This window comes from Pipra filicauda, unplaced genomic scaffold, assembly GCF_003945595.2.
Source record: "Pipra filicauda isolate LSUMZ 115617 unplaced genomic scaffold, ASM394559v2 scaffold203_size1373443_pilon, whole genome shotgun sequence".
Classification (NCBI taxonomy): Eukaryota; Metazoa; Chordata; class Aves; order Passeriformes; family Pipridae; genus Pipra; species Pipra filicauda.
In genome coordinates, this window is record NW_024104314.1 from 1 (window position 1) to 65,152 (window position 65,152).

Consider the following 65,152-nt stretch of genomic DNA (forward strand, 5'->3'; position numbering starts at 1 on the left):
CCACGGGGAGGGATCCTGTTGGAAGCAAAATAATCTGTCCCTGTGACACCAGCACCCACGAGCACTGCAAGAGGACCTGACCCCAGGCAGATCTAAACACCGGCACTGGTGAAGGAGAAGCCTTGCACAAACCAGCTCCCAAATCCATGCAGGGCTGCAAAGCCCTCCAAAATCAGTGGGACACTGAGTGGGGATGTGCTGCCAAGGAGCAGTGAGTCTCCAGATGTGCAAGTGACAACCACCCTCTGACAGGCAGAGTTTGCTATGGGGGAGGAAGCAGAGATTTTTGGGTTTGGCTCTTGCTTTCTTGAATTAAATTAAAATTTCAAAATGCATAAAGCTTAAGAAAAAAAAAAAAGTTTAAAAAAAGTGAAAAAAGTGAACCAGTGCCTCTTCCACTTCAGCCTTCCCAGTCTATTTTCTTGGAAACTTTTTTCTGCCATATATGCCATGACAACACATAATCTAAACCTTTTTGATGCTTTCTCTTGCCAAACTAGAGAATTTATTTCACAAATTAGATTAGCCTTTTTTGATTGCAAACTGGGAAACCTAAAAGTACATAATAAATTGTAAGAAATGCTTAAAGGGATAATATATCAATAAATAAACCTTGCACTCAATCTGAAAACCATTAGGTAGTTGGAGTGATGACTGATTTAACACTACCCATTTAGTTCACCTGTGATAATGTTTTATTTAAATCCAAGACTTCATATTAGGTACAATCTGGACTTAAACCTTCATTTGGAAATAATTGTAAGACATCAGGTATTTTTTCCTTCTCTTTTTTTAAAAAAAGATTTAATTAAAAACACAAGATGAAATAAATATTTTAGGCAACCAGCAACAAAATGGGAAAATACCATGTGTTTGGAGTTTTAGTGCCCTCTGAGTGCTGGAATTTATTTGCAGCAAGCAGAAAATAGACAGCAAGCATAAAAATTCAGCAGATTCCCGCTAGTAAAATTATTTATCAAGCTAACAAGGGAGGAACCCTTCTAGTAGCAACAAGCCAGCAAGGAAAAGACGTGCCTTTATATTTTACCTTTGGGTTAGCACACCAGTAAAAATGCCAACTGACAAGCACTTCACATAAACATTTCTTTCTAAATGAGCTGCCTTGTTAGAAAAAAAATCTAAGCAAAGGAGCAGTACAGTCAACAGACAGAAAAACCCAGGATGAATACTACATTGCTCCACATTACAGGAAAATATAAATAAAGACATAAAAATAATGTTGATGCATAAATGACTTTAATGAATTAACACTTCATTTTGCATTTAAATAAACCAGTAGGGCTATAAATCCATCTTAGCTTCAATTTTTCCAAGAAAGAATACGTCCCGGTTATCTATTATTTCGATCTTTTTTTACCTCTGGAACTAAACATATGCACACAAAGTCAAAATAAAAAAAAAAAACCCAAGTGTGAAATACGTGTGTGTGTGTGTACGTGCATCCACTGTGCTGTTGTTAGCTGTGCTGCTCAAGCCCCACTGCAATATTTATCGTATACTTATTTTACGACTGAAGCCCTGAAGTAGGTTTTACAGTTTAGTTTAACGATACCAAACTTTGATTATAAATTATAAGTGGCTTTATTGCAGCCTGAAGAGGCAAAAAAAATTTGGAGACACTTGATTGCCTGATCCCAATTAAATTTTAAAGAAATAGTAAAGCGACACACATTGGCTGAATAGCTGAGCTCCAAGGAGCACTGCAAATTACTCCTGCCCGGCTGTGCAGCAGGGCTATACCCTCCGAGGACTTCTTTGCTGGAATGAACATTTGACAATTGTCAGCAAGCTTTAAAATAAAACCAAACTAAACAAAAGAAAACAAAACAAAACAAAAAAAATAATCCCAAGGATGGTTCTCAAGCATTATTATTTTCATTGCAGAAAAAAACAGCTCGTGGGAGGGTAGGGGGCAAGATCAGACTCAGCATTTCAGATGATTCTATAACTCAGGAAGTGGAACCTGCCACAGTTGTTGACAAAGAGGGAAAAAAGGAAAGTTTTACACTAAGTGGAGCAGTCAGAGGGAAGCACAGGCTGGAGCAGTATTTCTGACCAATCTCAGATTATTTTCTGGACACATTTATAAGACAGACCCTGTACCACTCACTCAGAACTCCAAAGGCAGGGAAGAAAGATGGGGAAAGGTGGTGGTGGTGGGGAAACCCAAACAACTTAAATAAAAAAAAAAGTCTATTTTGAGCTTTTGCTCCCCTCAAAGCCTGGCATTCGTCTCGCCTCTGCAGCAGCTCACAATGCAGGGAGGGAATGCAGTGTCTCCCACTCCCTGTGCCAGCACCCCAGGCTGCTGTTCCAGCCAGCCCCGGGCATTGCTGGGGATGAGGGAGAAAGTCTCCAGCTCCGAAATTCCACCCCTGGGCCCGATCCTGCATTCTTCTCACACCCGAGTCCTGCAAAAACAATGGGATTTTTGGATGTGCGGAAAACGCCGAAGTGAGCTGGCATTTGTTAGCTGCTGATGGATTACATTAATATGAATATTTGTCTGTAGGGGACAAACACGTCTGAGAAGCGAGTGCAACATTATGGGCAAAACATCAGCAATAATAACAAAAAAGGGTAGAGAGAAGCATCATTGATGTAAACCATGAAATAAATAATATATGTCAACTTTTATGTTTCTTGCCTTTGATCTGGGTACAGCTGACATTAAGTCCAGGAACTGATACCTTTTTAACTGAGAAGACACAAGATGTCAAGTTATATTTTTTAGTGCAAGGCCAACACAGGAAAACAAAGCTAAAGGAGTCAAAGAAGTGAGCACAACAGAAAACACAGAGATTATCTCTTGTCTTGGGAAAGAAAATGATGTGACTTTCCATGGAAGCTGAGTGGTTAATATAATGTTGTCTCCACTTTGCCATTCCTTCCTTCTCAGAATATAATTTGGGTCCAAGCAATATGGAAAGAGATTGTTCCTGAGCACAGCAAGGAAGTGCTGTGGGTAGAACCACTGCAGAATGAGGACTACAAGATGTACTTATGTACGTATCCCTCATTCCCTGTCTGCCTCTCATTTTAAGTCTCCTGTAAAGCCGTTTCAAAGTGGAAGCTGTTTGGAAGCACACATAAAAGCATCCATTAAAAGGTATCACATTAAAACTCCATCAGATCCTGCCCAAGTGATACAGAGGCAAGCTGGAGCATCACCACAAATCCCAGGGAGGCTACTCCTGCCTTGGCTTTGGTAGAACCAAGCAAATCCTGCCTTTGTTTTACTTTCTTGCTTGCTCTTTACTAGCACCAGCCTTTTGGCATGGGTCTAAGTCCAGAACCTCTCTATTAGCTCCCCCATGCTCCTGAGCATTTACACAGTAATAGGAAGCAGACTTTGGCCCTAAGTATCTGTGCTGGAGCTGAAATGGGGTTAGTGGGTTGCTCCCATCAACATTTACAGCTGTTGCTGGCTAAAACCACAGCCAGAAAACCGCAGGCGGGCAGGGGAAGTCGGACAGGCCACCTCTGATTTTCACCTCTTTAAAACACGTACCTCTCCCCAGGGAAACAGCTCTTCCTCCAGGAGACTCCGGCTGCGCTGCCGTGCACCCCGCTCCTTTATAGCCTGGCCCCGTTAAGCACTCACACGCCTTCACACCCCCTTTCCTTAAATTAGCCTGGCCTGAATCCGGGCTGGGCTGCCCGCAGAAGGGCTGGGGGACCCGACCCTGCCGTCAATAACCCAGCACAATGCCCCTGCTCAACGCGGGGCCGCGGCTTAATTACCTATCACCGCTAACAAAAGCGCTCTTTATTTTGATTAACTTTGAGGGAACAAGGTTCCCCACCATCAGAGTATGTTTAAATAATTACGCGGTGCAGACTAATATGCCTGGAAACACAAAAAGAGGGGGGAGTAGGGAGAGGCGAGAGAAGAAAGGGAAGACATGAGCTCAGCCTTACTTCCCAATTTAAACTAGGAATGACCTCAGGGTCAATTTTTCAGAGTATCTCAGATCAATTCAATTCTCACCTCCGCTGCCTACCTGCTAGCAAATGAACTTACTGTGCCTTCCAATAGACAGAAATGACTAAAAGGAAATCGCATTTAGCTGCATCTGAATAACCATGGTTATTAGATGATGCGTGCAGAGGAAAAATTACCATTTCCCTTCTCCTTCTCCTCCTTGTGATTGTCATTCTCACCTCACTGGTGATTAAGATGTAGGATGCTCTCGCAGATTGTTAATTAGGTGTTAATATCTGCAAGGGGCCACAGCAAGCTCCTACACCTGAGGTCATTTCTCAGAAGTCAGGCTGTCTCCGGTGACAATACCTGTAATTCCCATAGCTAGTTTGATTCCCACTCAACAGCTGGAGCTAGTGTTTCTTTCATGTCTGGTTTCATTTCCTATCTGAAATTATACGAGTGCTAATATCTTTATTATCTTTGCCGTGGAAGTGCAGTGCTGGAGCAGGGCACAGCGTGTTGTTCATGGGCTTGCTTTCTTTCTTTCTTTTTTTTCTTTTTTTCTCACGGCATTTTCAAAACATTTCAAGCAAAAATCTTTACGGTTAGCAAATTTACAGCTGAGGACTCCATTACGGATCGGGAGGGGTAGAAGGTAGGAGGGAAACAATAATAATTTGGGGATGGAAGAAAAGAAAAGCTGCACAACTGCTGAATGATAATGGCTCGAACCTTGGGAAATAAAGGTAATGGCAGGAAGGGGAGGAATTACAAGGACAGTGTGACCTCTACATGTCTTGCAGGTGCACAGGAGCTATTCCACATATGTGTGTGAACGTATAGGTATTAAAGATATATTGTCTTTAAGAGAGAAAGGGGGCACATAACTGAGCCATGATTTTGCCTACACTGTGACACATTCAAAATCAGGGTAAAGTTAGGTTATGTGTAATTCAGAAAATTACCAGCTCCCAAAGCACCTGATCTTTGTCCTCCTGGCCTGGTACACTCTGGAGACTAAATTCTCATCCCAGTAGAAACGATGCGTGGGACTTGGGCAACACCAATGATTTCTCATCCCAGGATACAAAGTAAGGTACATGACAAGCACTTCAATAAACAAGCTTTCATTAAAGGGCTTCAAGGAACATTACAGCTATTTTTTAACTCCCACAAAAGCCTAGAAGGTAAGAGCTAATTATCTATGTTTATAACTGTGTAAACTGAGATATAAAGAGATCAACGGTAACAGACCTTTAGAAGAAACCTCAGATAACAAGTTTAAAGTGCTTCAGTATTTTGCTGAATCTAGAATCAAATAACTGGGTCAAAGTCTCACAAGTGAGTCAGACCATGACTCCCAGCTCCTGCTTTCTTCACTCTCCAAACATTGGGACTATATGTGGAAGCCTGAGAAGTAATTTTATATGTGGGATGTTAAATCAGTACTTGTCCTGTCTCATCAATCTCCTGTATTTTGGTACAGTGTGAATCATTTGGTAAGTGGCACAAATTAGAAAACCCAGAAGAGATGTTAAAAATACTACTTTTTTTTTTTTTAGCACTTAACTTAGAATCCTTTATCAGAACTAAACAACAGCAAGAGCTTCACCATTAGAAAATATTTTAGAGCTTACTCTAAACACAGGGAAAACTATTAAATTGACTTTGCTGGGAATTTTAGGGGAGCAAAAGCTGTCACATACAGCATATACTTTCTCTTTGCTCATAAAAACTCAAGAAGTTTTCTTACTTCAGATTCACAGAAATGAGCTAGAAAGGAGTTTTATCCATAGTAAAGTTGTGCTTTTTATAAACGCTTTAGAAATTTTTTTTACCTATGTGAAATGACCTGTATATTGTACAAAATATGTTTGGGGAGAGGAAAGGGAGAGAGAGAGGTTACTATGAAGTTTTTAATCAAGAATAACATATTGCATCCCATTTGATAAAAAAGATTCTCATTTAGGCTTAATACAGCACATCTGCTTGAAAAATACATACAAGGCTCCCATTGACTGCTGTGGGAAGTTTGCCAATAATATTTCATGGAAGTTATCTTGATATCAGCCTCGGAAAATACAGACATTTTACAGGGAGTGTAAATTCAACAACGGAAAGTTAAAAATAACTTACTCATGCATAAAGAAATTTGATTGGTTTTACAGTTCCTAGCTTTAATTTTCAATTTTATCAGATGTGTGGTCTAAGAATAAAACTTAGGTGACAAGGTCTAGTTTACAGTGAAGTTGGGTGGTTTGACATTGCAGGCCATGGCCATGAAAGATGAAATGTTGTCATGGACAACACATGGACTCAACTGCACATCAAAAATACACACGAACAGCACGAGGATGAAAAAGGTCTTGCACAAAACAAAAATCTCTTTTAAAAATGCATATGAGAATGCAGGAATAGCAGTGTAAAGTAAGTAAATGTATACTTTCAGAGTGCCATGATTTCCCCTGTGTGAAAGGTCTTAGAGGCAAACTGGAAAAGGAACAGAAAATACATTTCTGTTCTTTACTGCTCCTTATTCTCCCCTTAGTTTAGGTCTCATGCATATGGGGAAATGAGGTAGTAAACTACACCACAGTGCTATCCATTCCCTGGGTGGACACTCCTACTCTAGAATAAGAGCGGATTTTCCTGGTTAATTTATTTTATTTTGAAAGCAGCTCAGCTGTATTGGTGAGGGGGGAAATCCACCCTTACTCCCAAATAAGAACATCCATCCAGGGAATTCACAGCTCAGATACTGCAGTATGAGTTCAGATTTTGCTTTTCATTAGTATGAAAAGGCTGTAGACATTCCCATCGTGGTGGAAGTGTGGAACCCAGGAATTCAAGGGGGATTTTACCAAAGCCTGCAGTGGGGCCAGTAGCCCACCCAGGACCTCTCCTCTCACCTGGGATGTAGGTAGGATGCAGTTTAGATCCCAGGGTCCACCATTGCTACATCCTGCCCTTGGAGCTCTAAAAAAGTCCTTCAGAGCCTCTTTGAAAAGTGAAACATTAAGTGTTACACACAGTGATAAAAAACAACAGATTTTTTTTTCTTGCCCTTTTTAAGAGAAGGTCCGGCTACAGTTTTTTAAGTCAGAAGAAAATTCTACTTTCCAACATCATCATGCTGATCAGGAAATAGAGGGATGTTTTGTTCCTGTTGGTTTCATGATGTTTGAGGATGGAAAAGGTCTTCTGCACCAACAAAATACACTGAAGCACAATAAAATACACATGGGGTTACATGTGTATTATGGGGTACAGATGCTGTTAGGGGTTGGAAAAGGCCTTTGGAAAATAACAGTTGCTTTGTAAAATACCACAATGTCCCCTTCGCGGTATTTTATGGGGTAGCAACGAATTTTGTTGCTGGTGTAACAGTATTTCATAAACACAACCTTTGTCCTGCAGTGCTTACTCTGAAAACTCCCAGTGATCCCACCAGGCTGGAGGACATGACATGACACCACCACCTGACCTCCACCAACCCTGCTGCCACCTGACCTGCCAGAGACCTGACGGTGAGAACCTCTTAACCAGCAACCACCAAACATTCCAGTCACACTCACAAAACGAATCGCCTTGAAATGCTAAAAGTATGCCAGAAATAACACAACTCCTTCAAAGAAGCCAAGTTAGGAAGTTAGATCATGGAAACTGCTGGCCACTGCTACAAATGTACAGTCTTAAATTCCCCCCAACCAAAATGCCTCCGTGAATATCAAGTGAGTGCACCTCCAGACAGTGGAGGATCGGAGTTTTCATATCTAAGCTTATTATTCCTAATATTGCAGAGACACTTCCCTGAATTGTCCTTCTCCTTCCCAAATTCCCCATCTGACCAGATGTCTTTCTCTCTCTTGCTTTCACCTGTCAATCATGTTCACAGCTGAAATTTGATTTCTCTCCCAACAGTTACCTTAGATGAAATATTACCATAGGGGTCAGAACTGTCTGAACCTTGCCATAAAAGTTTGTTAACTCTTCCGAGACTCAAGAGCTATTTGCTTAAAAGTAATGGATTTTGCTGCTGGTTGGTTTGGATTTTTTTTCTCTAATATGTGAAAACGTAACCACAAAATAATGGAGGAAGGTTCAAGGAATTGTCCTGGAGAACAGCAGGCTAAGCAAGTCCTGAGATCACAAGTGTTCACAAGCTTTTCTTCTTTATTATATTGATAAGAAGAATATGTATCACTGATTTATATAAACCTAATAGTCATATATATATAAATTGCAGGAAACACGAACGTTTTCCTATGGGATTATTGAAATTAGAAATGTTACACTAGGAACAAGGTGACGGAATATGTGCTGCACCTTTGCAAGGAAAATACACGCTTCGTGTATTTACTTGAGCTGAATCGTGACTTGGTTCTGTCCTTGCAAAAAGCATATTGCACTTTAAGTTTTCACAAAAAAAACCCAAAAACACAAATGGTCTGGTTTCCCTCTCATTTACAATTGTGAAATACAGAAAAAAACATGCAATTAAGACAAAACCCTACCCAGGGTGTTCCTTGAGGAAGTGAGAGGAGCATCAGGCTCAAAATGAAGCTCTTCTGGTGCTCCTTGAGAAACTTATTCCTGCAGCCCATACACCCTGAAAAACTCCTCTCAGTGCTATTTATTTTAGAGTTTAGAGCACCAATTACATCTTCCCCGTCTGCATTTAAATTTTAAATAATAAATCTATTATTTAAATTTATTTTTAAGAATAGAAAATAAATCTATTATTTTATTATTTACATTTCTTTTAAAAATAAAAAAATAAATCTATTACTTAGACAAGCCTGATTCCATGAGTTAATAAAATTCAGCTGTTTTCTAATAGCACTTAACCATCGATCAAAGCTCGGCAGGCTGCACGGCAGCCTGTGTTCTTAACTAAAATAGGAGGTTTCATAAAAAAAATTCACACAGGAATCTGTCATTGCAACCTTGGTGCTCATTTAACCCACTTAGTATTTTTATAGTCAAGGTCAATAAAAATCAGATTCCACGGGAAAAAAAAAAATAAAGTGCCTCTTTGAGTCCAGCAGGGGAAGGGATTGAAAGTTTTAATTCCCACATTTTCATTAGCGGCATATTTTTCAGTCAATGTTGACAGACTGAATGAACATGAATTTCCAGAGGAAAGCAGTGCTGTGAATTAAACTCTATTGTAATTTGTAAGTACTGAAGTTGTCTAACACAGACTCATGATTTTCATCGAGATCTGAGGGAGATCTTCAGAAGACCCATCCTTAATCCCCGTAGCTGATGTCTGAACGCTAGCATTTGAAGAAAAAGAAAGAAAACATTTGCAAAGGATTATATATGAGTTGTGGGACACGGGAGAGCTGCCTGGCTGACAAAAGTACAAAGCCCCATCATTGCAAACGGTTTCTTGTAGGCACCTGAAAGTCAGTCTCACCCAAAAGCCCAGGAAAACTGCACCACAGCCTGTCACCGGCTCCCTGGGGCTGGAGCAAAAAGCACCATCTTAGCAGCAGAAAACAAAGCAGCAAAATTACCACCCCTGCTGAAATATGTCAAATTGCTAATGAAAATGAAAACATACCTTTTTTTTTTTTTTTGACCTCAGGTGACAGGGATTTTCACATCACCGTTGTAGATGATTCTCTCGGGTACCTAATTTAGTAAATATATTAAAATAAACCGTTATTAAAAGGAATATTTAACATTGCAAAGCCTGTCTTTTGTGCCACTATGGTACAGAATAGGACCTTTTATATGCAAATCTAAATTAAATTTAGAAAGTCTCTTGCACTGTTTATTAACTCTGAGTGCAGAAGAAATGAACACAGTTTGAAGTGAAACATTTCTAGCTCACACATCTAGTATTCACATTAATAACAGGAGATTCTTACTGACAAATTACCTTAAAAACATGTATTTCTGGTTCACCAGTGAATATCAGCTTCTAAGACACAAAAGCATGTAGCTTTCTGGATTTCTTTCTTAATGATCATTATTAGCTGCAATAATGTAATTGGCAAATAATAATCAATTTTTGTACACACTCCATTATTTTCCAGACAGTAGTTTAATAACAAAAGTAGAGCTGTCATTTCTCCCTGCAGTTACTCACACTGTACAAATTCATCCTGTCAACACATATTTAAAATCTAATTTAAAAAAAATTTCAGCATAGAGTGAATCTTTGTACAATAAGTGAGATAAGTCAGCAAGTCAATTCACATTTCTTAAATATGGATATTTGGTTGTGTCCCTTACTGTCAACTTTCTCTCCCTGAGTGTGCATACACAGGCATATACATATATTTTCTATAAACTGCCTGCAGGAATGCTTCAGCTTCGTCCATTTATTGTAACTGTGCAGCATAATCAGAGCAAGAATAGACCACAAGTCTGATTGACTTGAATAAAAAAAATAGGCAAGATGAACTATAGGTGCTTTTCCAGCCTTTTGATTCCAGATCAGCTCTGAAAACAAAAGTCAGTGGCATGGGCTTTTTTGTTTGTTTTGGTTTTCTTTCTTTCTTTCTTTCTTTCCTTCTTTTTCTTCTCTCTCTTTTTTTTTTTTTTTTTTGAGAAAGGGGACCGTGCTTCCATAAATGCAATACTTGGCACCTGGCCCGGGATCTCTAAAAGCAAATGACTCCCATGGACCTTTGGTGTCATTTTCCTCAGGACGACCTCTCCTTTCATGCCAATCGGTTAATTCATCCTGTTATTAATGCACGGGGCCGAGAGGAACAGGTACTCCAGCCTCACACCTGAGGAGCATCCAGAAAGCGATGTGGTCAACCTGCTTTTAGTCTTTGCTGTGACCATCCTGGCCCTAAACCCACAACCATTCAGACACAGCACAGCAGAGCTGGAAGGGGAAGCACCAACTCTCTTCCACTGGCAAGGAGCATTGATTCATTTAGCAGCTTTATTTAACTATCAATTTATTAATAAGGAAGCAGTCAAAGACAGTAAGAGAGTGTGAAGGCAGCCAGAGACACTAAGCAGATTTATTCATTTAAGAAGTCTGATCACTTTCCTTCATTTTATCTGACAGAGTTGGTGTAAGACAGTTATACTTCAATAAGTTTTCTACTCTAAACTGTGCTATTTTAAAAGGATTTCACAATAAAGGAAGCTGAAAGACTGTGCACAGTCTGGAGACTGTATCTGGTGTGACATGAATATAGTATTTTAAACAGATTTAATCTTACAGTATTCCCTCTTCTACAATGACTTTGCAGGAGGAAACCCTACGGAAAGGAAAATCTGTTCATCCCACACCACAGAACACTGAATCGCACTGCAGGCTCCAGCAGCTCTTCCTACATATTAAAATGCTTCCATCAGGGAATTTGGAAGCAGTTAAGTCGGGAGGAGGATTGGGGGGGGAGAGAAAAAAATACTAGGTCTTGTTTGGTTCACTTTCGGGCTCGTTTTTATCGTCACCGATGATGTACTGTCACAGCTTTATGTGCTTGAGAGAGCAGGAGCTGTCTGCAGTGGAGACACCTCAGCTTCAGAAGCTGATACCAACAAATACCCTGATCCCACCCCCATCCCCTCTAGCAGCGACAGTCCTCTGCCAAGGCCTTGGCAAGAACTTTCGTCTCAAAATTGGAGAAGCAGGGTTCAGCCTCTGGAAAGTGAATCTGCCTGCTTTCTTACAGAAAAGGGCTTTAAGTTAATCATACACACATTCCGAGGTACATCCACATAGACTTGTGAAACTCAGCCTCGGCAAACGCCGCTGACCGTACTTCAGATTCTTTAAAAGCCATGAAATGTAAATCCTGCCTGCTCCCATTCCTGCTCCCTGCAGAGATATCAGGGCCTGATCCAAAATGTCATTTAAAAAGCTCCCTTTGGTTGCAGTGGGGTTTAGATTAGTCTCTGTATGAGCACAGATGTAAAGGAAAAAGAAAGGAAGGAAAGGGAAAAATGTAAGGAAAAGAAAGGAAGAAGAAGGAAAGAAAAAGAAAGGAAAAGAAAAAGGGAAATGAAAAGAAAGAAAAGGGAAATGAAAAGAAAGGAAAAGGGAAAGAAAAAGGGAAAGAAAAAGGGAAAGAAAAGAAAAAGGAAAAGGAAAAGAAAAAGAAAAAAGAAAGAAGAAAAGGGAAAGAAAAACGAAAAATAAAAATAAAAAGAAGAAGAAAAAAGAAAAATAAGGAAGAAAGGAAAGGAAAGGAAAGGAAAGGAAAGGAAAGGAAAGGAAAGGAAAGGAAAGGAAAGGAAAGGAAAGGAAAGGAAAGGAAAGGAAAGGAAAGGAAAGGAAAGGAAAGGAAAGGAAAGGAAAGGAAAGGAAAGGAAAGGAAAATAGAAAAGAAAAGAAAAGAAAAGAAAAAAAGAAAATAGTGTGACCAAACGCGAGGGAAGTGCTCTGTGGACATACCTAGGGCCGGGCAGCCCGCGGGAGCCGCCGGGTGACACACCGCTCTGGATGCGCGGACGGACGGATCCATAGTTCCGCCCAGACTCCCCTTTTGTTCCAGGGATGGGTTTTAGAGACAAACAAACAAGCAAGCAAACAAACAGACGATGCGGCCCTCACCTTCTCGCCCCTCCCGGCCCGCCCTGGCCGTGGTGGGACCCCGGGGCTGGGCAGCCCCTCCAGCCCACGGGCCCGGGGGAGGGCCGTGCCCGGGCCCCCCGACGTGGCGACCCTGCCAGAGAGTCCGGCAGCCCCCCAGAGACCCCCGCCGGCCGCGGCCCCGGTAGGCAGCTCCTCAGGGAAGAGGGGAGTTGCATCCTTGTAAGACAGCCCCAGCCAGGGTCATTCTCGTGCTGCTGGAAGCAGGGACGTGAAAATCCGCCAAAACCCTCCCAAATCCTGCTGCTCCCCCGGCCGAGGTGGTTGCCGGGCTGGCGGCAAGGCAGCAAAGGTGTGTGGGTACTCAGCCACACCCCACACCACACTGTCCCGACACCCTGCAGCCCTCGGGGACACCCACGTTTAACACCGAACCCCAGGGTCTGAGGGTCAGGGTCAGGGAGACGCCTCCACCTCCAACCTTCGGCATCTCTGCTGTATCAGGGACAAGCTGGGAAAACGTTGCTCAGGTTTGTGGATCTCTATGAACTAACAAATGAGAGCAGCACGCAGGGACACTCCATCCTCTACCCCCGTTGGAAACTTGAGGACACTGCTCGATTTGCTATTTACTGGGGCTTTTCTTTCTGCGTGGTGGAGAAAGACCACTTCTAGCAAAGTTCTGCTCTGGCTTTGATTCCCTCCATACAAGATGTGGTATAGAGATGCATTAAAAAATAGTTACAATGATAATAAGAAAAAGAAAATCATGTCACAAAGTCCACAGGGATTCAAACCAAGCAAGGCAAGCTCCGTCCTCGTCACTCACTGCACCACGGCTACAGGCCCGCACACTTCACTGTCATCGAAGTGGCACAGGTTTAAAAGCCAGACTTCGGGGGGAAAAAACTGGGTACAGCAATAGTGAAAGAAAATTATCATTTCAGAGAGCAGTGAAATACAGGCAGTGGGCACTGAGGGTACTTACACATTGCCACACTGTGCCGGGTCAACCTGATAACGGTGGTAGATAGCTGGGGATGGAGCTGCCTGTCTGCCAGCTACAGCCTCGCAGATCCCTGGCCTTTTGCTTTTCACTTGAAAAGTTAATTCACATCCTGGACTATTTTTGCATTGTGTTGGCTTAGAGCTCACATATCTGAATGCACTCAGCCCTCAGAGTGACAAATGTTATTCTCGGTCCTCCCCCGCAATTTCAGGCAGTCAAGAATTAGATGCGGCAGAGTGTACACTATTTTAATCTATTGATTTGTACCTGCTGTGCCTGAAAAAATTCATTAGAGGAGCCTTAAAATTATGAAGTGGTTGAATGCTCAGCTCCCTCCCAAAAAGACAAATTGTCTCAATAGCCGCTCACCTCTGCCACATTCTGGGGTTGTGCTACATCGTGTTATTCACACTGAGACCTGCACTTAAAACAGATCTTTGAAGCATTTGGTTACAGGCAGTGTGCGTGTGTGCGTATAAGCAGGATTGGTTTTTGTCTGAGCTGAGCAAACAAAATCTATCCCACTCTCCATAGCTACCCCTGGAATGGCCAAGCGTCATGGCAGCCGCTCACAACACAGCGATTCGGAAAGAGGGAGGGAAACAAGTTTATTAAAAAATCTTAATTCCTAACATTGAAGTATGTAGGATTATTTTTTTTTTCCTGCGTGAAATTTTAAATTCAGCCATCTGAACAGGTGTCAGAAACAGTGGGTCCATTTAGCTCCTCTGATGATCGGAGTAATAAATATAGAGGATTTCCTTTCAATGCAGCACATGCTGAAATGACACCAATGTAGTTCTGGCATCTGAGCAGATAATTCTGATATATGCATCATTTCCTCCCTAAATCCAGGAAGCAGCTACACTCTCTATCTGATATTAGTATATTATGTCAAATAGAAATTGGTATTAAAATTATGAATGATTCTAGATCAAGAACTTCCTACACACTACGCAGAGGGAGGGGGAGGAAACAGCTGCACAAAAGCTTTCGGAAGGGAAAGGAAAAAAAGAGCTGGGAAAGTTCATTTTTTAAACTGAAAATTTGCTGCCATGTTTCGGAGGGGGAGTTTTCAAGTGACATTTTGATTCAGCGCTGGCATTTTTGTTTTAAAAGGGTGAAGGCGGCTTTCTAATAAATAGAAACTGTCCCCGCTCTGTTTGCAAACAGGCATTTCTCACCACAGTGCCTAGTGAGAAATTGTTCAAGAAATAAATATACACTGGTGTGACTGGGGTATTTCCCTCCCTTCCACCCTCTTTCTTTTAGGATGCAGTCCAGGATGACATTTCTCGGGCAGGGAAAATGCTGCAGCAAAAACAAAACTATACTCTTGGACTCTGCTCAGCAGAAACCCAGAGGTTGGGCAGAGGTTTGTGTTTCATTTTAGGGGAGGAAATAAAAAATTCTTAAGGGCAAGGTGGGCTGGGGAGGGAAGAGGGGCTGCACCACAGTTGCACACCATCCCCAGCCAGCAAAGGACTGCTCTCTGTGCACGTATCTCCCAGCACCGGTCACATGAAAGTTCTTTGTAATGTAGTTAATAAATGGGAAAGCACTATAGGACTCTGGGAAAAAGAGGATGGGGAGATTGAGACCATGCACACCTTCTGACACACGATTGCCTGGCTCGGGCAGCACTCCCCCTGCTTTAGCCAGAGAGGTACCTGTGGGAGAAGAGTAGGATCCTGCTCTCCTTTGAAATCCCCAGGGATTGTACCTTCGAGTTCAATGGGAGCAGGATTGAGGCCAGAGTCAAGCAAGGGGTGATTAATGAATGTAGGTTATTCAGAGCAGAGCGGTTCCAATTAGTCCTCAGCAAGCAGTCCTGCGGCAAAGGTGGGCGCTCCCCTGCAATGATTCATACACAGAACCCCAATACTCACTTCACTTTAGTGAATATTAAAATGTGCACCTATTTTTTTCCCCCCTTCAGCTGGCCAGTTGGCGTGTTTCAGGCAGAAATTCAAGTGCAGCCTAAGGAAGGTTGCATTTTTTTTCTTTGTTTTTTAATTTGCAGCACAAGATTGTTGTAATGACGCCAGACTGGGAGAAAGCCTTTTTTCCCTCTCAATTTGAGTGTGTGATGGGAATTTTCCCTTTTGCTCCCTATTCTTGGAAGTCTGTTTCTAGGAAGGGTTTCTCTTATCACTGTTTAAATAGGGTGCTTTTTCTTTTTTTCCTCCAAGAAAGAAGATACTTCAGGGAGGCAGAAGTGCTCTCCTTGATCTTCACTACTCAGTCAATTCACAATACTTCTAAAACCCTATTGCTTGCTCCTGAATTTGCCTGTAAGGAAGCCCAAAGTGACAGGGGAGTGGAGGGATGAGGCTGGACCAAAAGTGGGTCCTGCTCTGGACGGCTTTGGGCTCCGTGCTCCCTCGGGAGCTGCAGCGCTGCTTCAGCGGGGGCTTTGCTGAGGACAGGCCTTGTCCCTTCCCTTCCTTAGGACAGGGCTCCTTTGGGAGCTCTCAGCAAGGGCAGCAGTAAAGCTTCTAAGTGAGCCCCTGTGAAAAAACCTGGGCATTGGTAAAGGCTCAGTCAGGGAACGGGAGGTGGGAGACAAAATAATGAGCAGCCTTGTCTTTATGAGAGGAGATAATTCCCTGCCCGGCCAATAGCAACCAGTTTACCCACAGATTACACATTAACTAGAAAATGGAACTCAAATTAACCAGAATCTGGAGCTTGAACCATTACTCAAACCCTGGTGCAACAGCAGGTCAGATGCCAAAGGGCAGGTTGGTGCCCCGGCGCTGGGGAGGGGTGAGACACAGCATCGGCATCGGGGACCACAGCCACCAACACCTGCTGTTACCAACAGAGAGGCCGGTGTCCATCCCCTCCAAAGGGACCTCAGCAGGAAAAGACTGACCTCCAGCAGCACCCAGTGCCCACTGACACAGGCTCTTGTGGGTGCAGGTGCTGCAGGGGGGCTCAGAGCCTCACCTCAACCTTGGCACCTCGACCCTCAACAGCGGCTGGACCAGCTGGACAGAGGAACGGCAACAGGTTCTCTCCCTTCAGTGCCACCAGCACCCAGGAGGGATGACCTCACAGCTGGGAAAGAGTTGCATCAACAGCAGGGGGTAAAAAATACAAAGGGGAAAAAAAAAAAAGTTGGGTTTATGAGCCTGGGTCTGGAGATAAACGCCCCGTCCTGGAGAGGCTGGAGCATCCTTTGGAGAGGCCTCTGCCTCTCACATAAACTGGGCAGATAATCCCATTCCAAGAGCAGGAGCGGACTCTGCGAATGGACACTGGAGGCTCTCAGGGAAAGGTGGCTTTAAACAAACTGGGTCAAGAGTTTGAGGAGCCTTTCATGTCAAAATGCCCTTTGACATGGAGAACTGCAGTGAAGAGAGGATCGCTCAGAGACCTGAATGTTTCTAGCACATTAACCTTTGGGATTGATTGTTTAGAACAAATAACTCTCAAAAGTTGGAGGAAGTCCTTTGGATTTTTTTTTTTTTTTTCTGCTCCTTAGCTCTCTCTGGGCTTTCCAAGGCCTGTAGCAAAAAAAACCAAAAAAAAAACCCCCAAAAAAAAAAAAAACACCAAACCCCAAACAAAACAAAAAAAAAAAAAAAAAAAAAAAGAAAAAAGAAAAACCCACAGGGCAAACAAAACAAAAAAGAGGGGTAAAAAAGCAAAGAACAGAAAAAAAGGAGGCAGTATGGACCAAAATGTCAAGAAATCTTGCGATCTAGCATTAAGTGGTTCTGTGACAAGCCATGCCTGATGTGGTGTCATCTCTTACTAGAAACAGGTATGCTTAGCTGGGATCAGATGATAAGAGGATGTGAAGTCTTCCCTTTCATTTCACTCCATCATAAAACAATCAAAATACAGGGCCATATCATGTCATCAGGTTTTTAAGCAGACCTCCCCTTTGAGATCTCCTAAAACTTGGTGGGATGATCTGAGTCACTGAAACTGAGCTCACTGCACTACTGAGAAGTCAGAAGCAGCACCTGAAAGCTCACGTTTTTCAACTGCCTGAAAGAACAACTTGATTTCTAGCAGGTGACAATTGTCCATTTTACACAAAGCTATCCTTTTCCTTCTGCCCTCCTGGTTATTGAGCCCAGCTCTTGGATCAGCATCGCCCCTTCGGCAGGCAGCACGCTGAAGTGCTGCGCTCGGAGTTATTGAACTTTAAACTACAGACTAAGAAACTGAGTACGGAATCAAAAAAATGCAGTTTATTATTGTAGATTATTCTCTCTTTTGATATAACCATAGAGTTGAAAATGAAAGAAAAGCACATAGGAACATCACACGTGGTTAGTTAGTAACTCAAGATATAAAACAATTTTGCACAGCAAAATATGTAAAAGAAAAAGTAACTGACAAGATTTTTTTATATTTATTGTGGTAAGATTTACTTTCCATTTTTTTTTTTAAAAGACAGGATATCAGTCCCTGAAAATAAAATTTACTGATTATTGCCTTTAAAACTGTGGAATTTTTGAAGTTACAGAAAATCCAGTTCTGCACCACAATACAACTGTAAAAAAATCTGCATCATTTTAAAACTGTGCAGTAATGCCATCTTTATAACTGCATAAATTGTATTAGCGTTCTAAACAGGTTCGTAATTTTTTTTTGTTGTTTTTGTATTATATGCTTGCAGGTTATATCTTAGTGCAATTCAGTCCCAAATACTTCAATTTTGAAAAAAAAAAAAAAAAACAACCCATACATTTTTAATGTAAAATACCCCTATAGATATAAACAGGGGTGCCTCCCCCTTTTAATACTTTGGTTTTCAAATACAGTCAGTGGTATAGCAAGGACTACATATACCCAACTTATATTTAAGTTGCAAGCACATGCTGCATAAACTACTTTTTAAAACAGTCCCGTTGCAAATTCTACCCCCCTTTACATCACGACAGTAAACAATTTAGTGCATCAATCTTTAAAAAAAAAATCTACATCTAAACAGACCTAACTCTTTCGAATTTATCTATAACATTCCTTTATCTGTAGCATACATTTTAACTGGGCTAACAGATGACAGAAACTAGAATTAAATTATATACTAGGAACCCAGAGCATTCCACATTTGACAATGACCAAATGCAAAAGGAAAAAAAAATGGGGCAGATCACTTAAAATTAATTTTAGACTGTTTTTAGGCAACAGCATGGTTTCAATGTCCCCCCCAAGTGGGATGTGACTTCTGTTTTTGAACACCTTTCCAAAGTTCTTTCTGTGTTTGTTTTTTTTTTTAGTACTTTTTTTTGCCACATTAGGTTATCAAAATCCATTCTGGCAGGTTTTTTGAGAGGGAATGCTTCAGTGCATTTAAAAGGAAGTCTGAAGTTTTGAGTAACTCAAAGCAGTTTTAGAGCAGATGCAAACTTTAATGGGGAGGAAGAGGAGGAGGAAGATCAAAGGTTGCACTTTTTTGCTTTCAACCCAAAAAAGTGATGAGGCAATAAAACAAAAGGATGAATGCCATGCCATAATAGTCTCCAAAAGTCCATTTCCAAGCAAAAGAAAAAAAAAATAATTATACCGTACATGACCAGCATGCAGGGTTTTTTATTAATATAATGTCTCTTTTTCATAGTCTTTTGAAACAGTTATAGTTCATTGTTGCTAAGACAAAATAGCAAGCGTAATGCATGAGATGAGTATGGGATTCTAATGGCAGACTAAAGTCTCACGTTTGGCAGATTAAGGCCAAAACTCACATGAACACACCGAAGGTTGATGCAGGCTTGATTTTGGCAGGTTGATCTAGGCATATCTCTAGTTTTGCACAACAACGCTAAAAACTGATGGAACTCAGCAAGCTGGAGTCTAAAAATTTCACATTGTTTTTTGTATATTTTTTATTTTTTTGTTTGTTTTTTTTTTTATTTTTTTATTTTATTTTTCTTTTTGCAAAGCTCAAATCTCATATGAAGAACTCAGGATGGCAAAAAAAAAAATATGACTTTTTGGACACAGCAAGCTCAAAAGAAAAAAAACCCTCATGAACTTAAAAATATATATATATAATGTGGATGGCAGGTTTCAAAGAAGAGCAAGCTTCATATGAAGAACTGAGTTGGTGGCGAGTTGAATCTTTCAAATTAAAAAAAAAACACAACAGCAAGCCCCCACAAAAATAAAAAATAATAATAATAATAATAAACAGAAAGGAAACTCATGTAGAACTTTAGGTTGGCCAACACGGAGCCAGCCCACCTTAAAAAAGAAAAAAAAACAAAAAACAACAGAAATCAACCCAAAAAACAACTTTGTTTTAAAATTGAGTTTGTTTTTTTTTTTTTTTTTAAAAAAAAAAGTAATAGAAGGTGGCAAGCGGGGTTGTGGCTCTAGCAAAGCCCCCAACAACAACTCACACGGAGAACTTTTAGTTAAGGTGGCAAGGCTGTGGGAACTCACATGAAAAACTCTGGAGAGGAAGGGTTGTCGCTGCTGGATCCGTTTTCTCTGAAGCCATTGCTGACCAGCTTCTCGTACTTTTCCTTGTAGGCGTCCCTCTCCCGGACCAGCCTGGAGATCTCCTGCTTTAGGTGCTCCACTTGCTGCAGCAGCTGGTTCTTCTCCGACTCCAGGACGTGCCGCTGCTGGACCCTCTTGAAGCGGCAGGACTGGGCATAGCCCCTGTTTTTGAGGGTCCTCCTCTTCTGCTTCAGCCGGATCACCTCTTCCTTGCTGACGCCCCGCAGCTGCCGGTTCAGCTCCCGCACCGACATGGTCACCAGCTGCTCGTCGGAGAAGCGGTCGTCGAAGTGGAGGCCGCCGCCGCCGCCGCCGCCGCCGCCGTGGTGCGGGTGGTGCAGCCCCCCGGCGCCGCCGCCGCCGCCGCCGCCGCCGGAGCCGGAGCCGGCGGCCGAGGAGGCGGAGGAGGGCGGCGCGCTGCCCGGCGCCGCGGCGTGGGGGTGCCCGCCGCCGCCGCCGCCGCCGCCGCCGCCGCCGTGGTGCGGGTGGTGGTGGTGGTGGTGGTAGTGGGGCGCGCCGCCCTGCGCCGCCGCCGCGGCGATCACCGCCGACACCACGGCGGCCGCCGAGCCCATCTCCTCGGCCGGCACGGAGCCGCCGGCGGCCGCGGCCAGCTGCTGCCCTCTAGCATAGCCATCGAAGGCGCCGGGCAGCGGGTGGTGGCTGCTGTTGATCAGCGCCTCCACCGCGTCCTCGGGGCTGAAGCCCAGCGCCTCCGGGTTGAGCTGCTGCGGGTACCCCGTCATCCAGTAGTAGTCTTCCAGGTGGGTCTTCTGGTCGGAGCCGGAGCCGGGGCTGGGCGCCGAGAAGCTGGGGGACGGGGGCACGGAGCTGCAGGGCGTGCTCATCGGGGTGGAGGAGAGCGATCCCCCGGCGATCAGGCGGCCGCACTGGCTGATAATGCGATCGGTCTCCACCGGCTCCTTTTTCACTTCAAACTTCATCAGATCGAAGTCATTAACATATTCCATGGCCAGGGGACTGGTGGGCAGGTCGGAGCTGCTCATCGCCAGCTCTGATGCCATCCTTTTGCTGCCGAGAGTCCTCCAGAAAGGGTGCGCTCCGGGAGCGAGGGGGCTGCTCTGAGTCGCCACCGGGTGAGCCAGCTTGATTTTTGGCGAGCTCCGCTCCGCTCTCCTGCTCTGCCTCCGCTCCGGTCCGCCCCGGCGGCTCCGCTCCCGCTCCGCGTTATCCCTCGCAGAGGCTCCGCTGATGCATCAGAGCGCGGGGCTCTCGCTATTCGCCTTTTGCATAGAGGGTTTTTTTTTTTTCCTCCTCTCTCCCTCCCTTCTCTCTCTCCTCTCGCTCTCTTTCGCAGCTCGCGAACCGCAGCTGGAAGTGTTAGCTGGTGTTGTTGCGAGTAAATTTGTTGTTGTTGTTTTGTTTTGTTATTTTTAACACTTCATGGTGCCTTTCCTCTGGGCTCTCTCGTGCAAAGTGCAGAGCGAAGAGAGAGGTTCATCGGGGGAGGGAGGAGGGAGAGAGAGCAAAGGCGAAAAAAAATTTAAAAAAAAATCAGTCTGTATCGCAACCAAAATAATAATAACAATAATTAGAAGAGTTAAAAACAAAAAAAAAAAAAAAAGGAGAGAGAGAGAAAAAAAAAAAAAACAACACAACAAGTCGGCCTCAAAGCTACAGCAAGAAGATGAAAAATATTTAAAGGTTTGATCCGGCAGGAGAGTTTAAAGCATTGCGGGGTTTTATAGCGCCCCTGACGTCACACGGGACACGGGCTCGGGGCTGGGCCAATGGGCGCCCGCCGCCCGGGCTCATTAGCATAGGAGTATAGCGACAGGGAAACTTTCCGGGCTGTCAGTCAGGGCTCAGCTGACTGTCAGCGCCCGCTTAACCCCCTCCTGGCCGCCGGGGCCGCGCCTGGGCACGGCTCGGCACGGGACGGGGCACCCGCCGGGCCGCTCCTCCCGCGCCGCACCGGGCGAGCGCCCTGCCCCGGGGCGGAGTGCCCGGGAGCTGCCCCTGCCCGCCCGCACCGGCACCCGAGGGCGCGGGGGAGCTCCGGCCGGCCGGGAGGAGGGAGGAAGGGGGAGCGCCGGGCGCGGCGGCCCAAGGGGAACCCGGCAGCGCCCGGGGGGGAGCGGGCGGCGCGGGGGCAGAGCGGGTTCCGCCGTGCCCGGCGCCGGTACCTGCGAGCGGGCGGGCGGCCCTTCCCCCGTGCCGGCCGCGGGCCATCGCTCCGCTCCCCCGCAGCGCCCCGCGCACTTATTGATTATTTCGGTAGGGGGACGGGGCATCGATCCCTCCGTTCCCCTCCCCAGCCCGCCCGGAGGTGCGAGAGCCCCGCAAGTTTGCAAGACCCGCGCCGCTCCCCCCCACACCTCTCCCGGCGCCGCACTCGGCTTGCCTGCCCGGGCTAATTAATTTAATACATTTAGAACTAATTGTATTTACTTTCGTCTCCTCATCACCCCCCACCTCACCCCCTCCCTCCTGTCCCCCTTTCCCCTCCGGGAGGGGGCTGGGGCCGGGCCGGGGGCCGTGGAGCGGCAGCGGCTGGAGAGGAGCGGAGCGGCTTCGGTTCGAACCTCGACAGCGCCATCTCTCGTCCACAGGTCAGTGCCGAGCGGCCGGGCCAGCGCGGGGACGGGACAGGACGGGACGGGACGGGCCCCCCGTCGGGGCGGCGCCGCCTCCGCAGCCGCCGCGGTCCCGCCCGGTCCCGGCTGCACCCGCCGCGGGGCCGGGGAGACCCGCAGCCTCCCGGGCTGCCAGTCTCGGTTTTCCGACCGGGCTTTATGGGAATATCGATAGAATTAAAGTTACTTGTAATTCCGTGATAAATGAGATGTCTCTAGTAAGTAAGATTAAGTGCGGTGCTATAAAGTTGTTTATCTGAAAAGTAATTCTCAGAAACCTGACTTCTGACACTTGGTCATATATTAAACCTGCTTCTTGAACATTGTACTTCAAATCCTCCCTTCTCCCCATGCCCGGTCCCTTCCCCCTCGGTGTTCGCTATTTATAACCCCACTCAGGGTATCACTCTGTAGGTGCGGGCAAGGCTCTGGGTGATTTTTCACCAACTGTGAAAATCATCATTTGCAATAGCCAAAGAATCTCTGCTTAGGAAATAGCACTTGGCGAGTGGATTTACGAATGGATAACATCTTCTGACTATGCCATTATCAGTGTGAGTGCCAGTACTAACATCTGAAAGTCATACAGCATGTACTGTTCCTGGCAGCTAAAAGGGGTAGGGCATACTGCAAATTTAGGAAGATAACCGCATCTAGAAATGATCATAGTGGCAATTCTGTAAAGATAAAAAAATGCTACCAACATCTCTAACAAAATTAAAATAACAATTCTGCACGGTCCCAAAACACACCCGCACACACAGAGCCGTGGACATCTGCTGGCTTTATCTTACAGACTGCGATTCATGACAAAGTTAATACAAGTTAACTACTTGGGCTGGCTTTCCTATTTCTTCGCTTTGCTGGAATCAACAGAACTTCCAGGCTCACAGCATAAATCCCCTCAGGACAGTCCAATTCCCTGTATTTGTTTTTTACCAGAGCAAGATGAATGTGGCACTGTATATCACTTAACATGCTCACCTATGAGAGACATTTATGTGTGCTAATATTTTTAAATGAAAAGGTTATGGCATTTCAGAATGTACAGTTGTAGTATTTCCCTTGCCCGTGTGGTAGAAGGCTGTGGAAATGAGGCTCCAGCCCCATAAAATAGTTTGTTTGGATGTGAGGATTCAAAGTGCTACATTTGCAAACGAGTAAATTTCCTGAGTAAACTCTGAACTCTAGACAAAGAGTATGAAATTGTGTGAGCTAATGGGGACCGTCTCTTAATTGATACCAATGTAAGCAAGTGCTGCAAATTAATTGAAGCTCTGACCTACCAGAACAGCGAGTAAAATTATTAGTTGTACAATATTGTTCTTGTGTGATTGTTACACAGAACTGCTGCACCAAAATGTCTCTACTGTTCAGCACAGCAGAGAAAAAAAGATTATTAGCAATTTTTGGATAACCTTCAGAAGCAACATTCTCCTCCCTACACTATATAATTCGCATTTTAGTAGTATTTTTCTTTATTATTTGGCTATTCACAATGGGTGTCTAAACATTTACAGTCCTCTATTAACAGTGTTTCTTCCATAACAATCACACACTTTCATTTCAATTAGAGCTATTCAGTCTTCAGTTTTTCCACAATTATCGCAGGCCAATTCCCTCAGACTGCTCCTTTTTCCCAGCACTGTTTGTAACAATCCTGCCCTGAGCCAGGCAGAGGGAAAACCCCACCATCCCTCTCACAGCCTCTTGCTCTGGCTTGTTTTTAAGCATCTCTGTTCGACGACGTACCGTGGAGCCCTTCTTGCTCCCAGTGTGCCGCTGACCTGGTTCATAAGCCTCCAAACTAATGTATATTTATTGTGGGAGAGTTTTCTGACAGATCGTGCAGGGGGGACGTGAAACATTAACTCCAAATCCACTGGGGTCGGCCTGCGCTGAGCACGCCAGCAGCTGAGGCAGGAACTTCCACCGCTGGAGTGTGCGTGCGTGTGTGTCTATACCCAACACACGAGACTGAGCAGAAACGAACGTGCAGGTTCTGTGTTATATGGACTCAGGGTGTAATTTGTTATAACTTAAACACATATCAAGGCCAACACATTAAGTACAGTTACTGCTCCTTTTGTTTATCTAGTGTCTTATTTTATGGTGCAGAACTAAACAGTGTCCGCTGAATTTAACTACGAAACCAGCCAAATTGATTTCAGAAAGACTTCTTCGGAGTAGCAGAGTGATAAGGCATAAACTGCTCCTAGGTGCAGTGCTAGATAAATCCTTTTAACAGTCTTCAGATCAGTTAACAGGGTAAGTAAATCACATATCACTGTTAGCAGATTTATGGGAGAGAATTAATAGAATCAGACGAGATAATCTGGTAGGGATAAAATTGCTGAGGAAACAGTCCTGCCTTATATTGGAGGGTATGAAACAACAGTCTGATTACTGGGAGTCGTTATGGATTGGTGAATTATGAGCTAAATCATCATAAGAGTAATTCAGTATTTATTAATTCTTTTCTCTTTAAACAACTCACAGACGCAAATAAAAGCCTCTCTCTCTTTGAAGACACATTCTTTATATATTTTTATTGGATGTAATTTACTATTTGCATTACCTGTATTTACTTCATAATTGAACATTTTGCATTCAAATTTATGTAATGCATAATGCTTGAGAATATATTTCTCCCTTATTAGCATAAATAGTCACTTACCTCATGAATTACTAACAAAGTTTATCTGAAAATATAAGTATATTTTTTATTAAGTGGAACACAAACATATGTACAATAAATTCTGATTTGCCAGTAGTTGTTGCAGAAACACAGAACAACCCCGTATCTGAGAAGAGGGAAAAGAAGCAGCAGTGAAGAAGCAGAATCAATTACTCTGTGTGTATATGTGACAATAATTTCTTCTGTCAATGTTTTGTTTATTTTTAATAAAGGGTGAGTGACTCAAACGTTTGCTTTAGAAGGAGCAGATGAAGAAAGGCTCTCCACAGTGAATTTTGTCTTTCTTCCCCCCGGTATTTTCCGATGGACTTTTCTCACTGGTGCTGTGCCACTGCAGCCTTTGCTCTGGTGTTGCTCCTGCTGACCCGCTGCATGCCATGAATGGATGCTGCTCTACACTCACTTTCTCATACATTTCCCTTTTTCACTTAATCCTATTTTTATGCTTGGTTTTACATCCAAATAATCAATATAATTTAGGCCCATTCTGCAGTACTAACACAGCCTTGCTTATTCAGAGAAAACCCCAACCCTATTGACTTCAAAAACAGTGGGATTGAATCCTTGATCCCATTGAAACCAATGACAAAACTTGTATTGATTTCAGTGGAAGCAGGATCAGGTCCTTGATGTTAGCAATTTGTTCATGTCAGAGGGCTGATCCTACAAGAAATGAAAGCAAGCATAGATCTGCTGGCAGGAAATCAGGTCCGCTCCCCAAAATTCAGAGGCAAAATTCCCAGGAAACCTGTGGTGGGTCTCCTTTACGCTCGAGGTTTATCATCGTGGTATGGCGTGGTAGGACGCCTGTGTAATTTTGTCTGGACGCATAAAGCTGGTCCTCCTGGGAGCATTGAAATGAGCACATCTATAAATGTAGCACAGCAAAATGAGCTACTTTTGCCACTCTCGCTTTTCGCGAGCCCGGTACAATCCATTTCTGTGACGACAGTTTTCTGCCCCATACGCATCCAATACTGCTCTTTTATTTTAAGGCTGAGAAAATCTTCCCTTTAAACTCACGCTGAGCATCAAATTGGACTCCACTTGCAGCTGAACATCTTGGCTGTCTCTTCCTTTCCTCCATCAGCTCCAGTATATTTTATGTAGAATTCTCTCTGTTAATGAAACTTGCTTCCCCTCTCTGTTCACTTTCCAGTTTTGTATTAGTGTTACCGAATCCGCCAGACTTGCTGCATTTCAAAACTGTGTAAAAGGGGAGAAAAAAAATTGTTTTATTTTCCTATACAGTCTCCTATTTGACCATTCTGCACAGACCCTGAATATGCAACCTATTTTCATTTGTCTGTACAGTTTCTACTGCTATATTAGAAAAAAAGTAGCTTGAAAAGTCAGGCTTAAACACACATCTTGGTTGCTTTTGTGTTGAATCCAAGAGGGCTTGTGTTTTAGCTCTAGAAATTGTGAGGTTTTAGCAGCTGCTTCGATTTTATTCCCCTGGAAGTGCCTGACAGTCACTATGTGGAAGACGCAGCATCGATGCTACACCTGAGTGCGTGAGTTTGCTCTGTCTGCCCTGAGTCCTAATGAAGTGACGGCTTTTTAGCAGTCAGAATATTTTCATTGCTCTCTTATAACGTTCATAAATTGCTAGAAATACTCCAAATAACTTTGTATGATCCAGAAGCAGTTTCTCTACCTCGAGGGAAGACAGCACAGAGGTGCGACTGAAAAGCTGCAAGTGACTCTTAAGACGTGGCTGAAGGTTGGTGTCACCAGATTTGCACTGTGCTTGTTTCATGATGCATGTCCTAGTTTACTAATTGTCATGAACAGCTTTTGCCCAAATGTAAAAATCAATGAAGACATTTTTGATGCTATAAACCCTATTTATTTAAAAGAAATAAAAACTGAAATGGCAATAAAGATTTTTATCAAGCTTTATGGTGGGATTTATCATTTATAACTTGGGTGATCATGTTCAGCTATACAATGTGGTGTTTGCTCTGAATTTAGCTGAAGTGGGTAAATGGAGAACCTGGTAAAAACTCCTGCACAAATTAATCTGAAAACTCTACAGAAGCAGAAAACTAGCATTAGTTAAGGAAGAGAATAAAGCGATTACATTAATGTTATGTATCTGAGCCCTCCTGGTGTCCTGTAATATGCACGCTGCATTTGTATCTATTTGAACTCAGAAAAAATTATTGCTGCTTTTCTCCCTTTGTACTCTGCATTAAGTTGTTTCAACAGTAAGAATGGTTGCAGTGGCAGCAGGAAAAAATAAGTGATTTTTATATGCTATCTCTTTCTTAAAATCATCCTTCAGTAAGTGGTGAGGAGGGCACGATTCTGACATGATGTTTTGACGTGTAACTGCGAAGGTTGAGATGGTCTTTATTAAAACCTGTGAACTTCAGTAAATTTTAAGCAAATCTGTGATTTAATGTCTTGAAGTGTGAGATGGCACAAACTCATTAATTTTTGGTGATAAACTGCGCTGCATGCGATGGGCTGAGCGCCACGCTCTGGACTTATTCCCTGTAAACAGTAAAATACGATAACTGCTTTAAGTAACTGATGGGGTCTTTAGCAGCCCAAGGTTCTTGGCTTACATGACCTAAAAAGGTTCATTATAACACAGGAGGGCTGGCGTCGAGCCCCGCGGCTCTGGCAGCTCTGTGCGGGGAGGGTCACTCTGGGCGCAGGGAGGGAGGTGTAAAAGCGAAGCCAATTCCAAGCGGCAGCTTTTCCCCCGCTGTGCACCCGGGTGGCGCTGATAGAAACGGCTCCGGGGCGTGCAGGGGGAGAGGGATCGGGCCATAAAAACTTTGCACGGCAGCACTAAGAAGGGACACTTGGAGATGGATGGAGGGCTGGTGACTGCGGCACAGACAAGGAGGGAGCTCCGAGCCCTGCACCCCCGGGCAGGACCTCTGTTGGTCCCTGTCCATCTCGGGGCAGACAGAGTGCTTGCCCACACGGCAAAGATGCTTCAGACATGAGGAGAGCTGTCGGATGAAAGGTGGTTATGAGCACAACGAGTTATAAACCAAAACCCCGGATGAGCTGTACATACACAAGGATCTTACGTTACCTCCAACCTTTAATTATCTGACTGAATCTGGCCTAACCTGCTTATCTTCTGAGCATTACTCATTAGGCTCTGGCAGGAGGAGGTGTCAGTGGAATACAGGACAGGTCTGGAACCAACACCTTCGCCAGTTGAACTGGCAGGAGTTGAAGCTTAATCATGGGCAGAAATGGGGAGGGGAGGGGGGTGAGTGGGGAGGTGTTTCCCCCTTCCCAGTCTGTCCCTCCATAATGGATCCAGATGACTCCAACTCTTGCCCTCTCCAGCCAAGGTAAGCCAGCTCCCATCCCAGCATTCCCCTCCCATTCCCCAAATTCAATAGCCCAACTCCACCTATGATTAAGGATGCCAGGTTTGAGTTCTGTGGCAGGAGCTTGGCTGCTGGATCTGTCTTCTTGAGTATGGTGATATAGCAGCATCTGTCAGAAAATCTATGTGAAAACAGTACCCGTGCCAGCAAATGGAAACTGTAGCTTTCTAATCAGCTACATTTGATTTGGTTTGATATATTTAACTTCTTTTTTCTCCCACAATTGGCAAATGTGTTATTCTTCTACAGAAATAAAAACAACCTGCAATTTACTGGATTGCTTTACACAGTCTTGGTGCAAAGAAATGTATGTCGTTATGACATCTGATATCTTTCAGTGTCATTGTCTTCACCATGTGAGGGATAGAAAGTCTATTTATTTCCTCCTACTCCATCAGAATTGGTTCACTGTTATGGGGGTGCTGGGCAGACTCGGTTCAAATTTGTCTCCATCCGGAGTCTGGGTCATTTGGAAACTCTAATCCTTAACTAAAAGGAAATTATAAAAATACCCATGAAATTAATTTTCACACCTGCAGTTGGAATTAATAATGGCAACCAGAGTGGCATCCTATTTCAGCTCCCTTGAGGTGACTAACAGTCCTGGTCATTAATATAATCCCAACCACCAGAGGAATTCACTGTCTGAGGGATCTACCATGAAAAACAAATGATCCCCAGAGCTATGCCTGAACAATGGAAAATGGCTTTAGTCATGTATTAGTCATTTTATCACAAGATTGTATTTTTGCACTGGGAAGTATGTGCTCTGATATTAAAAGAGAACAGAACAGAACAACAGCATTTGACTTGGTAATTTGCACACAGGGTTTGATTATGTTTGAGCTTCTTCGCTTTAGAAGGATGTGTGTAAATGACTAAGAGCAATAAACGAAGTCTTCTAAGTGTGAGGCTTTCTCATGCAAAGTTCGCCTGCATTTATTACTGTCTGTGCTTAGCACCAGTCCTGCATATATCTGTTGGTGATGCTTGTAGTTCATCTTGATAAGGGAGTGGCCTGTTGCTAAAATGCTGCTTGAATTTTTTCCGTTTCTGCTTTTCTGCCTTAATTGCAAGGGATGAAATGTGTCAAGTGTCTGCTTCACTCGGCTGGGAATCACGGTACTGCCTCTGCAATTTCCCAGCCTTCAAAGATGACATGCAGCTCGCAAACTATAAAGCTAAGCGACTGCTCGGTGGCTCTGAGCTGCCTTCAAAAGGCATTTGCTTCTAGCAGTGGAGCAGCATTAGGACTTCAAGCAGGGCACAGAATAGGTGTGCACTCGAATCCCTTAGCGGAACCATCTTTCAGAAGGAGTTTCTCTAATTATGTTTATTTAATCCTGCCCTAATGGCCCCACGTGATACGCTCTGAGTGTCTGAAATGTTTCAGCTTTATTCTCCTGTGCTCTAAAGACCAGGTTGGATTGTGGCAAGCAAAAAAACTGCTCCCTCTGCCCCAGGAGCCATCTGCTCAGGGTGTGAGCACATAATCACATATAAAAAAGTCTCTTGCCTCTTCTTAAACATCTCATCTTCTAAGAGGTTTTTTTAAGACAATACACACCTATCACACTCTTACTGCATGTACTGTTCTGGGACACAGTAATAGCCTCATGGTGCTGCTGAAGAGGCCTTCCTGTACATGAAGTTGTTTAGTTCCATATTTACTATGTCATACAAAGGGCCTTAAAGTTCTATAGCAGTGGTGCAGCACAAGAATTAGACTTAGAGAGAGAGAGCGAGAGAGAGAGCTGGAGATACCAGCTTGTCTCCCTGTAATTTGTACAGAGATTTCAGCCACAGCTTTTTCCTCTCCATTTAGAGCAGTTACTAGGATCAGTTACTGTGAATGTAGCTTGTGTTATTCCCTGTGGAGTAGGAGACAGGTAGGGCAGTTTCTCTCTTTATTCTTTTTGTCCTCTCTACAGATTTACACCTTTTATAGCTGTTAAGGTAACTACCAAACTACTTAGAGACTGGCCTCGTGCAGTGGCAGGCTAGCACTTTCTGGTGTTAGTTTAGCCCCAGCAGGTTTAGATTCCATCCCCTGCAGTCTCTTCTAACAGGGATTCATTTTTTTATCTGCCTGAAATTCAAGGTTCAGCCTAAAGTTGATTCCAGCAGCACTTGGCTAAGTCCTTTTGTAAGAGATGGTCCAAAATCAAGCGTTAAGAGCACTAATAAGAGGGGTGATATACCATAAGGTTCCTGTAATTTTCCAGATGACTCAAATAGCCTGCTATTCGTAAATCTAGCCTTGCAAATTTAAAGGAAAGATATCCATCATGCCACATTATTCTGCAAGTACAGTTGGGAGTGAAAGACCGACTGTAGCTGGATGGGCACAGTCTCAGTGAAGAATGGGGATACCCACACCTTCATATCACCAAAATTAAACAGGTCAGTACAAAAAGGCGCACTTAACTCCACAAAGGTCATGTAGTGCCTTTAGTTTCATGGGTCAAGCTACCACATGTGAACCCTGATGCCTGGTCACTGCACTGCTACATAACATTCCTGGTATTGGAAAGAATTTGCACCACCATGTCAGCTCACTCCAGCAGTTGCCAGCTGCACAGATTAATTTTTAACCTCCTTTTCATTTTCCAGGGCTAAGGCAGATGAGTAAACACTTCACACCAAGCCTCAGCTGGGCAAACTGTTGTTGGATCAGTGGAGGTGACGGTTCCTGAGAGTCCATCCTTTCGTTTCCCAGACCCCCCTTCTTGATTTTTCTGTCTTCATAGAAGTTTCATTTCGCCTGCTGGCCAGACAACCAGCATGAATCCCTCTGATGCCTGTTTGCAGCAAAGGTGCTGCAAAGCTGCAGTTACTGTAGCAGAGGAGGGCTGCTACAGGATTTCCTCAAGGAAAAACAGAAGTTCAGTTTTAGGCTTCTGGTGGGTTCTCTGAAAGATAACTAAACTTTGCATACATCACTATCTGGAACTTGATCTTGGGGTCAGAAGTACAAGCATGCAAAGAGTCTGCATAAGCGAGAATGACATGTAACCCCCTTTGTTATCTTCACTATCACCTGCTTTAACAATACCCAGGTTTGGAGAGGGTCATCCTACTTTTTTGGACTCAGATGGCAGCTGGCAGGGATAGAAGCAGGACTTCCAATCAGGAGCATTATCTTCTTCACCATTTGAAACATAAAAACGGGGTTAGATGTCCTGAAAGTTAGTCCTGCAAACCCAGGCTGGGCATCTGAAAGCCAAAGGTCCAACATTGCCACCCAGACTGAAAGTCTAAGGACTAGAATGCAGTAGAAAACTATCTTTCACTAGTTAGCAGATAACTAATGATGCTTCATAAGAATTTTGCCTTATCTGAGGTTGGATAAAAGCAGAGGAATTTTTTCAGCATTTGTCCCTTCATTTGGGAATTTCAACTAATAACTCTCTGTCCTTCCTTGTTTCACAAGTCCCCTGATTAATATACTTGGATGTGTGAAAATATTGTTTTGACTTATAGCCAGAGCTGCAAAGTACAAATCCAAACTTCTTTAGAGGCTTGGAGTGGCTGGGGCAAGGGCAAAATTACAGAAATGAAGATGAGATGTGGGAGACTTGCTCTGAGGAGGGAACACGTGTAGCACATTAATGCTCTTCAGCATCACCAGCCAGCTAGTAGTGAACAGATATAAGAAAAGTGCTTAGTACATCAGATTTTCTGGTTAGGAGCAATTTTCATCTCCATGCTTCCAAATTAGTAAGATATGAAAAAAATATACAATATCCTGGATAAATGTAGCTATTGATCTCCCCAGAAAACCAAGCAGAAAACTCAGGGATGGGACATCAGGTAGGCAAGCAGGCTGCAGGACAAAACTAAGAGGAAAAGAGTGGTACCCAGTACTTAAATTTACCTCTTTTTAGATGTTCTTTCTTCACAGTTCATACTAACAGTTAACTATGTATTTCTGGAAAATATAAGAGCTGATTAGGAGGACGGAGCTACCATCTGATTCCCTTTGGCTATCAAGCCTACATAAAGCATGTGCTGTAGAGGTTTAATGAAACTTTTCATTAGGGCAGGATACAGACTGTCCCACTGTACAGCACTCACGAGTGTCCAGTCATGTGCAATTCAGGGGCTTTGTGGTAAACACAACATCTGTAACACAGAACAATTAAAGTCATTCTCACCACAGCTGAGCTTGACTCGTGCAGTGAATGTTGTATCAAGACTGTGATGATCTGACGGTTTTAGGAATAAACTTTTCAAAGAAGAGAAGACATTGATAAAAAATTGAGGTGCCACAGAAAAGGCCAGATGTTCAACTTTTAGGTCTTTAAAGGGCATGCAAATTTTTTGTCATGACTGAATGTGCATATTACCCATTGATGTGATCACTTATGCATCCAGCTCATCATCTGAATAGGCAAATATCCTATCTTCTGCAGCAACCATACTCAGAATTTAATGCAAAATTCATTCTTTTTGAAAATCAGTCCCCTAGAACACAATGGTAAATCATGCACGATGAAGTGATATGAAGAGAAATGCTGTACCCCTCTTCTGAGGTCTTTATTTCTTTTCTCTAGAAAAATGTCTCCACCTTGATGCTGAAAGCCACAATTATTATTTCTTCATAGTCACACTGTGTTACTGCTCAGTGGCTCACATCATTGATTGGGCTCCATTATGCTAAATTCTAGAATGCCCATAGAGCTAAATATAAAGCAGGGGACAACAGATACAAAAATAGACGTGGACCACAAGGTAACCATGAGCCACAGTAACACCCTGCAGTAGATTTGTCTTCCAAAGGTGCAGTGAAGCAGAGCTGGGGCGAGTCAGTACGTGACAGAAGATCACAAAGGACAAAGGTTTAGTGGTGATTCTCACATCACTGAATTACCACCACTGAAATAATTATCCTGCACCATGCTAGATGACACAACAGCTTTCATGTAACCCATGGATGAATGACGTGCAAAAATGAGGGTTCTGATGCCTCATGATAAGCTTACTTGTTCTTTTTTTTTTTCTTAATAAAGGTAAGATTAGTCTCCCAGGAACAGTCAGTTCTCAGCTCTGCCATGGCATTTTGACTTACCTGTCATTTCCTGGCAGATCCAACTGTAATGGGGTTCCTTGCTCATTTCCTTCCCAACCACGCAATGTTTATAGTTATCAGGTTTGAACAAACAGAACAAATTGAATTGCAGATGATATGTAATATAATATAATATAATAATACACATGAAATGCACTTTACATTTGTATATCAGCTTGTTAGCAGCAATACTGACCTTAACAAGGATCACTTAGAATCCCATCTCCAGGCACCAGCAACCTCAAGTCTCTTTGGTATGGAAAGATGCTTTCCATTCATATTATGACCCACTGTATTTAGCTGTTCTCTCATACACAACGACAGATGTATGTAAGAAAAGATATGTAGGAAAGCAAACCTGCCATGATTATCTGTCTCTAAAATGAATGCTTACTCAGGAAGACAAAATATTCTTCCCCTTGCCAGGAAAACCTAAGCTATATTATGTACACAAATAACATGCCTGTAGTTTTGGTGCCATAAAACATAAATCATAATTTAGCCCTCTGCAAATAGCCTCTCTGCACTGAACTGCTGTGCCACATTCCCCGAGGTCCACCTTCTTGGGAATCTCTTCCCCAGCAGAACTGGAGGAGGTGGTGAGGGGAACCGCGGTGCTCCTGGGGCCGATCTTTGCCCCTGCCACCCCACATCATTTCTGCATGCATGAAACTGGGAACAAATTGGGATGAAATCTGAATTTGGTTTTTTTTTTCAGGTGGTGTCAATGCAATGCTTGCTTTCCTCTTTTTTAAAGGGTCATAGGAATTCTGGATCCGTGTCAGGACTGTGATCCCCTGTGCAGAATGGAAAAGGATTTTTAATGAAAACAAGCTTCAGTTGTGAATAGTTTAACACAGTGCCCAAGTGGTAACAGGATGATAAAGTTTTGATAGGCCTGGTATTGGCTTTTATTTTTTTAAGGGGGAACTCCTCTCTCACTAACAGAAAAAGCGTTTTTAATGCCAACATCAATATAAAGTGCTGCTGGGACTTTTATATCTTTTCAATATCAGGCCTGTGTTCAAGGAGCAAAAATAAATGCAGTGTTCACAACCATTTGATATTATAGCTGAACAGCTTTCAAAAAGCTCTTACCATGTTTTTATGCACAAAGTATGATTTGGAGATTGGGGATGGAAAATGAGGGAACTGGAGACGAGGGGAAGCTTTTAGTTAATTTATAGATACTAGCTCTGAAATGTTTAAGAGCAATCTTACCAGGGTCACAAAATGGTGTGTAGATTGGGTTATTTTGCAAATAGCAGAATTCCTTCTTCTTTCTGTCTTTTCTTCTTTTTTTTTTTTTTTTTTTTTTTTTTTTTTTTTTTTTTTTTTTTTTTTTTTTTTTTTTTCTGACAGCATCAATAAATTTGTTTGATGCACTTTAAATGTTTAATTAAAACATTATGTTAGCACATTTACTGTAAGTGATAAAAACACTTTGGAGGTGGTCTTAAAGCAATTGGTGGCTCTGAAATTGCTAGACATGCACTAGTAAATCAGATACAAAGTCCATAAATTGGAACGATTCTCTTTCAGGCCTGTGCCATTTCACAGATATTAAAGCTGCTTAATTTAATTCCTCAGTAATGTGGAATGTGTACAGCGGCTGATGTCACTTCTTCAGACTGATTGTTTAAGGTCATATAAACTCAGGCCTACAGAGCACAGGATAGAAATTCCCTCTTATATTAATACTGTTTATAATTCATTTCTCCTTCAATCCCTTGTGATATTGCTATAAAATAAGTAGGAATTGTAACGAGTATTTGAAAAAGTAGAAAAAATATACACTAAGTCACAGCTACTGGCACCAACTGTCTCCTCTTTTTAAGCAGCCTTGTTCAACTTAAAAGAAAAAATTGCTTTTAATGCAAAGCAGTCATTTTTATATATGAACTTCAACTCTATTTTGTAAAGTACAAAGTACAGAAGTGAAATTAAAGCCACTGTAAACTGTTCCTTGCGAATGACTTTGTTCCCCAGCAAGTGACACCGCCCCATATTTACTAGATGAGATCTATAACCAACTGAAGTCAATGGGTGTTTTGCTGCTTCCTCCCATTAGAAGGGCTCATGCCTTTAGGAATTGCATAGGTAGCATCTTTAGCAATATGCAAGGGATAGCATCTGCTGCTCCACCGCTGGTTTAATACCTGCATTCAAAACACAATAGTAATAAAAGCTTCAGAACAAATTATTACGATTGGCTTCTTTGCCTACGTTGGAAATCTTTACCGAATCAAATTAATACAGAATATAAATATCACAATTAGATTTCACCAAGATGAGCAAAGAATGAATCTTTCTTCTTCAGCTAAGAAAGTAGATTTTCTTGAGAAATCTCTGAGTCAGCATTTCTTGCAAGATGAACCTTTTTCCCCTTCCCCCAACAATGTCAATAGCTGAGAAGTCAATGATTTCCAAGGATGTCACGGATAACTTGCAATAGGAAAGGTAAAAGTTCACTCATTTTGATGTGTGCATAACCTATTTCAGTCATCTTTAACAATATGTAACGTGAAATTCTTAGCATGGAAAACTTGACTAGATGTCATGTCCCCTACTCATAAAAAAAAGCTGTGTGACAAGTTTATCCCAGGATGCAGGAGAAGAAATTAGCTCTGTTAGAGGCTTGACACTGGAGCAGCAGGAGCTCTTCAAGAATTGCTTTGCTGCAGGAGCCACTGGCTAGATGGTTTCTTGACATGAAGGTTTCCATGGCTATGAACACTATTTTTTTTTTTATTCTTTGCAGTGTCTGGTGCCACAGAGTCCTCACTCAAGGCTGAGATCAATGCCATGCAAGGGATAAAGCAGCAGTGCACAACACATGCTGATGTTGGTGATGTCAGAGGAGTGTGTTGGTGAAAATGATACTGTCACCTTCAGTGTGTTTTTAATTCATATCTGTTCTCTTTCCTGATGAAACCACGTTTTTACCACCAGCATGAGGTAGAATGGATTTTTATCTCTCATGCATCAACTGAGTTATCAGCACGTTCTAATTACACTGTGTTGTGAGAAGCAGCAAGAGCACAGCTGGATTTTCCAATTCCAGGTCTGAGGTGTCTGCAAGGCAGACATTTAAGAAAATAACTAGATACTGAGGCTCATTAGACCATGTAATATTTAAAGTAGAGTTGAATTTGTCTCATGAACTCTGTCCTGTGTGGTCAAATTCCAACTGTATGTCTGCCTGCCCTACTATTAATCACTTTTTGGATTAAGAGACAAAATCACCTCTCCAACATTCTTAAGCAGATGTGTGTTTTTTCCATAAACAAACAAAGAAATCAAAACTATTTATCTTAGCTTGTTGATTTGTCCAAGTTATCTCATCTCAGATCTAATGACTATCCCAAATATTAACAGGAAAATTTCTCTGTAACAGCTGCACCTATTTTAAAGATGTTATTTTCTTCAATCTTATGTTGTACTGGTTGCAGTCTTTAATGGTTAAAGGGTAGCAAAGGAGTACAGCCTGAGCAATCTCACCCATCTTCACCTGACCTACTTTAGATTCTCATAACTGTCAAAAGAAACAGAGAAACCAACTGTTGCCACACATAGTGAGGCCTTCAATAATAAACTCTGACAAAACCCCGTCAAGCTTTAAAGTCATTTTCAGCAGAAATTAATACTGTGTAGTAGAGTCATTTTCAGAAGAAATTAACTGAGTGCTGGAGTAATTTATGCCACCATTTCCAAAAGGAAGAATACTTGAATCTCTATTTGTAATAAAGAATATTCATAACTGAAAAATTAACCTCAGATGGTGACGGTTCAAGTTTGGTCATTATGCTTCATATAAAAAAAACCCACAAAACATTTAGTATCAAATACCAGCCCAACCAGAGTTTAAAGTGCCTGTTTTGGACAAATATCATGAGGTGTGTTCACAAGTCATGATCTGTACTATGAATTTTGATAATGTATAGCCATCATATACATCCATATATATTATATAACATTTATATTTGTCGTAGAGTAAAATGCTCTGCTTAAGCATCAATATTTGTATATAACTGAGCACATCAGTCCTCAAGGTAAGCTTAAGGCCCTCAGGATTTTTTTCCTTGATTCTTGTGGAAAACTACATTTTTAAACAGTTTTGATATTTCATAATATAGTTTGTGACAGGGCTATTTCACCATTCACGAACGTGGGCTGCGGTGTCATCACATAGTCCCTAACACTGTGTCAGTGTGAGTCTATGGAGAAGACATCAAGATGTCAACATACCCCTGAAAGGGGAAAGAGTGTCAGTGCAAGTTTACTGAGACACGGTGGTATGTGAAGAGGAAGAAAAATGAAATGGTATCTGTGGTTGTACAACACTGCCAGACAAAGACATGCTCATCCCAGCAGCCTTTTAAGAAGCATGTGCAGTATTCAGGAGGCAGCAACCAGGTAATTGGGATATTTTCAAGTAATAAGGAAAGTTTAGCTTTAAAGAAATTTTCTGTGTTAAAATACCTGACTTAAAACCAGAAGTCTCACAGAAGTAAGAGCAGGTGATTGGAAAATGATGCAGTAATGTGTGCTAAAGAACAGGGTAGATGAAGGGTCTGTTGGGATGTGCACTACTGTCCTCCTAACCACCCTCCTCATGCTGAGGAATGTCTTGAGAGGTTTCCTTCCTGCCTTTTCCTGGTCAGTGGAGTGTGCAGCACCCTCCTGAAGAATCTGCACAACACGTGGGCAGCTCAGAACAGCAACCAGCAACACCAGGCAAGAGCCTCCTCCTAGAACCAAAGGACCACGTGCACCACAACATCAACACACAAATAGTGCTCATGGTGCATGGTGGCACCCACTGATTTCACAGAGTTGGTTTGGGATCAGTAAAGGCAGATTGAAAGGTTCATTTGTGTTTAAGCAACTGGCCAAAGCCCTCAGGGATGCACAGCTCCACCAGTCTCTGCAAGGTGTTTGTCTTTCCTCACCCCAACCACGTTCCATAAAATATTCAGCCCTGCAACTCCCCTTCCCACGTGCTGCCTCTTCTCCCAGCTGTGCCGAGCATTGTCCAGTGCTGTGAACAGGATGGCTTTCTATAGCCCTGTTCCTTGGAAAGGACACCCCACCATTTCAGGAGTGCACCTCTGCAGTGTTGAGTTACATTTTTTTTAGCCCAGACATCTGGAATGTATCATAGAGAGGCCAGATTTGAGGAGTATCTTCATTTTATGCTGCCTGCAGGAAGGAGGAAGGCAGAGGATTCACATTACTGCAACACAGATGAGCTCTAATCACTTTTTGTGTAATTAGTGGACAATGCAAAGGTGTATGTTATCATATGGTCCACCAAAGCCCTTTTTGACCCTCAGTAAGGAAGTTCCTCCATCAACATTTGTTGCATCAGAGCAAAGCTGAGGTGAAGGAATACAGATGCATGCTTGCTGTGACCTGAATGGGACCAGGTTTCCATAGGTACTTCCAAATTTTAGGAAAAGAAGCTTCTTTTCTTGAAGAGTCTTGAAGGCCAATTGTCTAAAGTGATTGAGGCAACTAAAATGCTAAGGTTCAGAAAGCTTTAGGCCAGGGCAGGATTCCAAAGCACCCAGGAGCCACACTCTTACTTGTTGTGCCAACATGAATCTAAATGAGGTGCTCTCTGCCCTCTCCCCAGCCGACAAATAGGACTCTGGATGTCCAGCCACACTACTGGGTGTTGTGAGAATAAGAATAAAACCCATACAATAATTCTTACTGCATTCATTTATCAGTGCAAAATGGAAAACAACCCAGAGTTCATTGCAGCCAAACAGATGAAAGATGCAATTGTCCTGACCTTGGGTGGTGGTTTTTTTCCCACCCTTTTGCTCTGTAGTGTGCTCTGGTTTCAAATGGAGGGATTTTCGTCATTGCCACAGGCAAGGTCTCCTGGGCACGGAGCTGCGGCTGCTGCCGAGAGCAGCAAAGCCAAACCCACCACTGGTGCAACTCCACCAAAGCTCCCAGCCTCACAGAAGGGACTAATTTGGCCTTGTGTATTTTGAATAAATTGTTAACTCTTCTCGGCATGAAGAAGTGATTATTGAAAAGTTTGCCTCCACATACAAATGCAAATGACAGTCGAAGAACACGTGAATGTTAATCTTCCAAACCAAGTACGTAGACAAATGCTAGTCATTAGAAACATTTCCGTGCATTTATATTAGGCTGTCCTCTAAAAGACTTTTCAGACAAATATGTCATCAAGATATTCAAAACCATGTAATCTTATCCAAAGTTTCATCTATCAACAGTACAGTTTTCATCTCTCGCAGCTGTGTGTCAGAATGTTCAGGCAGATTAACCAGCTGATAGCAAGGGGGGGAAGGGAAAGAGGGGCTCTGTCATCATCAAGAAATACTGCTGGGGAGAAGAGACTCTTGCTGTTGATTTTTTAAAAAATCTCCCCAGGAACCCTTTCTGTGCAGGGATGCAGGGGATATTTGCAAAGACTTTAATTTTTTGATGGGAGTTGGTGCTTGCCCCTGCTCGCAGCCCTCCCCCCGCTTCCCCTTCCCTGCAGAGAGTAAGTTCTCATAACAAAAAACATCCTGAGCAAAATTGTGTATCTGGTGTCTGTGGCAAAGCGTCCCCCTCCACGGCAGATTAATTCACCAGATTTCTTGTGCCTTCACAGGCCCGGAGAGAACAGGATAAAGCCCAAATCCAGATGGTTTTGAGTTCCAGCTGCACCCTTCACCTTCCTGAAAGGGCAAATCCCTACACAGGTTCCTTCTCCTCCCAGAGCCAGGGGGATCACTTGAGGGGGGGGAACAAAAAGTTTACCTTAACACTTTTCAGCAAATTCTGTAATTCTGTTGTTTCAAGGAGAGAGATGAATGGTGACATATATGGGCTTCTGATAAAGATGAAAAGAGATAGGACTAAAACATACAGTAAAGCTCTGTGAAATGATTCCCCGATACGATATTCAATATGATGCCACTGTTGTCTATGAGACAATGTCTTTGAATCCATGCATATGAATTTGTGCATAATCTTTGAGTGTATTCATTTTTAAATACATTCTTTCAAGTGGATTTTAGCATTACTGAGGAGCTCTAGCTTGACAGCACTTGAAGAAAATGTTTTCAAAATTGGGGAGAGTGGGGAAGTTTTTCAAAACCACAGGAGAGGAGCGGGGACTTAACACCACTTAAAATAGGCTTGTGATTTTTCTGGGTATCTTTGAAACTGCTTTTAGAAATGAAGCCCTAAATATCAGTGTTTGGTGACACAAATCGAGTACCTTGGTTTTCAAAGTCTCAAGTCCAATTTGTGTCTGATTGTATAGAAATTCAACATCTCTGAACATCACCTGTCCCAGCAAAACCAACTTCAGGTTTTGGGATTACGTTTTTCTTTTGTGCTTTTGACATGAAGGTTCCTCCCCCAGGGACAGACAGAAACAAGGACAGTGCTTAGCCATTTGCCAGGGGCTCTGATTTCAGCTTAAAGGGGTATTTCTGCAGATAGGAGTCTGCTTTGGTGGAGAATCCTGTGACATGGGCACCTCCCAGCACCAAGGACTGACGTTGGTGTAGTCTGACTGATATCAGTGTAGTCACCAAACCGTCTGTGGGGATTGGGGCACAAGTCACCAAAGCCATACCTGAGGGAGTCGACCACTAAGGGAGGCAGAGCTCTGTATCTTTCTCCAATTCCTCTGAGCTTTTCTGGTTCCTTAACTTCAATACTAAATCAATCTTTTTAATGGGAGCATAATGGTTACCCTATTTCTGTAACTTTCCCCTCAGCCTTTGAAATGTGCTCTGGAGCCACTTGACTGAAAAATAGTTATAGCACAGAGAAAGAGCCTTTCCAAGCCAATATAGAAGTGTCCTGGAAAGGGGGAAAGAGAGGCTGGTTGTCCACTGAAACAAAACCCTTAAATGCAAAAGCAAAATTTAACATCACTGGAAATGGAATTCCTAAAGGCTTCATTTGACAAACCCTAATTTTAAACTCAAAAGCATTTTTAAAATACTTGAGTTGTTTGCTCCTTGCTTTGGAAAATTACCTTTGTTTCCTCTGAAGAGAAGTGGAAAACAAGTGAGAAGCAGGGTGGGAAGGGGAAGACACGTCATTTGATGCAACAAGACATTGCTCCCAGCCTAGGGCTCGCTGTCCTCCCAGCAGAGCCCAGCCCCGGCTCTCTGCCCGGGCACACACGCCTGCCTGCCAGCCAAGGTCCACCAGGTCAAAAATCAGCTTTAGAGAGACTGCCCTGAGCTAGTGTTTACCTAGAGGAGCCATTGCAGCCTCTCAGGAAATAATCCACATTGCCAAATGAGCCTGCGTGCCCAAATATTTATTTGCTAGTTAGACGGTAATGGCTCTAGAGTGGTTGTTACAGTCTTCTGGGGGCAGTGTGCAACTTGTACAGCTACTCAGGGTTTGTGTACCAGGTGAGGTATTAATCTGGTCAGTTGAAGTACTGTGGTCTGTCCACAGATCATTAATGTTGGCTCCAGTGCTGCACGCTGTTAACACACGTACTTCAGGGCTGGTCAGTCAGTCCAGTCCCACAGAACAGATGTTTAGCCCAGAAAGGTCTACAGACCTTTCCCAATCCCATTGCTTTTTGCTGGCCATGCTGCCAGACCAGCAGAAACCAGTGCAAGGCATGGGACCATGGGTGGAGGCTCTGGAGTTATGGCTTCAGCAGGCAAAGGAGGAGGAGAGTAAGTGATCTGCCAAAACAAGCATGGGTGGTGAGGCTTTCAGAAGACAGGGGCATCGAGCAGCAGGGAGCAGAGCTTGCTGGAGTGGTTTTTAAAGATGGTTTAGGAAACTGGCTTTGATTTTAACAGCCGGTTCTACCAACAGAGACCAAACTGCCCTCGGCACAGCTCTGTCCTTTTTCTTCACCTACACACCACCACAAGCCACAAAGCACTCACCAAGACTGTATAACAAACTGAACTTCAAAAGACCAAAAGCCACAAAAAACATAATGTCCCACAAGAAGGGAGCAGGAGCATAAAGGGAGATAGTAGTAGTGATTTACTCTGATTCCTTTCTATGAAAAGAGAGGTGGGCAGCCAGGAGGTTATGATACACTTCCACATCTTTTCTCAGTTCCCAGAGCCTCTCCAGCTCCCCATAAGGGTACCCAGCTTCAGCCAGGGGATACAGAAATACAATGTGGGCTCAAAGTAACCATGCAGAAGATTTTTGCTTCCAGTGAGTGCTGGGAACCTCTTTCTATCCTCATCAGAGCTGTCTCGCAGGGGCGAGCTAACAACTAATAGCAGCAGTGCTGCACTCCCCCTGGCCATGGGCATCTCCTCTCTGTTCAGCTCTGAAGGACATCAACAGAATCTATGAGGACCCATTCTAAGGATGGGATTCCCTCTCTCAGTCTTGTCATCAGGCTTTTTTCTCATGAGGGCTGAAGTCAAGGATGTGACCTTGACTTTGCCTTTGGCTGCACTAACAGCAGCATGGAGATTCCATTAAGGAATCTGCTCTTGGAGGCTTTTTGGAAAAAGCTGCTTGGAGAACAAGATGAGATTGCTGAGTGCACACCCCTGTCCCGTGCCCTGCCAATGCCTTCAGCAGTGTTCACAGTCCCCCTCTCACAGGAGAAGAGAACACAAAGGCTGTTTTTTAGGGAAGGACATTTTTCCCCACGTGCAGTTTCACTGCACTAGCAGTGTCACTGGCAACGAGCACAGTGTCATCTGCAGTTTGCACATCACAGGCATAATCCAAACAGCTTTCCCCCTAACTCATAACAGACTTATAAATCCCTGAGATGGATTTGCCATTGGCTGGTTCCACTGCACAGCCCAGATTAAAACCAAAACAGGAAAAAACCAGCGTTGTGTGTAATCAGGGATGTGAACACCAACCCAGAAGTTGCACATCCCACACCAGACAAGCCAAGTCGTACAGAGATAACAAAAGTTCAATAACTCCTTCAGCAGATTGAACTCTTGATTACTGTGAACAATCTGCTTCAAAGAGCTGCAGCCTTGCTGGTGGGGGTTCATTCAGCCTTCCTCGAGCCAGGAGGCCACTTCTGATCCTGCACTGTGTGCTGGGAAACCTCCAGGAACTTGTGAAGGTGCCTTCATCCTGGAAAGGATGTCTTTTCAGACGTGGTGAACTCAACCTGCTTTCAGAAGGCTTTTCAGGCCAACAGAGGCACCTGAAGACTTAGAGAAAGATGACACTGCCAGATGGCACAGCCCAGGGAGAGGATGCAATGAAGGCTGTGGGGGATGCGTACACTGATTTCTCCAAAGACTTATAACCACGACGAAGAAAGAAATAGCTCTGCCACAAGAGAGTCTGATGAGAAAAGTCATTTGCTACTGAAATGTAATTTAAAAAATGTATTTAATACCACTTAGCAACACAAGCCTGTAATACCCTCTTATCTAAACTGCTTGTGGATTACTTGCTTTTCACTTACTAACCTACCCACTAATTTCTACAAAAAATAAAAATACAGGTCAGGCTTTTGCTACCAGATTTAGTTATTTTACTAGCAGACAAAGATGAGCCAGAATGGTTATCAAGAAAAATAAGGGGGGAAAAGAGAATTGAGAAATCTTAGACATTGTATTAAAACAACAGTTTTTAGGGTGTTTGATTTACTATTCAACTGTGCACAGCTGCTGCTGTGAGAAATAGGAAGCATGCCAAGGGAAAGAGATGGGGGAAAAAAATTAACGGGTGGGGGAGGTTTGCAGAATCAACTGGTTAATGAGATATGAAATTTTTTATGAGTAAGCCCCTGCTGAAAAGCACTTGTTTGTTTGAACCAGCTTACTGCTTACCCACTGACACGGCAATTCGGGTTCTCTCTCCCAAGGACTTAATCACCAAATGCAAACTTTAGATAGCATTTGGGTTTTTCATGCACTAGTTTAGATTCTCTGTGCTCTCCCCTCCTTATCTTGGTGCAAGCTATAACCTGCTGGGGTCCTGGCACATGTTTTCTCCTCTCTGCAGGCTGCAGTGCTCTGAATGAAGGGAGCACTTTCCACAGGGAGGGCAATAAATGACTCGAGTCCTACCGTGGCTTAGGGAGGAATCTCAGCAGGGTGAGGTGAGAGATGTGGGTTTGAATGCCTTCAGGAGAGGACAGGAGGAAAGCAGTGCTCTCAGCATCCTGCCTCTCCCTGGTTCCATCTTCCCTTCAGCCCCTTTACAGGGCAGAGAAGAGCTTTCCTTTCTCCAATTCTAGGGGAAGGATCAAGTTTCAAATATCCATGGAAGATGCACAACCAGGATTTTTTTTGCACAACCAGGATTTTTTTAAAGAGGAAAGCTCTCTGCTTGGTCCTGAGGAAGACCCCTGACTCTTTTAAAAATCCATACCTTCACTTGGCGTTTCCTGTAAGACCACTTAGGCAGTCCTCTGCTGACTGTCCTCATCTGTATGAATCCCATTCCTGGGGACTGAGCACTTTGCAGACACTTCACCTGGAAACCTAAGCACTAAAGTCAGGATTATTCAGCAACCTGAATTTAGGAACTGCTTTGTTGCCTCTTAATCTCTTTTCACATAACCTAACCCTTGTTTTGTATTTCAAGTGAAAAAATACTTCAGTCTCCTCAGAACAAGCTTGAATTGTTTGCAATAATTTCTTACATTATATTTTTCCCAATTTCTCCTATGAGAATTTCTCCTGCCATACCTACAAATGCCTTTGCCGTTGCTTGGTGGTTTTTTCGTAAGTATCAAAGTTTCAACAATTTTTGAGAAAAATAAATGTCCCAAATTCTCTAAAAACAAAACACAAACTCTGAGGTGTAGAGCTTAAGTTTGGTCTGTGACATTCCCCATGAGGAGTAGGGAACTGGCACCACCAGAAGCCCTAGATTTCATCTTGGTTTACTCATTGGTGAAAATCTGATGCTGAAGAAACTTTTCAACCTGAAATGTTCATTTGCAGTTGATTGATAAACCACCCAAAACAATGTTTTATTGTCATGTAGATTCAACCATATCTGCAGCTATGAGGCAGCTAATAGGCTTGGCCCCGGTCTACTCCTAATGATATTTAATGAAGGGTTCTTTTCTAGAACCTGTTCAAATAAAAACCATTTAAACTAAGGGATTAAAGCAGTAGGCAGTGGTCCTTTACAGCAGCACCCTGTGAATGCCCCTGTTTGCATGTGCTGCATGGTCAGGAGAATACCCATTGTGTCGGCACTCCAGAAGGCCTCACTGTAGAATATGAGACTTGAGAAATCATTTATGGGGGTCTTATCTTGCATACCTAATTCAGATGTCAGGCCACTGCACTTAAACTGTAACTTGCAGACTAATTAAAGGCAACAACTTAGTGCTTACCTAGGGATTCAGGGAGACTGCATGATGACCCGCCTGTGTTGTAAAGAAAGATTAAACAGATTGAACTAAATAATGTCTGTATTTTTCTGGTGATGCCTGATTTGGGGGAGTAATCCCACTTTATCCCCAAACATAAATCTTTTTGTTATTTAGAAGTGTATAACCTTATGAACCTTTTCACCTGGCTTTGATGTCCTAACAGTTACTAGCCTTAAGCTTTCTGTTTTCCTGTTTTATCTTTCCCTGAATTGTTTCCAAGCTGCTATCTGGTTAGTGGGATAGCCTCACTTTTCTGCAGAGAAAATGGCAAATCAAACAAAATAAAGTTTTATATGTGGTTTGTTTCCTTTTACTTGCATGTGCATGTTGTCTTCTAATTCCAAACTCTGATCTTTGCGTTGAATAACAGTACATGGAATAATCTGAAACCCAGCAGATCTGAAATGGCAAGTTAAAAGCTTAGGGGTCACTGCTGGGACAAGAAGAAGCAGGAGGCAGCTTTCCTGTCTTCGTGAGGATGATGATGAGGCCTTGATTTCACATGGTGAGGAAGGAGGGAGGCAGACACTAAAAATAAAAAGCAGAGGTTTATTTGACAGTGTTATGGGGAGGGTAACTGGAGGCAAACATTTGACACTGACGCACTGGAATGCTGTAAAAATTTAATTAGATGGGTACATTAGTCATAGTTGTATTAGGGGGTTCATACACTACATGCAAAAATGCATGCTCCAGTACAAAAGAAATATTTAAGTCCTTCCTGTAAATACCATTTCCCTCATTATTGGGAAATGTGGTCTCGGTGGGACCATTGACCATGTCATTGTATTTACAAAAGTATGGTTAGAATGAGATTAACAGCATTTATGGGGAGGGTTTTCCTACACAGGGAATGATACCTATTATATAGGCAAGGCAGTGTAGCTGAGTTGCAATGAAGGAGGCATATGTGGCTGCTATCTGGTTTAATGTAGGATTTACTTCTATGCTATTAAACTCTCTTTAATAGCCTCATGTTCCCTTATACAAGGGCTGTTGGTGAGCTCAGATGCGTTGAAGCACGTCAAGAAGTCCTACTGCAATTTTGCCTGCCCCTGGAAGCCACTGGGGTATGTTTTATGGCTTCACAGCTGTCCCAAGGAGAGCTCAACAGACTTGTTCACTCAGTCTGGGTAGTTTAAAAAAAAATTCACAATTTGGTCCTTAAAAGGTGATCCTTTGGGATTAGGTTTATTTGGGAAGTTCATCTGAATCCAGTGCAGATCACTCTAGTTGGGGCATCTTATAGTTCTAAGTATGTATCTGCATGACTGATTAAAAATTTCAATAACTTGCAAAATTGATGGGTGTTTTCCTAATTTTTAAGTTTCAGATAGATCCAAAATCTTGCAGGGAGTTACCTAGATTTCAATTATCCTCTTCTAATTTGTGGTGAATCAGTAAACTAGTTTAGTCCAAATATTTCCCACATGATCCATATAAAAACTGGATTACTGTGGGGCTGCTCCAAAGACTGCAGAATCCAAATATTTGCAGAAAAGCTTTGGATGTTGAGTTGGTAAGCTAGTTCCAAAACAGAGAATAAGTAAACCTGTTAGAAATCAGAATTGAAAGGATATGCTCAGCTATATTGCTGCATACTCACAATGTTCCCTGCCTCATAGAATGTACTTGTGTCTTTTGTTGGGAAAAAAAATGAATATTTCAAGTAATTTGAAAAGATTTCTTTTCACAAAGCTCTGCAGAAAAGGAGTTTGGACCATTTCCTTTAGTTTTCTTTCCCTTCAGCTTTACTACATGTGGAAAATAAGATAACATTTTAATTTGACAATGTTCATTTAGTAGTAAATAAGCAAATAATTGGTCGTGTTTTATTTTAAACAGTGTTTCAGTTGTAGCACCATGTGTGACATTCATAAGTAATTATGAGATTGAGATACCGGATAGGAAAAGGATAAAAACAAAGGGTGACTCAACCAATATCATCTAATAGTTTGTTTTAATCATTGTTTGGATTGTTCTGATGAATTTGATATCAATGTTACAGAAAAGGAGAAGGCTATGCTAGTGATCAGTTCATTTCCCAGAATTCAGTGAATTTGCAGAGGATGTCATTGTCTGCAATTACCTGTAAGCACATAAAGAAGGAACATGTATAACTTCTGAGCAAGTCAATTATAACCCTAGAAAATCCCACATGTACATACCAGGAATTTATGTTGGGGAAGGGGGTGTGTGTGTCTGTGTGTGTGTGTGTCCAGCATTGTATACATAAAATACTGAACAGTAGCCTGAGATTTTGATTGAAACACCAAAATGTGGATCAAAATTCACCTTAGGTCTGGTGTCCTATTTACAAAAATTGGAAAAACAAAAAGTGTCAGGCTGGAAAGGGAAGGCAAATGAACTCCAAAACCACACTTTGTATTAAGAAGACACTTTCTTTTCTAAATACCAAATAGAGAATCATGACCTCACAAAGAGACTTGCCCTTTACTGTCATGTTGGCTGTTAAAAATCAGTAGATCAGTCAGACCAACTGAATTGCTCTATCGGAAAGGATAACCAGCCAAATGACCACACATTGATTGCAAGGCAGATGCACATACACATAGTGTTTTTAAACAGGAAAAAAAAAAAAAAAAAGCTACCCTGCTCTAAAACAAGAGCGTTTTGTAGGGCCAGCAGCATGATGGTAAAGCAAAGCTGAGAGTTCTGAATGACGTCCACAGCAAAGTTTTAACACAAGAACATTATCATAAAAAAGAAATTAAGTTTAAATAGTATGCAGCAACTTATACAAAGAAACAGACATACAAAGAGTAAGAAAGAATAAAATGAGACTACAGCAGAGTGGTTTGGATGGAAGTAAGATGTATAATAGGTGATTTTTTTTGGACTGTGTGCCCACAAACACCATCTTGACACCCACCACCACCGCCTCAGCAGACAGCTGGATGAAATCAAGGTCCTAACATACAGTTTCTCAGTTTACCTGTCTGTTAATCACATTGATTTACTTTTAAGTTCCATTAAAACCAAAGCTCCCACTAACACACAAGCTACAGTTCTTTAGTGACTTAAGAATTTAAGTCCCATTTGCAGAAGTCTGACAGACGCTTTTGAAAATTGGATTCATAATTAGTAAACCAGACAACTGGCCTCTTAAGATCATTAGAAAGATATTAGGTAGAAACTTCAAAGTCAATGGGATTTGTACACCTTAGTCACATAAGCTCCTCTGAAAATTTTTCCTTCATGCCAATCTGCATTCGAATAATTCTTCTTGCACTTGGCTATAGTGTGTTTGTCGTGGCCACTGAGCTCAAAAAATCAAATCTCAAAAATCCAGTAGGGATAGGAATTAAATAAATGTCTCCTTAAAAAATTTATTTTCTGAAAGGTACGAGAAATTGTGACTATACCACAGAAAGGAAAAAAAAAAGTATCTTGTTAAATCAGACTGAAGTAGTTCCAGCTCATCCAAAGCCTGTTCCCAAGTGAGTGCTGGAAGATCAGAAGGCTGTGACCAGCAGAGCCTAGGGAGAAGCAGATGTTGTGTCCAGAGCCCTCGCTGTGGAATTCAATAGCTGGTTTGGTGAATCATTTGAACTGGTCACTTGGGAAGGCAGTGTCAACTCAGTTTATGCTAAATTTGAACAGTCCGATGTTTGAACAGCAATATTCACCTCTTACTGGAACAAAGAGGCTGTGTTTGTAAATAAGATGACAATTTGTACCATATTAGGGTCTTTTGCAACCAACAAAGCATTCCCATTTTCCATAGAAAAGGAACCATTTGCCTGGGAAGAAATATCATCTGGCAGTATTTCTGGAGCCATGTTTCAAAGAGAAATTTGAAGCCAGTCTTGTACGATGCACAGGCATTAATCACCAAAAGCGAGATTCTCATAAACAAAGTAATCCAAACCAGTAACACAAACCCAGTCCCTCTCCCTGGCTGAGCACTGGTCAGTGTGGAGCACAGGAAAAACCAGGGCAAACCCCCTTCGCTGACAGAAAGGCACCTTGCCCTGCTGCCCAGGGATCAGCCTGTGCCCTTGTATCTCAGAGCAAGAGCAGAGTGTCGTTGAAACCTTCCGGCAGTGCAAAACATGAGCAAAGCCAAGGAGACTGGAACAACAGAAATAGCATCAAAGGAAGCAGAGAAAAATGTTAGCTGCCTGGTGGTGGGGCAGCAGGATGAACGGCTGTGTTATGGGAGTGTCACCTGAGCGAGCCGATCAATGCTATTAAGACCCAGTCAATCAGTGTCTGTACAAGTATAGCAGTGCTAGAATGATGACAAATCTCTGGGTCCAAAGGGAGACATCCTTCACCTTGTTGGAAAGCAAGGAAGTGGCTGCTGTGATCAGTTCTGGCAAGCCTTTCTGGTCCCTACCTGGGCCGTTCCCATCAGATGTCAGGTGCTGAGGCTTTATGACCTCCAGTGTGCTGGGGCTGCTGCCGTGCCCAGAGCCTGAGCTGCTGTGGACAACAGTGTTGACTGCTGCTGTTTCACTAAAATGAATAATTATATATCTCCCTCTCAAGCTGATTGTTTGAATGATGCGAGAGGGAGCACACAAGAGAGATGCTACCAATAAGGGAGCTTTTAACACAGCTAAGGTTGCCTCTGAGGAAAACCAGACTGGAGGAATGAAGAGTGAACTCTGGTCCTGCCATCAGTTCATGGCATTAGTGATGCTTAAGTGGCATGAGGGGACCTTTTTCCAAGCCCATTTAACAGTCCAGTCTAAAAGTAATCTTCTCCTCTCTCGCTGCTGTTCTTCCCATGTCTCTCCTTCTTGGCATGGTGCCTTTTCTCCCCCGAGCAGCAGCTGTGCACACTTGAATAGTAAATCAAACACCCTAAAAACTGTTGTTCCAAAATCTTTTCAGATCTTTCTCTCCTCTATTTCTGTTCTCCTTTTTTCTTGCTAATGATTAAGGCGATTGGCTTTTTTTTTTTTTGAATTTTAAATCTGGTATGAACTAATTTTGTGTTGCAAACAACTTGATGTATCACAATGTCTATCAGTGAAAGGACCCAGAGGTACACTGAGTTCATCTCCCATCAGTGTGTGAGTTGTTGGGGGGCCCATGGTGGGGGCTTCACATTTCCTCTGAGAGCAGATCCCAGATGATCTTGTGAAAGGCCAAAGAAGATGGTAACAGTCTGGATTTCCAGGAGATATAAATACACTCCAGTCAGGGCTGATTTACACTAACCAGGGAGCTGAGCCCAGCATCCTAAATGGCATTTGTTTTTATGGTTTCAAGACTATTTCCACAACAGAAGTGCGTAGAGGATTAATATTGTAGAGAGAGGGATGAGGACAGAACAGCAAAATACCAGATAATTAGCACCATGCAGCATATCATATGTTTTTTGTTGAGCTCAACATCCATCACAGAGCAGCAGTTACTCCCTGAAAAAATGGGTACATTTTTTTCCCCCTAGAAGTTAGATTTACAGAAGGTAACTCAGTTGACAGAAATGCTCAAAATACCCAGCAGCTTAACTGTTCCTGTGTTTTGAAACTATTGCAAGAAACTGATGTTGCACCTTAAAAAAGATCCGATTTGGAAACAAAACAAAAAAGAAAGTGCATAATTCTGGTAATGCCTATTTTATTTGTTTGAGACACTTAAGCCCACAGATAGCTTATCCCTTTAACACGTACATCTGTGAAAGCGATGTGATGGTAGAGCTTTGGCTGTGAAAATACAATGTATGCTTTATTACAAAGAAAACCACAGTTTGAAAACCAGGGAAAACTCTGATTCACCAGCATGACTCACACATGCACTATAGAGCCTGCAATCCCTTTAGCAAAGATTCAAGTCCAGCAGCATGTAAGTACTTGCAGAGAGAACGTATTTTCCCTAAATGAATGATCTTTTCAAGTGCCTTATCTCACTCTTTTTGAAGACAGTGGAAAATCTCTCACTGGGCTTTGGTAGAGGCCCTTTAGTGCAGGAGGAAAGTCAGTAGACACCGTGTAAATATCCACAAAAATGACTCAAAGCCACCATCAAGATAATACTATCACGGGAGATGGGAAGTGAGATTTCTGAGAAGGCTGTTACAAGCCCAGGGAGGACCTGTTATGTTGGCTAGTGACTGATTGTGATTAGTAAAGCTGAACTTTTCAGGAAATGAATACTTCAGGGTTCCCACCTCGTGAGAGAATTTTGACGTGTTCTCAATTCCAATAAATTGAAATTGAGAGGGTGCTGGAATTAGATGATCTCTATGGTCCCTTCCAACCCAAACCATTCTATAAAATGTACCTGAAAGCAAAAAAAAGATATTCGGAAGATTTTTGGATGTCTTCAGAAATTGGACACAACTAGACTGGAAAATACACCTGTTTGGAGGCAACAACTCAGTTGGGTGCAGCATGAGGGAGTTCAAAGGATTTTCATATCCAGTGATGAAATGTTTTTGTTACATTACTCCGACTCCTGAGACCACTGGTCCAAAGGATTATAAAAAAGTGTAGTACTGGAGCAACACAGTGAGAAGTCAGGCTGTTAGGGCTTGCTGCCTAACAGAGCATCCACGAGAGGAAAGAAACCTCTTTGAGGTGTAATTGAAATTCATTTTGTCTGCTGAGGCTACAAAAAGTAGTGTAACAACGTGCATGGGCCTTAGAGGGAGGAACTCAAGGTACAGATGCAGGCAAACTTGTTTATTCAACACTCTCAAATATGTGGCTCCACTTTCAGAACTGCAAAGCCCCACGTTGCTCTCACTGAACCAGACTGGCAGGGAAAGGAGCTGGGTTAGTGCTCCTGGTTTTCCAGTCACAGCCGTACCCGATGTAAACATTTTTCCAGTGAAAATAAATACTGAAAGGTTTATTTTTAAGACATTTAACATATTGGTATGTTAAAGAACACAGTTCTTAATTTGGTTTCTGATATTTTTTCCTTTGCTTTAGAATAGAAAACTTTCAGTATATTTTGAAAATTCTCACAACAGAAGGAAACTGTCTCAGTTTAGCACATAAGGAACTTACACTCACCATTTCTGTCCATGTTTCTGTGGCTGTGTTGAAGCCACCTCTCTGACCTGGGTCTCTAGGAAGCCCTTAATTCTTTGATATGTTTTCCCATCTACATACCTTCTACCTGGGCACACCTGCTCAGCTCTACTGTCTGTGAACTGCAGGCCTTTAGTTATACGGGCTCATTTCCCCCTGGTTTTTGGACTCTAAATAGCATATTAACATGCCTCTCATCCACTTCTGAGAATCCCAAATTGGCTGAAACCTTGAGTTTTTTGCTTGAGCCGTGGGAGCATCAGGCCAGAGCTTATGCTATGCACAGTAGCTTGGTGTTTCTCAGCAGGGAAGTCAGATGGAAGATAAAGTCAACCCAGAGCCTGCACGCTCATCTCTTAACCACGCTGTACTCATATGAAAGGTCATCTCAGTCTCATAAACACTCATTCTTGTATTTCCCAAGCTAAAAAACTTCTCATTTGGTTTTCAGAGCTGCCTGGAGTCTTTCCATGCTGGAATTGCTTGACTCTGAGGCCAGTGGTGATCATTAATGAAATGTATTGCCTACCATTTCCATGCCATAACTTGGCTTTGGACTTCAGTACATTATACATTACTTCTGAGTAAGAATAGAGACAGTCCTCTCCATTTCATAATATTAGGTTGGACCTGCAATCTTCTGAAAGGCTGGAATTGGAAAGTATTATTTCTCTTGCTTAGAAAGAACAGAAAATAGATTAGTATGAAGTGTATATTAAAGTTAATTAATACCCGTGTGAAACCTCTACATAGGGAATTAACATGAGACATTGAAAAATTGTTCTTTTGTATTGTCTGAGAAGAGAGAGCTGCATTTCCCTCTTTGTGAGTGATAAACATCTGTACTCAGCGTTCCTGGTGCTATAGGTATTAGACCTATGGTTGACCAGAGAATGCCATAAAGCAGAACTGATTTATTTCATACTTAGTGTTACTTCTGGGGGAAGAGGGCAGGTGGGAAGTTGGATTAGTGGGAGATGTTATCTGAGGAATGCTGCACTCGATTTCAGTGGATTTGCCTGATGCTGCTCCCCTTCCTGGCACCCAGCTCGTGGATTCCCTGGAGCACTGACAACACAAATTGAGAAGCCATGAGTGCAGACACCTGAACGTGAAGCTGTTCAGGACCATCTGTCTGCACGATCCGACACAGGGATGTCCAATGAGCTGGCACATTTATTTCTACAGGCCAGGAAAAAAAAAACCTATGGGATTAGAAACTGTGCTCTTCTCCAGCTACACAAACAAAACCCCATTTCTGCCTCCCAAATGCCTGTCTCTGGATCCTCAGCAAGATACTTCAACTATCTGAATACCATTCTCCCATTTCACTGTCACCAGTGGCAAAAATGCAGGAGTGCAACAAACAGGGATGTTTTACCCCCATTTCTTTGCTGTTTCTGTGGTGACACTGTGAGTACTGTCCTTGAACACTGAGGAAACACATATAGCACGTGCTGAGTGGGATAACCCCCACAGTCCTTTGCTGGCATTCAGAGCATTTTGAACAAGGGCTTTCCCCTGGTGGGAAGAGAAGTGTTTTCCAGTGTTTCCATTCAGAGATTCCTCTCCTACGTTGCTGCATAATGAACTTGTTGTGAGAGGGATCTTATTCAGATAGGCATCTGCGTTTATGCTACAGGAATATTTGTTATTTATAGACAAGACTGTGTGTTCTCCCTCACTGAGCTAGATCTTATCTCAAGGACACACCCCAAGAGAGAAGAGGGAGGAAGATATTCCATTCTGGGGCATCACAGGAACAATTCCTCCCTATTTCTGTTTTGTTCCAATACCAACACCAGATACTCCCATGCCCCCATTCCTCTGTGGACTAGGTTGTGCTGTGGTGGTGCAATAGATGGTCTTTGTCTTTCTCCACCCACTGCTTTTTGTGTCTCAACCAAGTCTCACAGCAATCACAGAAGTGTCTGGCTGTCCCTCCTGCCTCTACAGGAGCTCACAATCCACAATCCAGCTCAGGTACTTGTGTTTCTGCATATGGTTTCGGGGGATTTATGAACATGAACCTGAACAGCAAGATGAGAGAAGAACACACAAAGAGAGAGTATTTAAAAAACCTCCAACAACAATGAACGTTTAGAATAAATTGCAAATAGAGGTGCATAATTTGTGGTTAGAGAGAATGAGTGCAAGTCATTATTCAGTACCACTCATTTCTTTCCTCCAAATATATGTATGAAAGTCAGGAACAAATAATATTTTTATACACAGGGAGGAGGTTTTCTTTTTAAAATTAGATTATGTTAAAAAATAATCTAAGATGACTGGAGTGAGATTGTACCTAAAAGGAAAAATTACTATACAGCCAAGTGAATCATTTATCCAAATATAATGTATAACTTCACAGCAAACAAAAGCCAGACATATAAAGAGTGAATTGTTTACAATAGAGAGTTACATATTAAAATGTATGTATAATTGTAACCTTCTGTTAACACCCTCTTGAAGAGAAGAAACACTAGTTGCACGCTTTAAAATGCTGTGTCTTAACTATGCTCAATGAAGAGCTCTATATGCAATGAGAGCAGCATACAGAGGAGGGATTCTTGCAGATAAAAAAAATTAAATAAAATAAAAAAAAAAGAAGAAGGAAAAACAGCTCCTACGAAAGTTTTTAGCAGAAGTTGCTCCATCTTCATTTGTCTGTATCAAAGGAATTCATTGTCATCTCCAGAGACAAACTTGGGGGAAAGAAAACGTGCTTTATTGAAAGCAAGACTCATGATTTAATCTGATCTCACTAGAATTTCATTCTAAATCTAAAAAGGTTTCCCTGGTGACATCACACTATGCGTGATGTTCTCAGCCCACAGGCATCCATTGTAAGCTCTAGAAGAAACTTGGCCTTAGCTGGGAATGGGAAAACACACACATTTTGGAGGTCTGATTAGAGATCTTCCATCTCTGATACTAAAAGAAGCCCAGAAAGTTGCCCTGGATTTACACTGATTGCCTCTACCTCCTCTAGAAAAATATCAGAGACATGGAAACACAGGCCCTCATTTGCACCAAGCTCCTTTCCCAAACCTTTGGAGAGAACATGGCAAAAGAGAGTAACTGTGAGGTCTTCTACTGTTTAACCAATGCAACCACCACAAAAAACTTCTCAAAGCAGTATAGAAAGCAAAGAAATCAGATTTCTACCTCTCTTCCCATTAAGAAATGGGTTAGAAGAGCCTTCTCATCACTGATAAAACCTGAGGGGAATGAGAACAGAGGAAGAACAAAGAATCCCTTGAACAATAGATGCCCATTTCACTACAGGCCAGTTATGCCCCCTCCAATCCCACAGTAGTAAGTGGCCTTACTCTGTTCCACCAAGAATCCCCTAAATAGCTTTCTCTGCATATTTGCTGCCCTTTGTATGCTCATATAAATTTGGCAATACAGCCAAACCCCAACAATTTTCCTGTCAAGTTCCCTGTTTTCCTCACAGAGAACCCGCTTCTCCCAAAAAACAACCTCCCTGAACCCAACCCTTTTCTTCCCTGAGCTGGAGCCCTCACTCCCCAATACCCTATGCACAAAAGCTGTATGCTATCTAAGCTCTGGGAGATTAACAACACAATTTACTGCACTTTTTGGATATTACAGAAGCAGAAGCCAGGGAATACAGTATTTCAGAAGATAAAGAGGCATGGAGAGATCTTACTCAGAGATAAAACTCTTCCCTAAACCCCATTATATCTGCAAGACCTGTCAGGAAAATAACAGGAGCCACAGTCAATACAATATTTGTGTGTATCACAAGTATTCACATTTCAGCGTAAGCTCCATGCAATCACATTTCAATATTTTCCATCTCACTGAATAAATGGACGTGACTTAAAATCCCTGAGACGATGTGGAGTAATAGTTTCCCAACACAGAAGAAGATCCTAGTCCCTCTTACCCCCTTTCCTAGAGCCAACTGCAGGAAAACTCCTCTGCCAAGTCCTCTGGGCAGGTGATAGACTCACCTGAAGGAAGACAATGAGAAAGTGAAGATTGACTTGCTTGTTATCACAAGGTTCCCAGCTGCCTCGTGCACACATTGGGAGGATAATTTCAGGGGAGCTTTGTTGCAAGTGCCCCTCTTTTCCAATCAGTGGGCATCATCCCAGCCAGATAAGAAGCTAACACAGATACCAGCATTCGAGTCATTACAGCGACGTGCAGTACTACAATTTTCTGGGCTATTGATTGCTGCTGTTCTGGCATTGCAACCCAAAACACTGGAGGAAGTCAAGTGGAGAATGAGGAGAGGTGAATTTAGCATGCTGGAGAGCTGTTAAAATACCTTTGCTGAAAAGAGCTGCTTTGTCAAAATCACAACTTTTGGCCAAAAGGTATGAATTTTGAGACAAAGGTTTTGCAGGTAGTTTGGGGATCCTTGTCTGGGTCTCTGACCTGCCAAATTAGTTCTCTAGTCATGCAGCTATCAATAATGCTCTCCCAGGTTATACTTCATTTTAGCACAGTTTCATTCTGAGCTGCACAACCAAACAACCAAATTTTTTGAAACATCTCAAAAAACAGTGTATTTTTCTGTCCCCAACCCCTCCTTAGCGTTCAGATGGAGGTAAATAACTCTGTCATAAACTCTATGGGGAGTTTATTGATAACATAAAATGACACATTTTGGTTTCAAGACATTTCTTATTACAGTCAGGAGAGAGAGGATGTGAGTCAAAAGCTTTCTTCTCAGTTTCAGTTGGTTCATTTGTTCACTCATTTTATTGAAACTTAAGTAGCTGTTAGAGCTAGAAGTCCCAAGGCACATGTGTTCTTTTACACATAACTTAATTTACAAAACAAATAATTACAACTCCTTTTCTGAGTGTCACCCTTCCCGGGAGCATCTGATGCATATGCTAAAATGTAAACACTTGAAAGCTGAAGCTCTGCTGCAGTTAACTGCTCTCTGTTTCAGGGAGATTTACCCTCCAACCCACCATTTCTTCCACTCAGAAAGTCATTTGTACATCTGGGTTGCTTTTAGATTGTTTGCTCCAAGCAAGCAGAGAATGGCAGATCACAGCTTTGTCTTCTACAGATCCCTCCAGAAAAACCTGACACGTTGAACAGATCTCCCTTAATGTCAGATGGACGTGATGCTTGGTTACCCCACAGAGAAAGCTTTCTGATTTAAAGGTCCATCATTTTGCATCGTTCAGGACTGGCTCCTCCTCCCTTTAGCTATATCACTGACCTAATTATACAGAGCCCCAGCGCTACAGCGTGTGGAAGTTTCAAGTTCGCTTGTTATGTGATGCCTGCAACAATATTTGTTCACCAGCTACTCCAAGCACAACGTGTTGTTTTACCGCGTTAACATCAAAGCCAAGCTTGTGGATGGTATTGGTTTTATTTCTGTGATATGCATACCTCGACATATATGTGTTTATATATGTGTTTATATATGTGTACACACGCAGATAACACACGCACACTCTCGCCCAAGAGAAAAAGCAGTGCTTATAATAACAGCAAACAACTGATGCTTGTGATTTTGAATCTTGCAGCAGGCACCTTTCATATTGAAATCCATATGGGGAGCAAAGGCAGGCAGCTGCCTGCACAGTGCCTTGCCCACGGCCCCCTGTCGCTCTCCAAGCACTGCAGCCTGCAGAGATGCCATCCTGTCTGCCCCAGGGGGATCCCTTTTCCTCCTACCCAGGTTAGCAGCAGTTTAAGGCAGAAGTCTCTCTCTTCCAACACCTCTGTAGGCCAGTAGAGATTTTCATCGTACCTTCTTGCACAGGTAATGGCTGGAGGTGGTGGATGGCTGTGTGCTGATCATGAATACATTCCAAAAGAGCAGTGCTGTGTTACATAATTCAAAATGCTTGCCAGAAGCTTTTTGGTGAGTTCTTATCTGCAAGACATCATTTCTGGTGGGCTAAGAGCAAGCTGTGTAGGTTTTCTCCACAGCCTGTGTACCGCTTGGGGTACTGTGTACCGTACACCCTGCATTCCCAAAACCAACCAAACCAGTCCACTTGTACACCTGGAATGCCTATCTGTTCATAAAGACACATAACTTTTCCTTGCATCTGATAGTGGTTGGATTTAAAGAAAATGATGAATGTATACTAATGAATGATTTCAATCATCTCAGCCTTCGCTGGGCCAGTCTATCACAAAGTAAAGCAGTAAAAGTGTCTGTTACCCTCTTTCTGATTTTCCTGTTCTCTGCCTCAAAACTTTTCTTCTTTTTAAAGTTGAAACTCAACTTGAGCAGAGCAAAGTAGATGAAAATCAATATCCATAGTGAGCTATAACATAGAACTCTGGGCCAAGACACATTGAAGAATATTGATTTGTCTAAAATATATGCTCATGCAACCAAGTTCTTGCATTTTGAGGTGTTCTTACTTTTGGACTCCAAAATCTTTTCATTCTCCAAAGTCCCCATACTACTCCTTTCTCCCTCTGTTTTTCTTTTTCAATTTTTTTTTTTAATTTTTTTTTTTGTCTCTGAAGGTCTCTGAACCTCCCTACAACTCTCCAAAGAGGAGCTGTGGTCCAGAAATAATCCTTAGTTCCTTTCTTCCATTAAGTTGTGGGAGTATAAACTGTTTGGTGACAAACAGCCACTGGGGAAGATGAGGCTCAAATTCTCCTACTCCTCGCTCATCAGCATGGGAAAGGAAAACATTAGCTAAGATTGAAGAAGATCTTCTCCTCCCTGTCTTGGTTTGTGCAGTTCCAAATAGATATGTCCATGGTGCCAGGGGGGCACAGCTCAGCATGAGCCAGCAGAGGTGATGTGAGAAGGTGGAGCCAAAGACTTCAACTGGAATAATATTATAAACACTGTTATATATGTAAATACACGAGTACATGGGAAAAACTGTGATCCTTCAGACATTTCCCCGCAGATGCACCATTTCTCTTTGCCAAATCTGAACTCTTCTTGCACAACATAAAGCTTTCCCAGCAGAGGTGGCCTGGGCAGCATCTTATTTTTCCATTGCCAGTAAGTATTTCTCAGAAAGGCTAGAATATAGCATGCCAGAGTCTGGAATTAGATACAAATTAATTGCATGTAATTACTCAAGAGCATCAAGTATCTTTGGGGGATTTTATACTTACTGTTATTATGATGATATTCAATTTGCAAATACAATTAATGTAAATTACTCTATTGATAACTTCAGCTTTCCTATTCTGTGTGATCACCTCACTGGTTTTCTTGTGGTCTTTTGAAAAAAGTTTTTTTGAGCCATGATGAAGACACAAGTAGGGTTGAAAATTCATTGCTGCTCTCACAATGGCTTTCTGTTACTCAGAAGTGGAGAATTGGTCAATTATTAGCTTATGATTAAATTAAAATGTCACTGTAACATCCAAGAGGTCAAAGTCATAAACTATTTTTGTCTTTCACCAGAAGTCTAATAGTAACAAACTGAAATGTATTTTCTTAGCAGTGTTTCCTCTTTGATTTGATTTTATTTCTTGTTTTTTCCTTTTATGTCCACCTGGGTTGCTTTCATCATTTCATGTAAAGTAAGACTGCCAATGCTTCAGGGAGGTGTTGGGAGGGCTAATAAAATGATGCTTAAGAGCCTTTCAAAAGCTAGTTTTTATGTAAAATAAGTAAGATTGTTTAAAAATGTTCCTTCTTGAGCTTCCTCACCATGTGTAAGTATTAATATGCACAAGCAGAGAAAGAGGTCTGAAATTTTTTTGTACTGGAGTATGTACTCGTCATGCAGTCACTGATCCTGGTTTTGCCTCAGAAATTCCCTGACCACGCTGCATCCTGGCAATTTAATACATTGTTTGGTCAATAAAACCTATAGAAGAAAAAGCCCATAACTATAGGGAAAAAACCTCTATAGTACAGTTGGAAGGGGGAATGCTAAGCAGCATGGAGAGGTGCAAAATAAATAAAGTGTAAGAAACATAAAAGAGGAAAGGGAAAACCATTGAAAGGAAAATTCTTACTCTTAGAGATTCTGTTCCTTAACCCCCTGAAATATTTTCTTACAGCCTTGTGCAGGGAACCACATGTCCTTCTCTGCATGGCCTTTCCTCTCTTGACCTTCACTTCCTTTTAAGTAAATTTTCCAATTAAACATATTTCTTTTCTTCATCCAATCCCCCTTTTCCACATAAATCCCTTTTTTTCTCCACCATTTTTTCCTTCCTTGGTTTTTTTTTTTCCTGTACAGCTTAAACTGGAGGAAGGAAAATTCAGGTCAAATATTAGGAAAATCCTGTTTGATGGTTTGGACATTAGAAGCACTGAAACAGTTTGCCCCAGGAGGTGGTGGAGGTTCCAGCACAGGGTGGTTTTAAGGAATGAATTCAACAAAGATGTGCTGGGGATTTCCTAAGTCTGACTGGTCCTGCCTTGGGGCAAGAGGATGGACCAGTTGACCCCTTCAGATCTCTTCCAGCCTGATGTTTCTGTGATTCCTTTCACCTCTACAGGGTCTGAAGGTATTAAATGGCTCAGGACATGTCAGTGCCTAATTAAAACTTTACATCACGGGGTAAGTGTGTAAACCTGTACAGACTATTTTTTTCCAGGGTCACTGTGCTTACATCCAGAAAGGTGCTGACACAGGCACACACAAACACACACGGTGTTGTAAGAGGTGTGCTCATCAGTTATTTATGAAGTTTATAATCTGACACTTTAAAGGAAAAAAAAATCCTAACAGGCTCCAGCATTCCACAGTTGTTGAAATGTCACCTCTCAGATACAGATATTGATTTACAGTTTGAGCCCAAGCACATTGTATTCTGTGCTAACAAGCCAGTACAACTCCACTTGACGTTTCTCAGCAAAGGAGAGGGCTAAGTCATACTTGGTGGCATTTGTTGGGAAGTACTGAGTTTGTGAGTGTATTTTAACATTAGGCTATGAACTAGGGAGCCTCTAGACCTGGCTCTGTTCTGCCTGGGAAACAGGGTGAAGGTTAAATGAGAGTGTCAGGTTTTTATTTAGAACCCACAGGGCTGCAAACAGGGTGTCTGAAGGAGCTTGGTATAGGGAGACCCAAGGAAAACAAGGTCAAAATGAAACCTGGTCACTTGGATGCTTCTCTGACATGTAATGAAACAATTTTTATCTCCCCCCTTTCACAGCTTTATTGAGATCTCTGGGCATCTGATTCAGCCACCAGCTGAGAGTTACTCCAAAAAATATTGCACACTAGTATATATTGACCTTTTTTGAATAATCACCTAAAGTGAAATAACCCAGCTGGAATCCACGTTGTCTGAAATGCTAAAAATAGGAGTCACAGGACCTGGAGGACATATAAACTGGCACACAGGGAATAAACCCAAGATGGTGGTGGTGGACAGCTGACCCCTAGGGAGGCAGTGAGAACAATATGATAGCTGTATGAAATACAAGATCCCAAACTAATGATTTTGCTTCATTTGCATGGCGCTGATTTACAGATCAGAAGGCAAACAACTCATTTCCAGCACAGGCAATGAAAAAGTTCCTGCTGACACTGCTGGGACAGCAAAAAAGTTTTCAAGACTTGAGTGTAAACACCCAAAAATTAAAGCCATAATGAAGGAATCTGTATATTTTTCATCACATTTCCACTGGCACTGAGACAGATACAAGACATGATTGCATTTGCTGCTGCTTTTTAAGTAAATTTGTAACTTCAGAATCTGGCCATGATCTGTTGGTTACTGCAATTTTAACTGCTGTTTTCTAGAACATGCATGCCTGGGAGTCTCACTTCCAAAGAGCTGTACACTGAATCTGATAATGCCCACATCTTCAGCATGATAAAATTACTTACTTTTACTCTCTGTGAATTTGTTGATAGAAAGACAGACCAAGTTGAGAAGAACAGGTGAATTTCTGGTAACCAGAAGGTGTTAGCAGATGGTCTTAAAATTTTGGTCTTTCTTGCTAAGCTTCTAACTTGGCTGCATGCTTTATTTAAAAATAATAGATTTCCTTTAGGTACCTTGGTCCAAAATTTCTTCTGCTTATTTAAAGAAGTGGTTGCCTGCTGCCCAGATTTTATTTTGCCAAAGTATAAGCTGGAAGATCTACTGGAACCTTTTTATCTTATTTCTAACCCAGAGCATTCTAGTGATGTTAACCTTGCTAATATTATACTGAAGTACTTTCATTCAGCCTTTATTTTGCAAAAGAGATTTTAATGTTTTGCTTTCTGGTGCCACCCTTTATTTATTTATTTATTTATTTATTTATTCTTTACAGTGGTGCTTTGTGGTGGTGGTGGGTGCTCGATTGCACCAGTGGAAGGATGTGCAATCAAACTTGCAATGAGACAGTAGTCTCTGATTGTCATCAGCTGCAGCTCATTATTCTCTCAAGGATTCCTTGTGCCAATCGATGATAAACAATGTGTAATCACTTGCAATTGATTGCAAATCAGATTGCATAGACTGGCATGTGGAGTCCTTGACGGAATAACGAGCGGTGCCTTTTGCCCACTCCCGGGTCTGTAAGGCCCACATGCCATCAGCTGGTAGCTCCTCTCCTCGACTCAAATGCTAAGCAGACCATGCAGGATGAAACAGGTCAAGGTTGTGCTTATATCTGGTATAAAACATTTGGGCTACTCATTTCATACTGGCTTTTTCTCTGCCTGTGTGTCTCTAGGGCTTTATTTTCGGGGGATGTTGCTCTCTGCAGAGTTGCAGAGACGAAATCTGGGGGGTTTAGGGGGTGTTTATGATTCAGTCCATCAACAGGGCACTAAACCTATTTTCCTTTCTGACGGTTTCTAAATCTCTCTATTTTCCCCTTCAAAACCGGGCTGATGGCTCAATTTGGAAGCAGTTGTTAGAAAAATGGTCTGGGCCGGTCACAAGTAACAGAGGAGTAAGTCCCTGCTGACTTGTTCTGAAGCCAAGCTAGATATGTGGTGAGTTCAGCTGGGTTTTGCTGTTTAGACTTTTACCTTCTAAAGCAGTATTAATCAGATCTGGTCTATTGACCACTGGTAGCCTGAAAAATGCCACAAAAAGTGATCAGTGAAATTAAAGCAAAAATAAGAAAATATGGCAAATGTCTTCAGAAGCTCTTTTCTGATTGATGTTCATGACTACACCAGACATAGCTGGCACTAATTTAAAATGCTGATAACCAAACACTAATATTTTGACTTAAGAAGTATTTTGTTTACCTAATTTTTAAATACATCGTTATTTACCAATCTCACTCCCAGCTGCTGTAGGGTAGTAGATTTCTGGACCAGAAATCTTTTGTTTATAAAAAGTGGGGAGTTTTTGTTTTGTTTTTTTGGTTGTGGTGTGGTTTTTAGTTTTTTTTTCACTAAAGTAGTTCCAGAAAGATCATTTAAAATCGGGTCTCTTTCTGGATGTTTTAGTTTTTAAGGTCTAGGTGTATATGAAGACTGTAATGTTCTCATTCTAAATACTGATCTTACAAAAGGACATGAAATCCCATCTGAATTCCACATGAAAAAAAACTTAAAAAAATCTATTAAAAATATTCATGAAGTAGGTTGTTCAACTGATAGTGGGGTTTTTTGACTTCAAGCAAGCAGGGTCTTGGCTTGATCTTTGTATTTAAATGAGAAAAGAATAACATTAGCATTCACTGAATATTTTGTTTGAGATAATAATCTCTATTGATAACATACTTCCTTTTAAACATCTGTAGGGCAATCAATTGGAAACTGATGCACTGGTCTAATCTTACTTAGAATCTGATTCTTACTAAGGACTTGAAAACCATAAAGGACCAAAAAGTAGACTTTAATGGGGATGAAGCCCTTCTGGTAAGTATGCTTTAAAAACATATTTTAATGTTGGGGGGGTTTTTCTGAAGAAACTTTTCCTTTATGTAAACCAGTGGAGCCCCACAGATTTCAACAGAATTAACTGATTTACTCAAATATCAGTGAGGTCAGAGAGAAAAGTACTGAATGAAAAAAAAAAGCACAGCTAATAATTAAAGAGATGGCCTGGTTTTGTAAATCTTTTTCCAAGTGTTTCATTAATAGTAATTGGTGTGTTAAAGTACAACTTTTTGAATCTGCAGTGTAGCTTGCAATTGTTCGTCTATGAGCATCACAACAGCCATCATTAAAGAGATAAAGCACATATATTATCTGCAGCAGGCTTCTAG

The 65,152-nt window shown here is 42.3% G+C and overlaps 1 protein-coding gene and 1 long non-coding RNA gene across 3 annotated transcripts; one reads left to right on the plus strand and one right to left on the minus strand.

The window, feature by feature from the left end:
* Positions 1 to 9,209: 9,209 nt before the first annotated feature.
* Positions 9,210 to 21,949, minus strand: MAF (MAF bZIP transcription factor). Its single transcript, XM_027725164.2, has 3 exons — positions 19,879 to 21,949; positions 9,519 to 9,589; positions 9,210 to 9,228 (listed from the first exon to the last, which is right to left on the minus strand). Exons 1-2 carry the CDS (start codon positions 20,961 to 20,963, stop codon positions 9,556 to 9,558), a joined length of 1,119 nt encoding a protein of 372 aa, XP_027580965.1. The 5' UTR covers positions 20,964 to 21,949; the 3' UTR covers positions 9,210 to 9,228; positions 9,519 to 9,555.
* On the plus strand, positions 21,536 to 27,136 carry LOC113990109. Of its 2 annotated transcripts, none has more exons than XR_003541529.2 (2): positions 21,536 to 22,511; positions 24,634 to 27,136. It is a non-coding gene; the product is annotated as an uncharacterized LOC113990109 (long non-coding RNA). The 2 variants fall into 2 exon arrangements; XR_003541528.2 differs by having other exon boundaries at positions 21,542 to 22,511; positions 24,654 to 27,136.
* The last annotated feature ends 38,016 nt before the right edge of the window (positions 27,137 to 65,152 follow it).

Coding starts and splice junctions, on each gene's coding strand:
- MAF (XM_027725164.2), bottom strand. CDS start 20,963: ATGGCATCAGAGCTGGCGATGAGCAGCTCCGACCTGCCCACCAGTCCC. Junction 9,590..19,878: donor TCCTCTCCAGAGTTTTTCAT/GTGAGTTCCCAC, acceptor TTACTAAATTAG/GTACCCGAGAGAATCATCTA.